Source organism: Delphinapterus leucas, chromosome 2 (assembly GCF_059928025.1).
Source record: "Delphinapterus leucas isolate spDelLeu-1000000601 "Yukka" chromosome 2, BTC_Dleu_Yukka2, whole genome shotgun sequence".
NCBI classification, from domain to species: Eukaryota; Metazoa; Chordata; class Mammalia; order Artiodactyla; family Monodontidae; genus Delphinapterus; species Delphinapterus leucas.
The window spans coordinates 161,961,784-162,033,872 of NC_143130.1; positions in this window are offsets into that span (position 1 = coordinate 161,961,784).

Here is a 72,089-nt window from a genome sequence, read left to right on the forward strand (position 1 = left end):
TAACTAGTGATTGCAGCAATTAGAAAAAGAAGAGCATTCTTGTACTAATTGCTATATCTGACCAAAATAAACAGACATTTTATTAAAGATATGTTGATTTTCTGGTATGACTAGAAGTTTAACTACAATATTATGATAATGCCCATTGATCAGTTCAGTACGGTATGGAGCACACCGTAAAAATGCAGGTTATTTAACCTGTTTGAGATTTCAGTGAGCTACATAGAAGGCTCATGTTTCATCTGGTGATAGAAATTTATTGTGAGAATAGGTAAGGTAATGTAGAAGCCCAGGAAAGTCAACTTTCCTGGTCAAACATTCTGGTCTTGAAGAGTTGGAACTATATTCAGGATATCAAAATGTCCAATGGAAGCTTATCATAAGCCAGCCACTATGCAAGGTATTTTATGTACATCACACATTAATCCCCTTGATGACTCAGAGCAGACATTATCACACCCATTTTATGTATGACAGCATTTATATATGACAGCACTCAGGTTTAAGAGATAGAATAATTCTCTCTCCATCACATAGCTAGTAGGTGTCAGGGCTAGAATCTGAACTTGAGCTTTCATAGAAATCAATTGTGGGGTAGGGGTTGATAAAGTCAAACCAAATAATACTCTTACGGTGATGCTCTTTCTGTGTACCTCATTCTCCATCCAACCCTATGCTCTTTTCTTGACTTTTACTTTCTCACAAGGAAAGATTTGTGATATTTATATATAAATTAAAGGTTCCAAGAACATCAGAAATATATTAAAAGGAGGAATTTCCTGCTGTATCAACAGAGCCAAAATAAGTATTGGCATGGGTATGTAGTTTTGATTCTGAATTCTGCCCCTGCCCAAATACTTAATATTAACCCAAAGGGAGTAAGCCCTCCCTTTACTCATTGTTTAATGTCCATATTCCCCTCACACTCAGTGTAGTGTGACCTCATATATCATGGGGCTATTCTATTGAATCTCACATATTTAAGTTTTAGCATTATTGACACTCTATAAATATCCACTAAATAAACATATAAAGAGGGGATTGAATGTAAGATTGTAGATTATGGTAAAAAATTAAAACTCTAAGATTCTAGCATTCATTGAGGTGATACTGACACTATGATTATTTATAGTATTTTGTTATGGATCTGTGTGATCCTCACCACAGAACAAAATGGCCAAATACTGATGCAAATTTTCTTACATTTGATATTTATGTATTAAAAAAATACTTAATAGCTACTAATTGTATTGTAGAAAGATATACTCTGGGTAATTCACAAAGTCAATTACCAATTGGCAGGATTTTACACTCTCTCAAGACTATTACCTCTCTATCTTTTAGAGACATGCATTTCATGGTTAACAACTTTCAAAATTATATCCTTTACCAGAGTAATTCAGAAGTGGTTAAACCCTGTTACCCTTGCTATGAAATGCGACTTACAATTTTTAAAATATAATTTAAGCTATGGAAGAAGTATTTTAACTCCTATTTACAATTTAAGCACTTTAGAAAAGTTTGTTTAGATAAAAATATGTCCAACTTAGGGAGTATTTATATCAAACACTGGAGAAGAATACTTTTGTTTGCTGTTATTTTACTTTAAATAAAATTTCTTTGTAGAAATAAAGCAATCATATCTCCGAATAAAAAAAAGAAAAAAATAAAACCTTTTCTTTTGGATGATCCATTATCAGGGGATGCATTTCTTACCAGCCAGGATTGAAAATTTCTTGTTAGTCTGTATGCTATGAGGATTTGAGGTCAAAGGTTATTGTCTTGATCATCAGAAGTTTATGTAGAATAATTTTATAAGGCTATTCATATCCTTTAATATAAATAATTCTTCATTTATCATTAAAGTTTACATCTTCTCTATTTTTATAATAAAATATTGGGGCCAAATGAATTATTTCAGTGTTACCATGGAAAATTTAGCCTCTTTCTTAAGAAAAGTATACCCATACAGATACACCTACATACCCATATATTTTCAAGTTCATAAGTGTTCTGAAACTTATCCATAAACCTCAGGTTAATTATTTTCAAAAAAATAATGAAAGGAAGTTGCTAATTAATGAGTATTTGTTATTGTACCATGTGTGAAATGGGTCCAGGATAAATATGAAACTTGATTCTTACCTTGGGGGGACTCATTACTAGAATTCCATATAAAGAGCTCATCAAAATAAAAATAGCCAGTTAGAGAGAAATATTAAAGATCAATAACACATGTGCAGTGCATATTGGTTGAGTGAATAATGAAAATATCAGTCAGCAAGAAAGAGCAAAGTAGAAAAATGATTTAAAAAACTTTTTATAGAATAAAAAAACACATGCCCAATATTAAAAAAAAATTCAACCTCAGTCATTGTTAAAGAAATAAAAATATTTCAAAAAGAATTTTTATTTCCTATCATTTAGCAAGGGTTAAAAATATTTAAATAACACATTCATAGGAAAATAGAAGAGCAATTTTGTGTTGTATTAAAATTGAAAGAGTTCATTCACCTTACCTCTTCCACTTCTCTTGTTCCTTCCCCCAACCCCAACACTTTATGAACTATTTAGTTCTGAAGTTTTGAGGTGAGACAACAAGTCAGATGTCCAAACAGGGGATGGGAGGTTGATTTGGCCGAGGGAGAAGTGACAACCCAAGTAGGGTGAGGAGGGCATCTCTACTGAAGAGTCAGCAATGGCATACCTTTACTAAGCAGAGATAAGGAAGACATCTTCATGGAGGAAGAAGGCAGTAAATATATTAGGAATGATGAAGCCAGCTAAATAAGTTACAAATAATAATATAGAGAAAAATAGAAGAAAATTTGTTGATTAGATTGGAATTGCTTGTACTGGCATGAATTCATAGTTTTCAATATATACAGATGTAGAAATAAATATAGGTGGATAAATATAGAAATAAACAGTGTAAAAGAGTTGGATAGAAATAGATAAAAATGTAAAAACAAACATTGATAACCTAGGTCTGCCCTTTGAGAGGGCTGGGAAACAGTAATACCTCAACAGTAATGATGTCACCAAACCCCAAATTTTGGCTTCTATGTACAAATCTCCACTAAAAGCAATTCTGATTCTTGGAGAAATGGCTAATTCCAGGGTAGCAAAGGGAAATAAGAGAAAAACTTAGAACCTGTTGGGTCAGAAAGCAGGGAAGGGCTGGAAAAATGATGGGGCCAGTCATAAAGGCAGAGAAGGAAGCTTGAAGGGCTCCCATTTGCCAAATATGGGACAATTTGAACAATAAAATTAATTGTTACAGACTATAATCTACTGAGTAAAATAAGAAACCTTGAATCCAAGCTAAAATAGTAAACAAACAAGTGTGATGAGAAATGAGATATTTAAATAATTTCAAAGAACCTCCTTACAGAATGCAAATTACAAAGGGGGAAAGGGGGCAGCTATAGGAGAAAACTTGGAAGAACATTTATGAAATAATTAAAGTTAACATCATCAATAACTGGATAAATTAAAAATATTCACCAATGGTTAGGATGTAGTGAGAAAAATCAGCATGACCTCTGTAACATTCCTACCAAAGGCACATAACCTAAATCTAATCATGAGAAAACCTTAGGCAAATCAAACTGAAGGTCCTTCGACATCACACCAATGGGCTATTTTCAAAAGTATTAAGGTCATAAACATCAAGGGAAGACAAGGGCACTATTTTAGGCTGGAGGAGACTAAACAGAAATAAGAAACAAATGTGAAACATAATTCTGATCTGGCTGCTTTGTTGTATAAAGGACATTAAATGGACATTAGGAAAAATTTATAGAGGGTCTGAGAATTAGATGTTAGTAATGTATCAATGCTACTATTTCTGTTTTTAGGGTTGTACTATGTTTGTGTTAGAGAATTTCCTTATTTCTAGAAAATATATACTAAAATATTTGGAAGCTATGGACATCAGGTAAGTAATCTACTCTCAGATGGTTTAGGAAAACAAAATTCTTTGTCATGTTCTTGTGGCTTTTCTATAATTTTGAGATTGTTTCAAGATTTTAAAAAAATGTTTATTCACTTCAACTTCGTAATTTCACAGCAAGTAGTTTATACCAAAGAAATACTTTCACTAGTGTTTAAAAATTATATACACATACACACCACAGGCATTCCCCTATACCCCCAGATGCCTATTGCCACTGAGGAAAGGGGAAAAGACAAAAACTGTCTATATCAAACAGTCTTGGGTGCAGACCATTACATTAGAGAATTTAAAGGTTGATGGACTGATTTTGATTGTGATGGTTATTACAAGACCCTATGCATTTGTCAACATTCATAGAACTATACACTAAAAACAGTGAATCACATTACCTTAGGTGAGGGGGACAGTGACAAGGACAGGTGGAGAAATACTGCTTTTGGGGTCTCATTAATACTCTATTTCTTGTCGTGGGTGGTGTTTATGTAGTTATAAGTCATAAGGCAAAAACTCATTGGGCCATACATTTAAATACTTTCCTCTATTATTTTATACCTAAATAAAAATTACATTAGTTGTTTAATATTGATAATTCAAATGTCAATAATGCCATGATAATAGTAATTTTACTAACTCTGTTTAATAGTCACCCAAATGATGTTAACCAATAACAAATATTTAAATTTCCAGGAAGATTTGAAATAATTCATTGAAGAGACAGTATTATGAAAATGCTTTATCAGTACCACAACTGGGAGAGGCTGCAAATTATATTCCTATCTCTGTCATCACTTGCATGCAATCAACATCATTGTAATGAAAGGAAAATAGTGGTTCAAGAGGATAAGAATCCATTAGGTTAAGGTTACTGGAAATGCCTAAATGTGATGGAGAGTATATTGAATTCTATATTCAATACTTTAACCCCAACTGTAGCTAGTCCTTGTTAACCATTAACTAGATTCTATTCTAGTAGAACCATATCCATTGGGGTGGGGGGTGGGGTGGTGGTGGAATGAGAACATGGTAACAGGAAAAAAAGAGGCAAGAGAAAAGGCTCTATCAGTAGAGTATCAATAGAATATGTTGAATAAAATACACATGCTACAAGTATTTTATTATTTTAAAAATATTAATAACGTTAAAAGAAATGAAAGGAGACTAGTGAAGCTAGTGAGTGCATCAGACATATATTATTAGTACAGAACAGTAATCGTGTCTACTCTTTGAAGAACTCAGTATAATTTCCGTAGTGCCTATGAAATTCTGACATCCAGCCTCATTCCCCACTAATAGCTTTTTCTCCATATCATATATGAATCGCCAAAATGAAATATGAAACCTCCTAATATTTATGCCATCAAAACAACTCCTTTTCAAATCCACAGTGTGACATTTCACCATTTCCCCTCCCATATAAGAATAAAAAATTCTTTCAATGCTCAATATTCAAAGCAAAAAAGAGGGTATTTCCTACATGTTGTTTGTTTTCAATTTACACTTCTCCCATCACCTCAGCATATCCATGGATCTGTTACTTTTCAGCCATCTGGGAGAGAGTGTGAGTTCCTCTTGTAAAGTTGTTGCTGTCAAAAAAAGCTCTTCCTGTAAAGAATATAACTTTAGAGATGGCAATAAAAGAGAATGTTAGATAACTAAATTTCCTCAAGTTGTAGCAGAAAAATTCCTTATATGAACCTGTTGACTTGGGTACATACTAAGGGCTATATTGAAATGGATTTGTCCAGTCACTTTTTTTTTTTTTTAATTAATTTTTTTTTTGGCTGTACTGGGTATCTGTTGCTGCACCCGGGCTTTTCTCTACTTGAGACAGGCGGGGGCTACTGTTTGCTGCGGTGCACTGGCTTCTCATTGCGGTGGCCCCCCTTGTTGCGGAGCACCTGCTCTAGAGCGCAGGATCAGTAGTTGTGGCACACGGACTTAGCTGCTCCACGGCATGTGGGATCTTCTCCGACCAGGGCTCGCAACCGCATCCCCCGCATTAGCAGGCGGACTCCCAACCACTGCGCCACCAGGAAAGCCCTGTCCATTCACTTTTAAATGGTTCTATACCTTCTTAAGATATCATATTGCTCTGTAGTATGGAGGTTAGCTAAATATTAAAAGATCTCTTTCACAGTAACACGTTTTAGGCTAACTTGTCCCTTTGTTCTGCACATTAAGTCACTATTCTACTTTCAATGTATTTAATCAGGAAATTAAGCTAATAAATTAACATTAGTAGATAATCAGGGAGATGAAATTTCCTTTGTTTTCATAAAACTTTCTATTTAAAACCAACACTGTATTACATTATATTTATTTCTACATTTGTCTACTTGCTCTGAGAACTATTAATAATATTCCTGGGAGAAGAATTCCTTATTGCAGCTTTTCTGTAAGTTTGAGATTGTTTCAAACAATGTTATCATCTGTTAATAGCATTACATATTAACTTATGTTGATTTTTATATTAGTCTTGTCACATGTACTTTTATTTTTATTGTACTTTATCATTCAAAAAATTGTTACTTCAGTCTCTGATACTTCCTTGTAAATGCTGACAACTTGGTGATAATCTCTTATCAGTAATAAATAAAGCCACACAATCCCTTACTCTTTCCACTCTCAGTATAAGATGATTTATATGTATTTGTAATGGCTAATGCTATGTAAAATTGTTCATATTTCCAGTTCTGTGCGGATAGTTTTTATCAGGGTGATATCTCGAGATAGTCCAGGGTCCATAATACTGAGTACATATGCTTCTGTCTCAACAACGAAAAAATACACAAGAAACTAACAAAGCCCAGATTTTTAAAGACATCCAAGAACGACCAACATAGCCTGAATTTGAGGAGCTAAGATCTTTGAAAGAATGGTGGGTGAGACAGTGAGGTGAGCCTGAGCTTTTCTATAGCTTTTTCCTGAAGACATTTTATGTTTCACAGAGACTGACATTCACACTCAGTGGAAAGTAGCAACTAGAACATTTGTTAGTTTCATTGGCCTGGAGAGCCCAAAATTGGAACTCAGATGCCAAGACCCAGGAGAAAAGAAAACAACAGGAATATGGACATAAAATTCCAGAAGATTTTGCTCTTTAAATGTTTGCTAAATCCTAAGATTCCCAGTGGTAAGAAGCTGAGAAATCAAACAGAAAGAAGTTACTAATTGCTAAAGTGCTAAGCAGAAATGTTTAGCAGTCTCTTGGTGCTAGGCATTAAAAAAATAAAATTTGGGGACCCTGGTTCCGAACCAGGCTTTCAGCAGAGACTCCTGAAAGATTATACTATTTTAGTAAGTGTCAACTGGTAATATGCTGAGGCTCAGAGTGATTTGTCCAACACTAACTTAGAAGAAATTCTGTAGAAAAGAGTATCATTCATTCAGAACCACAACAATTTTTCTTGCACTATGTCTATCAAATTCATGCATAGTGTGCTAAGAAATAAATCTAATCAACAAAGCCAAGAGAAGAAATAGCCAATAACAATAGACATACAGCTAATCCAGATACTTTATTTTTCAGACACAGACTTTAAAATAGGTATGATTAATGTGAATAATGTAGTTTATTTGTCTGATGGGAAATTGTATTTGGAATGAGCAGGGATGTGCAAATTCACATATATTGATTGCCTACAAGGTATGAAACTCTTCGGTGATTTTTCTTGTGCTATAAAATTGTACCTTCACATTAACCTTCTAAGTCATTATTATCATTTTTTTCTCATTTCTTTTTAAAGGGAAATCAGGGTCAGAATACATACACACACACACACACACACACACACACACACAAGGACAATAATCATTTTAAGGAGATTTTTGAAGTAAGAAATTGACAGGGTAACCAAGACATCTATAATATGAAAGAGTAGATGAAGCTAAGAAATGACAAGGAAATGAATCAAGCATAGCAGAATCAATGGAATAAAATATAGTTTTTGAGCATTTACATATGGGACTATAATGGACCAATCGAAATTGATTAGTCTAATTCTACCTGTGGGAGAATTGAAGTCTATGTAAAAGAGATTCCATTCAATTTTTTATCGTGTTTATCCCTGCCCTTTTTCCTGCCATCAGGCTAAAGGGAATGAGGAGTTACTGAGATCTGTCTTTATTAGCTCAGTACACACAGTTTAGGGAGTAACCCCCACAGCTGACTACCATGCATGAGGACATTGACTACATCCCCCCTCTGATCCCTGGGTCTGACCACATATTGGTTTTTCTGCCCAGTTTCTCTTATATTTGGAGGAATATTAATATTTCACACATTGTAAAGCTGCTTTAAAAGCCACCTAGTTAATACACTGGGAACCCACTTCCTTGGTTGATTTCTTCAGAAGTGGAGACCTGGCCTTAGATAGACCATCTATGATTTTATAAATAGAAGAAGAAGAGAAATCCATTTTTTTGTCAACAAAACATAGGTTATGTTAACTTTGGAGATGTTGGCAACCATTTTCTGCTATATGGCTTAAGGGGGAAAAAATGAAGGCTTCTAGGTTCTTTTCTTGACCAAACTCTAGCCAGGCTAGACAAAGATTCTTTGTAAATGACAAAGATTCTTTCCTTGACCAAACTCTAGCCTGGCTCCTCTGAGCTCTCTTCCTGACTAGACATTGGCCTATAAAGACATAAACTCTAATGTAGTTTCTAACAGCTCAAGGCCACATCCCTAGGATGATCCTAACTCCTCTAAAATGGCTGCTTGAGAAAACTCAAGACTGCCAGAAGAATGTAGTGTTTGTTCCAGCCAACACCTGAAGATAGGATGCCTGTCTCCCAGCCCCAGGGGAGCAAGCAGGTAGGAGCCTAACTTTGATAAGCATTAGGCAACAAACTCAGATGAATTTCACATGGAGCGACTTCCTTCCCTTTTTTCTTTTAGCAAATTTTCCCTTTACTGATTCTATGGAACTGCTCCTGTTCACTATCTTCCCCACTTCACTTTCCCTTTAAAGAGTTCAGTCACTTCTGTACAAATTGAAGTTAAATTCAGTTCACACTGGACTCTTTCCCTATTTCAATAGTATATTAACAATTAAAATCTTTATTTACCATTTTAGTCTCTGCTTTTGATTATTTTTGACAGTAATCAAAAAACAGACTTTTCTCTCAGCACTTCTGGCAATCATAGTATTCCAAATGGATAGAGAAAAAAAAATTGTCTTCTAGGTAATTAAAATTTCTCTCTTGAAATCAAAAGGAACATAACTGGAAACAGGATAAAAATAAAGAGACAGCACTCTTGGGGTCTCCCACATGTTTTTGATCCTGCCTCCAAAATTAATTCATGAACTTGTTTCCCCTGGTAGTCCAGGATTCCACCAAAAAATTTCCTTTTTTCTCTTTTTTTCTAAACAAACCAGAGCCTGATGAAATTACTTGAATCAATAAGCTTTAACTATTATATTAACAATCATTGTAAAATGTTAAAAGTCAGAATTTTAACCAAAAATTAGAACTATTTCTATATGTATTTAAAATTATAACATGTTAAAAATTAGAAATTCCTATAATAGTACTTTACAAATGCAATGAAATATTTAGTCTACAGTAATATATATATATATATGTGGTATTAAAATTACATGTAGAATAGAAATCATAAAAATATTTTTTCATATGGTATTTCTTAAAATTAATATTTTGAAATATTTAAACCACTATTTTTATTATTCCCTTCTTTTAACATTCTTTTATGAATACCACACTCCAAAAGGAACTCTTCACCTAGATTTGCTTTACTTCCATACAATATTTGAAAGACAGGCAATTTCATCTGAGCCCATTAGAGTGTTGTGAAAGTGAACTATGATTGTGGTGTTAAAAAAAAAAAATTGAGAACTATTGCTATATGCTACTTAAGAAGTGCAAGAACCAGTGGTCTCATTAGCAGTAATTAGATTCACTGACAGTATCAATACATGTGAATAATTCTTAAATAAATTTATTTACTGTTCATAAGGGGAAAGATGTAATTGGAATGTTTAGTCCAGCTAATATGATGAATTCCCAGCATAAGTTGATTTAAGCTAGTGTCTGTAAAAGCTGAAAACTAAAGTCATCTTTCTGTATTCTTTTACCATCTGATACGAAATTACATCAGTCTTTTTCAGGAAAAAAGCCAGCACGTATAAATCTAAGTTCGCTGGGAAAAGAGTTTGTGTTTATGATAGTGCCCAGTGAGCTTCTATTGCTTAATAAATGTCAAATCTGATGGATAATATTCATTTAGATGTTACATGGCTGCTTTTATATTTCCCATTGCAAAGCTTTGACTTACAGACAGAGCTGTTAAATGTCCTTATTCTAATCTAATTTCACAATACCTAATTATGGTAGCTCACCCTTTTCAGCTAAAGTGTCTTAGGACTAAGAAACAATTGCTCATTTTTTTCATATGTATTCATGTGTACTTGCATTCAACAAGCATTTATTGGGACCTCTTAGGAGTCAGATATGAAGATGCATGGGATACAACTCCTCTCCTCAATAATATTCAAATCTAGTAGAAGAAACAGACACAAAAGTAATTAACTATGAACCAGTGTATTAAATGTAACTTTGAGGTACACACTTTGTACATTTAACTAAGTTCCATCTGCCTTTAATAATGATTTTCTCCGTATTATCTTAGGAATTTTTTCATGCTGTATTTTTATCTTGTAATTTGCAGCTCTCTGTGAGTAGTATCAAAATCTTTTTTGGAACAAGTTTGGGTATGTTAAATAAAAATTGGATGAATAAATGAATGAATAAATAAATATAATCACTTATCATATGCAATAATAGCTAGTAATGTGCTGTGAGTGAAAAAAGGAGGAATTCATCCTGCACATTATAACTGAGGAAGGCTGCCTAAAAAAATGATTTTTAAATTATATTCAGGGATGAGTACAATTCTAAGTTAAGGAAAATGGATAACTGAAATAGATATTAACTAATTCCTTACTTATGAACCTTATTTTTTTTCAACAACCTTGATATCTTTTCTCATTTTAACATTTAGCATGATATCTTGGAAATAAATTAACTTGTTTAAAAAATGTTGGTTTTTCGGTCTGTTTTTTAATGTTCATATTTTTGGCACAAATACTATTAAAAGTAGAATGCCTTCAAAGAAGGAGAAAGAGGAGAATAATGTTTATAAACTTGACTATGGAAGTTTTACTAAGTGTTCAGTTTTCCTTCATCATGAATAATGTGGAGAAATAGTTGTACTTAATTCCCAAGAAAATAAGTTTTAAACTTTTCATAGAAAATTTTTTTGTCTTCTATATCAACAATGCCAAAGTGAGTTTTATGGTATTTGCTTTCTCTCCTTCAATTTGTTCTCCACCTGAAGCACAAGTGAAGAATTGTGCTTAGAAAACACTATATTATCAGCTTGCACTTACTTAGAAGCCTCCATAGACATTTTTTTGCAGGCAGGGAAAAAAAAGAGAGAGAAAATGAAAAGGGCATTAATATTGGCTGTGAGGTCCTATACGGTCTTGTTTCTGCAATGTGTCCATTGCAGTCTGGATTCTCCATGTTTTTGGTTCCTTGAAAAGTTCATGCTCTTTGGACTTCCCTGGTGGCACAGTGGTTAAGAATCCTCCTGCCAATGCAGGGGACACGGGTACGAGCCCTAGTCCGGGAAGATCCCACATGCCTCAGAGCAACTAAGCCTGTGAGCCACAACCACAGAGCCTGTGCTCTAGAGCCCGCAAGCTACAACTACTGAGCCCACACACCTAGAGCCCGTGCTCCGCAACAAGAGAAGCCCGCGCACTACAACGAAGAGTAACCCCTGCTCACCGCAACTAGAGAAAGCCTGCATGCAGCAATGGAGACCCTACACAGCCAAAAATAAATAAATTTTAAAAAAAAGAAAGAAAAATTCATGCTCTTTCTCATGTCAGAGACAAATGATTGCCTTTGAATGAAGTGCTTTACTCTCACAATTAACCCTTAATACCTAAATGTACCCCAGTTTACTTATTTGTAAAATAGGGACAATTACAGTACTATATCAGAAGGGTAGAAAGAGACGTTTGTTAAAAAAGGGAAAGAACTTAGCACTGCACCTAGCTCACAGTAAACAAATCTTGGCTACTAGTATCTTACATTCATGATTCTTGGTTTTAATATCAACGTTCCCTAAAAACATTTTCTGGATATCCCTAAATGAAAATATATCACTTTATCACAGTTTTCCAACTTGGTACTTTTATAATTGCTTGTTATATAGCTTAACCCTTAGACTGTTAGATACATGAGGACCGGAACTGTGGTTCTGTCATTTATTAATCTATCCCCAATGCATAGCACTATGCACTTAATAAGTAATTCTGGTCTATCTCAATGTATACCTAAGAGAATAAAATAAATAGTTTTTTTTAATGTCTATATTATTAAGGAAACTTATTTCATTGGTATTTTGATCCAATTAAAACATATGGATAATTTGGTTGAAGCTCAGTGAACAGGGTCTGCAATATTATTCCATAAATAACTTCAACATCCAAATTTTTGGGAAAAATACGTAAAACAATATTCTTACTGTTTCATTGTAATAATTTGTTCTGCTCTTATGCTTCTATCATATGTCATATTGCCATTACCTCTACTTTAGAGCATCATGGATTTCTTATGTATAGTTAAAATAAAACTGAAAATGCTCATGAAGGAATTCCTTCACAAGAAGGTCTACAATTAATGTTTATGGTATAAAATTACTAGAAACGTGTTAGGGGAAATAGAGTCAATATTTTTACATATTTTGTAGTTTCTACCAAGTATTTACTCTTTATCAAGTATTTCAAATGTTTAAGAGAAAACTGAAAATATAGATAAAAGGATATGTTAAAGAAGAGCTGAAATAAAACTGGATACGGCAAAGAGGGAACATTTTTTAATGGAATGAGAAGCTTTTCCGTTTAAATAGGACTAGAATATGCATATAACTATGGTGATAGGAATACACTGTGAACATTTTAAGAGAAGAGATTTGCTTGTGTAATAGCAAATGTAAAGTGGCAAAAAAAAAAAAAAAAAAAAAGCATTCAATTTAAGATGTCCTAAGGTGTGAAATTAGCAATACGGCATATATGAAGAGTTTGGAAATATCCTGGGGCCTTTAAAATTTCATATATTTTTAAAATGGTAGAATACGAGAGGGTAGATTTAAACTATAGTCTGGTTTAGCAAATAGCTTAATGGTAAGAATGTACCAAATGATGGAACGGGTGTCTTTTGTCTCAAGGATATACCATTAATAGCAACTGGCAAATGGTTTCTGTGCTCACTTGATACACATTAAATGTTCTAGCACCTCGTGAACCAATAAGAAAACTCAATACCCGTGAAGTTTCAGACTTCTGGCTATCTGATTGAATGTATAACATCAGCATATGCTTATTTCACGATCATTGAGCAGTTTTCTTTGGAATGGTGGTATCACTTTAATCTTTATTTTCCCCCAAGAAAATATTGGCTATATTGACTTTACCTCTTTTTCAAGCTATTTTGGAATGAATTCAAAACAGAGTCTAAGTAGTTTTTATTTATTTGTCATAATTGTGTGCTTTAAAACAAACAGATGCTAATAAGCAAACATGAAATGTTTGAGTGAAAATTGTAAAGTTAGAAGAAAAACAGGCAAACAAATGATCAAATATAGTTCCTAATCTTGATGATCAAGGAGAAACAAAAGTACAGATATAATATATGCAGGTTGTTTTTATTCTTATGATTATATATTTAGAAAACGTTGAAGCCAGATGGTATTTTTCAAAATGATTAGAGAGCTAGGGTAATTTTCGAATAAGATGAATACCTTTCTTAAATTAAAAAATAAAATAAAAAACCTGATCTCAAGCCTTTTCAAACTAACACAGGAAAATATGGCATGTGAATCCATAGTAGAAAAGCTATATTTGCATTTAGCCCATATTGTGCCTAGATATTAAAATGAGTAGGAAGGAGAGATAGAGTAAAATAAGAAATATAAAGTTACTAATATATATAGAAGATAACCTTAATGTTACATAATTGTGTATGTGTTATCTTATTCAGTGCAAAGAATGACTAGGTTAAATATATTTACAGTAGGTAAATTCCACAAATACTCCTTAATCCGAGCATCTGTTGATAAACTTATTTGATATATCCTTGTGCTCTTAAGCTGTCACCAATCTTTCCTATGTTGTGATATTTAAATTCTTTCCCTAGATTCATTTTCTTAGCATCCTGTGTCTCTATATAATAACATTAAGCTAATCAGATCAAATAATACCCAGAAAAGAATTTGAAGAGTATTATATTACCCTTCTAATAGAACAAAATATCTATTTTTAAATGGACTGCAACTTTACAAAAGCTTCCAAGGCATGGATAATGCAAAACTTATATAAATTAAAAAAAATATCTGTTGAAGTCTTGGAAAATCAAAGATGAAGAGATATGCTTTTAGAATTTATGGAGAATAAATTTTCTTCAGACCTTTAATGATGGATAAAATATCCACAGGAAGATCATTAAGACAAGAAATATGGTAAATGGAAATATGAGAGAAGAATATATGGGATGTCTAGGAGAAACATAATCAATTTGATACTAACAGAATATAGTTCACCTGGGAGGGGTTGTGTTAAATGATGAGGAAAAAGATTCTTTACAGGATGGTTAAAGCTAGAACTGATGTCAATTTAATGATTATTTACTGAACTCTGGGGAATTAAAAGATGAAGAGAATCTGTTATAGTGTTCATGGAGGAACTGCAAGATGGCAGTGACTGCTGGATAATCATCAAACCTACTTTCTTTTTGGACACAGATATAGACTGCATTAGGCAAATGCAGTGCAAGCCATTGGTTGGGTTCCAATCAATGGCACGTAGCTAGAAGATAATTTCAGTGTTACCAAGACATAGCCATAAAGCAACTCTCCGTACAGGATCCTTACTGGTCTTTCCCTTTCTTTCCCTTTCTGTGGTGACTTGGAAGCCATGGGATAAAGCTGGGAGAGCGAAGAGATGAAAATAACCTGGGTCCTGGATCACTTCTTGAAATAAATTTTATTTATGAGTGAAAAAAGTTAATATTGTTTTAATCCACCGAGATTTTGAGGGTTTGTCTGTTGCATCTGTTAGCATTGCCTTAAAGAACATAATGCAGCAATGCAAGAAATCCATTGCCATTTGAAAGACTAGGTGTATCATTCAAGATGAGAATGCAAACAGACAGTATAGCCTTAGACTAATGTTAGTTTTAAGACAGGTAGAGAGTACAAAAGAAGAGTCAAAGGGGAAGAAAAAAATCTGATCAAATAAATTTTCCTAGAATCCTAGTATCAAGGAAAACTGAAATATAAACTTCTAGCTGTGTCTTACTATATTTTATATTAAATAGATCTGTAATTAACAACCATTTGCCATTTGGCCTTTACAGAGTGATCAAGGATGGGTTGGGACATATATTGAACACATCAATTGCTCTTGAGCTGAAAATGTTATGTAATTTACAGATTTAATTTAGAAATAAAGCCTATATTTCATTATCTTATAAGATACTGTGGTCAATAAACATTGGCAGAGGCAGAGTATTTAAAGTGAAGAGTTTTAGGAATGATAATACTCATGCTCTTCATCTGTAAAGACTTCAGAGCTCTAAAAGCCTTTTCATATAATATTTCATTTGAATATTCCTAAAATACAGTGAGAATTTCAATTATCTATTAGGTAACTACCCTCCCCCAAAGTTAGTGGCTTAAGGCAAAAACAATCATTTATTGAATTCACAAATCTAGAATTGGGGTCAGACTTAATGGGAATGGTTCAACTCAGCTTTCTAGCTGGAGTGGCTAGAAAGGATCAATGGCTGCAATCATGGGAAGGATCACTCTTTCAATATATGACAGTTGATGCTGGATGACAAATGACATCTTACCTGAATGAGGCTGTTATCTGAAACATCTACATAAGTTTTTTCCATGTGGATGTTTGGCCTCCCCGCAGAATTGGGTCAAGGATCCAAGAGCAAGACCCCCAACAGAGGCATCCAGGTGGAAACTCTATTGCCTTTGATGACCTGGCCTCAGAAGTCATATGTCATATCTCCCACTTTTACTGTCCAGATAGTTTCAAAAGCCTGCCCAGGCTCAAGAAGAGAGGATAGAGAGTCCACCTCTTAAGAGCATGACAAGGCTCTGGAAGAGCATGTGGGATGAAAAGTGTTATTACAGTCATTTTTGGAAAATAACATGTGCCAATTCAAGATAGGCATTATCATTCTCACTTTTAAATAAGAAAACTGAGGCTGAGATTATGTGACTGACCCAATGCCAAACAGAAATAGGAAAGCTGAAGCTTAAATAAAGTCTCTACTGCAAGGAAACGCTGTTTTCTTTCTATTATTGATTCCTTACTGCAATGGTGATCACATCTTTATAAACATCTAGAATCAAATACATTCCTTGTGTATCAATAGTATACAGCATTAGCTCAAAAGTGGTACTAAATGAAAACACAAAAAAAGTAAATAAAACTTAGTAAGAAATTAAGCAAATAATTAGTAGTAATAATCAGCATAGTTATTCCACAGTCATATTTCAGGCATTGTCTTATGGAAATCATATGGTATAATCAACTATACAACTGAGTTTGCATTAAAGTAAAATATTATATTATCATTGCAATTCCTGTGAATATTTAAATTTTAGATGGCCAAATTTGAATTTTTTCCAGATCAGTGGAGCGTGGATACTCACATTTAAGACAATTCCCAATTAAACATTTTCACTTGACTCCCAACATTGTTACTCCTCTGGAATTTTCTTCATAAGTGAATTATTCTACCATCCATTTAGTGGTCCAGTGCAGACTGCTCAAATTCATTTATCTTCTGACCAGTCCTATCCCTCCACATACATTTATTTAATTAAGCTGAAATGTGACTAACTTAAGGTCCTAAATATTGCTTACATTTTCTAACACTTGTCTATTCTTCCTGCAATTATCAAAAATAAATGTACCTTCACTGTGTACCTGGAATATCCCAACTGTTTCCTTGTTTTCTCCTATCATAGTTTCTCTTTATCCCATTCTCCAAACTCCTGCCAATGTAATAATGATCTTTTTGAAACACAAATACTTACACTTCCATTTGTGCAAATATCACAAAGAAAATGAAGGTCAAAGTACATGGAATTATAAAGTAATAACAGTCATACAACCAGCACAACGATGACAAACCCATGAGTCTTCACCTTGTCCCAAGCATTGACAGGACGAACTACCTATCACATAATCCTCATTCCAATTTAGGCTATTATTATTCCAGCTTTACACAAACTGATATTTATTGGGGATCACTAATTTGCCAAATGTAATACAGCCTCAAGGCAAACCTGAATGCCCAAATTCACATTTTGTCATTTCCACCAAAGCACTATATATTTAAGCCACAATAAATCTTTTTATATCCTTAAGAATCATGCCTTTTACATGTTATTTCTCTATCTGGAATGTCAAATAGAGCATTCAGTGGAAAATTCTTCTTATTTTTCAATACATAGGTAGAATATCACCCTTTTATGGGAGGTGTGTCCAAGATAAAAAAATAATTCTTAAAACTATTTCTAATAAGAGTTATACTTTTTGATGATTTATTGTATGTCAAGAGCTCATAAATTTTAAATGTATTTATTTATTTACCCTGACGTAAAGGTGATTAGTATCTTTATGTGTATACATGTGAACACTGAGAGGCAGAGGTTGACCTTCCCTAAGTCACAGAGCTAGATCACTTAGTATTGCCCATTATTCCAACATGTTTTTGTAACTTGAATGATTTTTGTGAGAGTTTATGAGCAATTCTGTGTGAAAGAATATATCAGTGACAAATTACAGACATTCCATATTCATTTTTTCTATTATGCTATATTGTATGGATAGATGACAGGTGATATAGATAAATGATGATAAGTGACAGATAGATAGATATATTCCCACTAATTTATCAGTCTTATACCATCTACAGATATTTTCTATTTTTATCTCTATATAAATATCTATATATAACATTAAGTACAGAATGGGAACATAGAATTTTTTCTTCCAAAAATGTTTGTTGAAATCATGTTTCTTTTCCCCATAAAGCAGTTTCAGCTTTCTCCAAAAATTTGAAAAGGAATACGATATTTTCTTAATTTTTATATATTTTATTCAAAGCTACGAGTATATGTTGGAGGTTTTGTCAAGGTATTTTCATGAATCAGGCCCTGACTATTAAACATATTTTAATAAGCGACATCAAAATAAGTAAATATAGTAACTTTATAATAGCTATCAAGATGCTATGTATAGTATTTCTACAAAAAACTAATTTCATTGAGTAAAGAATATTATCAGTGAAACAAAAAAACCTGTCATAATAGATCCTGAGTGCCAAATAAGTCAGTGGTTGTGTGATTGCAATTCTCAGGGTCAGCAAGCAAATATTTTTCAGATTTAGGACAAGGGCATTGGAAGGGATTGTGTATTCATACAGCATATAATGGATAGGAGCAACTATCAAGACATCCTCATGAGAGAGTTTTATATTACAAAATCCTCGGATAATGTTGAGAGCTGCTCTGAGACTGCTCTTCTTTTCTTCCCACTCTCATTACCAAGGGAGAAAAAAAAGGACTGTTCTACCTCTGGCTTCCAAAATAACTAACTTTAGAAGTATTTTTCTATTTTAAATTATTCAAGACATCTTTTACCTTTTTTTTCCATTTTGCACACTGAGGAGCACAGTAACCATTTTTCGCAATGTTTCCTTTTACACAATTTCAAAGCTTTGGGTCTTGCAGAAAGGAGAGCTGAATCTGCCAGCATAAATTCAAGCTCCCACCTCCACCTCCACCTATTCCAGTGCAATTCTTATTGCTGGCAATATATACAACCTTTAAGATGTGGAGACTTAATTTGTGCACCAGGTATTCCTGCATCCAAATTATACCCAGACAACGGTATTCCTTGACTGTTGTGATGCTTACCAAAGAAAGATCAGGGCAGAGAGTCTTCCCATAGGATCCCATAGAGCCCTCTTTTTGACTTATAATTATGCATATCACATTTTGGAAACACATTTTAAAAATGTGTTTTTACTTTTGTTTTTCTTCTCCGACTATAACATCCATGAGGAAAGGGACATTTTGAGTCAATTTTTGGTAGACTGCTCAGCATTCTGCTTTGAAAATACTTGGTAATTAAAATTTTCTTGAAAGAATATTTTCATGAATGGATGGATGAATTGTTGATGTAGTGTTTTTTTCTAGTTATGTCCACATGGATATCATTTGCTTCCAAGTAAGTAATATTTGCAGAAAGTGTTTATTTCTAAAAGTAGCATATTGTAGTGTTTGAGATCATGGATTCTGGATCCACATTACTGGGATTCATAGCCCATGCCTACCTTGGACAACTTATTTATTTGTGCCTCGGTCTTCTCATCTATATTATAGGAGTTTTGTAAGTATAAAATGAGTAAAAAATACCTGTTAATACATAGAACAGTGTCTTGTAAGTAGAATTCAATGGACAAATGTTTTCTGTTGTTATAGGAGTGTTTCATGGCATCTTTAAAGGAGATAAGTTAGCTAGTCTCCTTGATTCTCTCAGGAAGAAAGAAAAATATCAACTTTACCTCAGAGGCAATGATAGTGTGGAAAATGGCAAAATTCACTAGATTGTGTAGCAAATGGATACTTGTTGTATACAGAAGAAATCGGTACATTTCATATCATAATTTGAATTTTACATCTAAAAACAAAAGAAAGACAAAAGTGTAATTTTTTCTTTTAAAAAGTTAATATGGCTGGGTTAAGTCACCTCTCCTAAGGCTAAGAAAAATGATTTAGAAGAAACAAATTTGAAACACTGACACAAATGTTAATAACAGGAAGGATGAAAATTTTACATTCTTGAGTTTGTGAAATAACTGTACATTGAGTCATAGTTTGTTAAAAGTTAACAAGTACTGACATATGATAAACTCTCAATGGTTTTCAATCAAAAGAACAAATTACACTTGTCCTTGAAGTTCAAGAGTGCAAAACACTTTTTAAAAATTTTATTTTATATTGGAGTATGGATTAACAATGTTGTGTTAGTTTCAGGTGTACAGCAAAGTGATTCAGCTATACATATACATGTATCTATTCTTTTCCAAATTCTTTTCCCATTTAGGTTATTACAGAATATCGAGCAGAGTTACCTGTGCTATACAGTAGGTCCTTCTCGGTTATCTATTTTAGCACTGGGACTTCATTCGGGGAAGAAATTTAGGAAGTACGGTGGGAGGCCTGAAATTAAGATGCAACGTTAAGTGCTCCTGTGACAACTTTGAACATCCTAGGGCTCAAAAGGCCAAACCACAAGTTTCTCAGCTCTCACCAGGTATGCCCCTAATCACAGGGAAAGACTCTCCACTCGGCTAGTTCCTCTATCAACTGGACCAGCTACTGCAGCCTGCTCTGAATCCAGCTTCCTGCCAGCCTGCAGAATTATTCAAACAAGCTAATCACATCCTCTCTGGGGAACCCAGAGTCACCCTTCTTGTTACTGCTGTGGCCTCTCACGTTGCGGAGCACAGGCTCCGGACGCGCAGGCTCAGCGGCCATGGCTCACGGGCCCAGCTGCTCCGCGGCAAGTGGGATATTCCCGGACCGGGGCACGAACCCGTGTCCCCTGCATCGGCAGGTGGACTCTCAACCACTGCGCCACCAGGGAAGCCCCCCCACTTATTCCATAATTTTCTCCATTCATTAATCAGTGAGGTTTTTTTTTAAATTTTATTTTTGCTATTACCAAATAATGAAGAAACAAACATGCTTATACACTGTGTTAGTTTTCTATTGCTGCCTATCAGAATATCACACACTCAGTGGCTTCAAACAGCTTGTGTTAATGAGTACCCAGTCCTGCAGGTCAGAATCCTTTGCATGATTGGATTCTCTGCTCAGGGTCTCACCAGGTTAAAATCAACATGTTGGCTAGGCTGTGTTCTCACTGAAGTCTGGGTCCTCTTTCAAGGTTGCTTGTTGTTGAGAGTTCATTCTCTTGAGGTTACAGTACCAAGGTCCTCATTCATGTGCTAGCTGTTGCTGGGGAGCCCTTTATCCCAGAGACCTCCCACAGTTCCTTGCCATGGGATCCTCATAGGCAATTCATAACTTGAGTATTTGCTATCTTCCAGGCCAGCCAGAGCAGCATCTCTCAGACTTCACTTGTTGCCATCATACAGAAAAAATATTTCTGCTTTTAAAAGGATCATGTGATTAAGTCAGGCCCACCCAGAATAATCTCCCTACCTTAAGGTCAACTGTATTAGTTGGAGTTCTCCATATATATGATTTATTGTACTGTATTAGCTCACATAATGATGCAACTTCTTGGCAGTCTTCATTCTCTTCATGAGCAAAATGAGGAAATTGATACTGTTCTATTTTCAGAGTTGTTCTGAAGTTCAAGTGTGCTAAAGTTTTACAGAATACTTTGTACTGTGCTAAGCACTCTGTAAAGATGACACTACTTATGGTAAATATTGCTTATTTAATTGTAACTCTAAGTTATATTCTGTTGTAAGCACTTCAAAGGAATTATTGCATTTTACTTCACCCTACCCCTATTATAGCCATTTTATATATGAGAAAAATGGAGCACAAATAGATCTAAAATTTAAAGCCTGCCATGCTGACTCCAGAGGCCACATGACTAACAACTTTTTATTTTGCTATAAGTAAAGTATTTTTTTTGCAGTACGCGGGCCTCTCACAGTTGTGTCCTCTCCCGTTGCGGAGCACAGGCTCTGGATGCGCAGGCTCAGCGGCCATGGCTCACAGGTCTAGCCATTCCGGGGCATGTGGGATCTTCCCGGACCGGGGCACGAACCCGTGTCCCCTGCATCGGCAGGCGAACTCTCAACCACTGCACCACCAGGGAAGCCCCTATGGGTAAAGTTTTTATTTGATTTCATTTTTGTCTCATTTTTCTAATAATGTCTTCCTCACTTCTCATTCACAATCCAGTCTCTAATAAATGCCACACTGAAATTCTGATTTTTGACTCTCATCCCTTAAAAATTTACCATTTATTTCTTCCTATTTGGAATCTTGCTTTAATTTGCATCAAACTCTGTTTTCGCCTTGATGATATTTTGTTTTTACATGACGTTTTTTCTTTCTGCTCTCCTATGTTTATCTGCAGAAAAAAGTATATAATGAAAACTATACTTTTCTGTTTATGCATGTATTTGTTTGTTTGTTTTTTGGTAACATTCCTTTGTGTGGAAATTGCGACAAATGCCATGCTATTATAAGGAAAAACACATTTAATGTTTTAAACTACTGGCTCCCGATTTCTAATAGAGCAAAGCATTTGATAGACTTTGTGAGACACATTCTTAGATGTTGAGCAAAAACAATACTCTGAAAAATGCTCTTTGTCCTCAGTGAATAAAAACTGTATTTAACATTGGATTTTAGTTGTGTTTGGACTCCATTTAATTTGCTTTCTATAGATTTATTGGAAGAAAGGGGAATATTTGAGTGTTTTAGTGACCCAATTATAGCATTCTCTTGGAATTTGTTTACTTTATCATTAATGGGGATCTTAATATAATCAACAGCCCTCTGGCCTGGACCAAGTATTGTTATAATTGGTGCTGAAAGTCTTGTTTAAAATTGTCCACTGGTTTCCATTCTCGGGTACACACCTTATTTAAAAAGGATCTGCAGCATTTGCTTGAACCAGTTGTGTAAATCATAGTATTAAAGTCAAAATGGCTGAAGACAGCATCTAGTTATCTAAGTAGTTTCAGTAAAGCAGTGCAAGATTACACAAGGAAGTGGAATTCCAATTAGGTCTTGACTATTTTGGTCATATTATGGGGAAATTTAGGATATAGAAGGACATTAAATAGATGTGCTTTTTAAAAAATTCTCTTCAAATGGTAGTAAAATTGACCAAATAGAATGCAGTATTTATATATGATCAAATGTGAAATTGTTCCATACAATCTAACATTCACAGCAAGAGACACTCAAGATATATATATATATATATATATATATATATATATATATATAAAACTGATTATGGGTGTGAGAAATGAAATTATAATTTGTTTTACAGTGATTATGAGACTGGGACAGAAGCATATACTCAGAATTATTTATTATGCTTTGATACTTCTATTAAGTAATTTTGATCATTGGGAAGATGTTGGTCAAAAGGTACAAACTTTCAGCTATGGGTTCTGGAGATCTAATGTACAACATGGTGACTATAGTATTTACTATGTTTTATACTCAAAATGTTTAATTTTAAATGAAAACTGTATACCTATGTGATCCAGGAATAACTATATTTAAAAGATATTTTCAAACAATGATATTTTATGAGGCAATTTATTTGTTCATTAATTCATTGATTCATAATCTCAACAAACAGTAGCACCAGCTGTGAACCAGTTGTCATGTGATATGAGATAAAAGAATCTCATTTCTCCTCAAGAAGTTCATAGTTTATTGGGTTTGATGGGTAAGTTGTTACTTATATTACTGTTTTCATATATGTGACTTATATAGCCTGAACCTTCCTTTACCATTTACAAATTGATATCATTTCCATGATTTAAAAAAAAGTGAATTTTAAATAAAATGCTTAAGTTACTTCTAGGTAGGTAATAGAAAAATTTACCTACTTTCTCTCTCTTAGCAACATGGTGCAAGCTACATTTTTCAATTTTAATGTAATTGGTTAATTTTTTTTGTATATAATATTTTACATATTCAAACTCATTATTTTGTGGAGGGATCCATACTCTTCTCCATATTTTGAAAAAGGTCCATGGTACAAGCAATGCTAAGAATTCCTGAGTGTGGACCAGGAGAAAAACAAAAAACCTTCAGAAGGTCATAATACAGTAGTCCCCACTTATTTGGGGTTTTGCTTTACCCAATTTCAATTACATATGGCAACAACTGTTCAAAAATATTAAATGGAAAATTCCAGAAGTAAACAGTTCATAAGTTTTAAACTGTCCATTGTTCTTTCTAAAACTATTAAGATCATAATATATTTTTCTTTCTCCTTTATTCTTTTAATCCAGTGAGTTAACTTAAAATTTTTATGTTAAACTTTCCTTTTATTTCTGAGGGAAATTCTTTCTAATTAAGATTTGTTTTTAATATGTGCCAAAGAGATAGTGTTACAACACTGGTAGAAAGTGACAGTACTGCACTTTGAGAATTTTATAAGAACAAAGCATTCAGAAACTGTTTTTAAAAAGCTGAAATTAAAGGTACCACAGATGTTGAATAAAAGCAATTAAACGTGTACATCTAATCTTTTCTGTCCCTGCTACTTTCTTCATTGCAGTTAAACTTGAGGACATGGAGGAGACCCTGAGTTAGCTAGTAAGCTAGATTTCCTTCATTGTCTTTCTACCATGCGAGTTCTATGATGAGAGTTTACAAGAATGGAACTTTGGCCAGTGTTTCTCGCCTTATGTTAATTTCCTACTTTTCACTGATAGAGTGATGTACCAGCTTCAGCTTCTTATGAAGTTAATTTCAAGCATTTTGGGGAAGTTGGTATGGTGAAATTAAAAATGAATATGCTTAAAATGCTAATGTGTGTGTGCACTTCTTATATATGACAGTTCTCAGTATGTTATAATAATTTTTTTTTTGCAGTAGAGGTGAATGTGACTTTTCTAAAAGAGGAACTAGGGATTTCCTTCCTCCTCGGCACTATGGTTTTTAATTATCCTTGAACATATTTTATTTTATTCATTCACATGACATTTCTCTGATTACCATGCCCAAGCTTAGCATAATACAGTGTTTTTTAATTTTTCCTAGGTGACTTTCTAAAAAGTTCCTTTCTATCAAATTTTTCAAGGAAGAACATGCTATTTAGTTCCCTTACCAGATGAGCATCTACTGATTCTCTTGAATTTATGTGGAGATCTCAATTCCATATGGTTTATATCCCAAGGGACCCACGGTCATGTTTTTTTGTTGTTGTTTGTTCCTTTGTTTTTATCATAATGCTGGTATTTAAATCTAGTCCCCATCCTTAGGGTTTTTAACCAGGAAGCAAATTTCTACAAATACCATTAGCTTGTATTTACTATCCTGACTTTAATATTTCTTTGTTTCTAGCACTGGGATAATTATTTTCAAATTTTAATATTCTTTTTATTTGTTGCTGTTTTATCCAGTATTTCTGTGTGTTTGTAACAGCTTAATCCACCATCTTACCGGAATTTTTGCAAATTTCTTTATTACTCATTCTCCACATCCAACCCATCAATAAACCATTGTTGATTCAAATTCCATATGCATCTTAAATCCATTCCCATTTCTCCACATGAATACAAACCATTAAAATTTAAGTGATCTGTATTTCTTGCTTGGCCAAACATAATAGTAATCTATCTAAAATATAAGAACTGGATTTTGTTTCTTCATACCCAGATTTAGCCAATCTGCAAAGTTTAGAGCCAACTATCAAGTTTAGAGAGCACATAGTTCAGAACACTACTTTCACTTCCAATATCAACTGCCAGTTTTAGGAGTCCCCCCAAATTATCCTCAGATTCTATAATCTGCTGGAAGAATTCACAAAAGTCAGTGAAAGTTATTATACTCATAGTTATTAAATCATGGTTATGGTTTATTACAAGGAATAGATAAAAATTAAAGTCATCCAAATGACGAAATTTATAAGGCAAACACTCAGAGAGTTTCAAATGTAAAGCTTCTGTTTTCCTTAGAACATATGACCCACCTGAAGTCACTGTGTGTGAAATATATAGATCATATGGCGTGTGTATACTTGACATTTAAAAAAAATGCTACACTGTTTTCCAAAGTGCTTGTAAAATTTTACATTGCAAACAGCTGGCACTTGGTATGGTCAATTTGTTGTTGGTGGTCATTGCATCCATTCTTTTAGGTATGTAGTAGTATCTTATTGGGATTTTAATTCCAATTTCCTTAATGATTAATAATGATAAGCATTTTTTCATGTGCTTATTTTCTATGTGTATATCTTCTCTGTTGAGTGTTCAAATCATTTCTCCATTTATATATTTGGGATATTTTTTGTTAGTTCTGAGAGTTTTTAAATATATTTTGGATAGAATTCATCTGTAAGATACATGATCTGGAAAGATTTTCTCATCTGTATCTTGTCTTTTAATTCCTTTACAAATGCCTTTTGAGGAGAAATTTATAGTTTTGATGCATTTAATTAGGTGGTGGTCATGACTTTAATCTTTTTGAATTTAATGAGATTTGTTTTATGGCTAGAATATGGTTTCATGTGTACTTAAAAAAATACATATTCTATTGCCCTTGATTATAATATTTTATAATGTGAATTAAGTCAAGTTGATGGTGTTTTTTAGGTCTTTGACATTCTTACTGAATTTTTTCACATATCAATTATTGAGAGGGGACATTTAAATTTTTGACTATAACTGGATTTTTCTAAGTTTCTTTTTGGTTTTATTAGCTTTTTTTTACAGCTATCTTATTAGGTGTATAAATGTTTAGGCTTGTTAGTGCTCTTGATTACTTGACCCTTTATTATTATCATATTCTCCTCTGAAATCTATTTTGTTTTGTGTTAATATCAGCATTCTGGCTTTCTTTTCACTAGTGGTATATCATTTTCATATTTTTGCTTTTAACCTGTTTATGTCTTTATATTTAAATGCATTTATTGTAGGCTCCTGTTAAGACTTGAATAGTGTTCTCAAAAATATATGGTACCTATGAGTTTGACCTTATTTGGAAATAGGGTCTTTGCAGATTTAATCAAATCAAGATGAAATAATACTAGGTTAGGATAGAATGGACCTTAATACAATGACCAGAGTCTTCATAAGAAGAGGAAATTTGAGCACAGAGATAAATATATAGACAGGAGAACACTATGTGACGACAGAGACAGAGGCTGGAGTGATGCATTTACAGGCTAAGGAAGAAGAAGGATTGCCTGCAGCCACCAGAAACTAGGAAGAGACATGGAAGTGTCCATGGCCCTGCTGAAACCTTGGTTTAGGACTTCTAGCCTCCATCTGTGAAAGAATACATTTTTGTTGTTTTCTAGTTTGTGGTACTTTTTACAGCAACCTTAGGAAACTAATACAGCAGTATGTGGTTATATCTTGTTTTTTATCCATTCAAATATTGATTCATTTGTGATAAAAGATTTTCTTTAATGTTTCTCATCCTGAATATCTGCTAGTGATGAAGTCTTTCAGATCTATTTATACCTATTTATCATCTATCTATCTATCTATCTGTCTGTCTAACTATCATCTATCTATTATACATCATTCTTGGTGTATTTTATATTATTTTGTTGATTTTCTTTTTTATGTTTCCTATTAATTTTGCCTTTATTTTTAGAAAGATATGTTCTCCATGTATAGAATTTTAGGTTGATAGGGTTTTTTCTTTCAGTGCTTGAAAAATGTTGCTCCACTTCTCTCTTGAAATATTTCTGTTGAAAAATCTCTTGCCATTTTTAACTTTGTTCTTCTGTATATAATGTGTCCTTTGTCTCTGGCTGCTTTTTAGATTTTCTTTTTATCATTTGTTTTGAACAATGGCTTATAATGTGCCTTGTTTTTTTTTTTTTTTTTCATATTTCTCTATTTTGGTTTTGTTGGACTTGTTAAGTAAATTAGTAGATTTGGTGAGAAGGCAAGGAGTTTTCCTGCCATTGCATATCTACTAATATTTTCTTATGAAGTATGAGGCCTTGTCATCTGTTGAGACATCAAGAGGAAGGTAAAGTAAAGGTAGATTTATGTTCAGTGTGACTATGAAAAAGAAGAGGTAAATGGTATTCTCTAAAAGTCAGAAAACAAGTATACTCATAATTTTGATAGGATTGTTTACCTCAAAAACTCTGCCATTTACTATACTTCAATAATGCCAGTCTTCCTCTTCCTCCAACTTATTTCAGATATTTCTTAATTTCAGCTTATAAGTTAGTTTCTCAGAAAATGTTTGGCTCTACTTCCAATCTAAATCTGAACTGTTATTATGCCTCATATTCTATTTAATATTATTTTATAATATTTTATTAATATCCAATAGCTTCCTTTTCAACCAAAGAATAAATTCCATAACATAAGAACTCTGTCAATTTTGTTCACAATGCCTATTGTACCTAGTTTATAAAGAAATCATACAAAGGTTTATAGAGTTTTGAACAATGAACATAAGTCTTCCAACCCCCTCTTCTTCCAAAAGAGAATGGTTGCATTAAGGTTCTCAGAAAAAAGAGAGAAAAACATGTACAAAGTTATTAAATAATAAAATAACACAGATATTTAAAAAGTTACAAGATATTTTTATAGACTATTGTTCGAGTGAATATGAGAATAACATTTTTTGAAAATGGGAATTAGTATTCTAGTTTTGTATATTAAAGAAACTGATCTTGATTAGTGTTTCCCAAAATCCTGTGCTCTGCAAAATGTCAATAGATTTTCTGGTGCAACAAATCATTTTGTTATCAGACACTTTTGGAAAACTCTACTTAAACTCATTTCTTTATTGAAGGATGTACCCAAACAATTAATGAATTTAATACCACACTATCAAATAGGATAGTGTGGTATAAAACAGGCTCCATTTTTGTTTAATTAAACTAATTCTCACTGAACACATATTAACTCATCAGTAAAAATTATTAGTTCTAATATTCTGCAATGGTTAAAAAATAGCATGATAACTATTGAGGTTATCATTCATTTAAAACAAAGGCCTAATGTTTAGTTGTTAAAGTGCTAAATTCCTTTTTTCTCTTTTCCACTAACTTTTGATTCTCTTTAAAAAATTATAAATCATGGAGACTTCCCTTGTGGCACAGTAGTTAAGAATCTGCCTGACAATGCAGGGACACAGGTTTGATCCCTTGTCCAGGAAGATCCCACATACCACGGGGCAGCTAAGCCTGTGCACCACAACTACTGAGCTTGAGCTCTAGAGCCTGTGAGCCACAGTTACTGAGCCCACATACCACAACTACTGAAGCCCACGTGCCTAGAGCCCATGCTCCGCAACAAGAGAAGCCACCACAATGAGAAGCCCATGCACCACAATGAAGAGTAGCCCCCACTCGCAGCAACTAGAGAAAGCCTGTTCACAGCCAAAAATAAAATTTAAAAAAAAAAACAATAAAAAAGTAAAAAACAAAAAAAAGCAAAAAAAAATTATAAATTGCTATAATTACAAACCAATCATCATCCCTAAAAACATGTCAAGGCTAAATTAGACTTTTAAGTAAGTACTTATGTTAGAAATGGAATTTCTACTCTCAAGCCTATTTAAGAAGTTGTATTTTTAAGTTAACTAAGTACTTAAACTAAAATGTGGATCAAATTAATGCAAGTCAATAATTTAATTGAAATCATCCAAAAAATCAAGAATATTTTAAAATCAGTTATCTGTATCCAGTTTTATCTGACATTCCAAATTTCAGACCTTGAATTCTTAGTTTTACAAATAAAAGTAATAAAAATACAACTCAAAAATAGCATAGATAGTTGTTCCATTTCAACTAAACAACTCAAAAACAAGTTTAATGCAGAAAAAACTTTCTAATGCTTCTGTTAAAAACATGTAGAGGATGTCTAGGCTCTTGCCAGTGATGTGTACAAAAAATGTAATTGTGCTTCTTTTTCTTGTTTTGTTTTACTTTAAACTCACATCCTCTTTGGTTATTGAAGCTAAAATTAACATGTTTCTTATTCAGTTGGCAGTGTTACCTATCATCTTGAATTATATCACATGGCTCATTCTTCTAACAAAACTTTAAATAGCCTCAGGGCTATTTTTTAGATAGATAAATTCTTTGAACCAGGTATAAGCAAGACTTGTTCTAGGACCTTAAACAGGAATTAATAGGTGGTGTGCTCAGATCCAGTTATGTACACTACAGCCTTGCATATTCGATCACTTAGGTAGTTAGTATTTCTAATCCCTTTATCTCTCATTTTTAACCACACTAGGATCCTTTGTTGTTGTATGTGTGGGTATCTTAGATTGAATGTTGGATTTATTTTGTTGAAATCTGGCATATTAGTCATATTAAAATATTCAAGGCCACTAAATAGGCCTTCATTCAAATGTTAATCTTTAGTAAGCAGAAATGGAGTTCTCTCTGGACATTCTTCCATGTGACGGTTTCATATAATATATCTGTTACTGAGTCCAACCTTGTACTGCTCACCACACATCAGGCCAATAAATCGAGAGACAAGTCATTGAGGCAAGATAGGGTGACTTTATTCAGAAAGCCAGCAAGCCAAGACCATGGTACACCTAGTGTCCCAAAGAACCACCTTGCCTGAGTTAGAATTCAGGCTCCATTTTTTTTTTTTTTTTTTTTTTTTGTGGTACGCGGGCTTCTCACTGTTGTGGCATCTCCCATTGCGGAGCACAGGCTCCGGATGCGCAGGCTCAGCGGCCATGGCTCATGGGCCCAGCAGTTCTGCGGCATGTGGGATCCTCCCGGACCGGGGCATGAACCCATGTCCCCTGTATCGGCAGGCGGACTCTCAACCACTGCACCACCAGGGAAGCCTCAGGCTCCTTTCATACACAAAGGGGAGGGTTAAACATTTCCTGGTTCTTGTCAGCCTCTGAAGGGGATGTGTTAATTTCTTCCTCCCTGTAGTCTTTCACAGGGGCCCCTGATCAGGATGTTTCCTGTGAGCTAAACAAAGGCATCTTAGCTTAATGCTTATTACCTGGAGGCAGGGTTCCCAGACATGGGCCATTATGTATAATTTAAGCTCATAGGCAATATTCCTTTAGTGTTTAACTTGTAATAGAATACTAAATGTTCTTCCCTGTTATGTATCTACCACATATTGACATACTGGGAGCTAGCTTATTTGCTTATGCAAATTAGACCTGTTTCTTGTTTGTAGGGAATAGACTCCAGCCTCCATGACCTTCCCTGAGTTCTAAAGGGCAGATTCGAGCAGTTGCTAATCAGGGAAGGGAGGAGATGCAGAGACAAGGGAGGAGTAGTCAAAAAACAATAGTGCAGCCTTGGGTCAGGGTCTAGGTTCTGCCTCAAGGGATACACATAACAATATCTTTAAGCTCTTCTGAAGAACTAAAACCCCCACCAATTGAAGATGTTCCAGAGAGATTGTTTGATAATCTCGAAGCTCATCAAGAGACCACCTGAGGCCAGATTAAAGGAGTGCAGGCCCTACACACACTCTGATCCTTAACAGCCACCCCATCCCTGAACCACTGCTATAAAACTCCTTACCAAATCCCCCCTGGTTGGGACACAGTTTTTGAGGCACAAGCCTGTTGTGTCCCCTTTTGCCTGGCAAAGCAATAAAGCTACTCATTTCTACTTCACCCAAAACTCAGTCTCCAAGATTCGGTTTAGCACCAGTGCACAGAGGTCCAGTTTTGTCATCAAGATAAATTTTGTCAGTTTTTATGTGTTTCAAATACTACTTCATCTAATATTGCCTCTGCTTCACTTTCTCCTTCCACTCCTTCTGGGACTCCAATTGTACTTATATTTGACCTTCCCATTGTATCTTCTATGTCTCTTATATGCTTTTCATTATCTTCCATAATTTTGCATTTTTGTGTCACACTCTATAATTATTTTGACCATATTTCTACTTCTCTACTTATTTATGTATCAAATACACAGTTAAATCCATCTATTGATTTAGTATTATTATATTTGCTTGTTATAAATTTTAGTTTATTATATTTGCTATGTTACTTTTGTAGCTTCTAATTACCAACAATTTCTTTGTTCAGCTTTAACTTCTTTGAATTAATAGTCATAATTGTTTTACATTCTGTGTCTAATAATCCCAAAATATCCAAGCATGTGGGTTGTTTTTACTTACATTTTATCTATTGACTCTCATTTTTTGTGTCTTATATTCTACTTTATTTTCTATTTTGCAATAGAAAATAATTATAAATATAATAATACAAGGCCTAGGATAATTACATGATCCTCTGAGAAGATTTTTGTTTACTTCTTCTGAGCAATTCAAGTACGGTCAGTGGAAGACCCTCAGTCTAAATGCAACCAAGATTATAAGAAGCCAAGCCTCTAGTTTACTCAAGAGCTGTTTTATCTCCCTTTGACTCTTATCATTTGGATTTTGACCTTGGAATCCCAGCTCTCTTGGAAGTTGTTTAATGTGTACTTAACTTTGCTTTTTCTCCTTGTTTTGTGATGCCTTCAAAGTCAGTTTGGCTTTGAATCTTTCTTTTTCTCTTATCATAAAATGACTTCAGGGCAAAGGAGTTCTGAGTATTAGTGTTATTTTTCTGAGTTCTGAGATACTAGATTTGTCCCAGCTGTGCCTCAGTATCTTGTTGATATTTTTGTGGTTTTAAGATGATTGTAAATATGTTTTGTTTAGATGTTTCAGTTATCTTCAGCAGGACAATTGTTCTAAATTATCTGTTTTACAATTACGATTTGCCAATGTCTTTCTGACTTTTTATTCATGGTTTTATCAAGCTTATCTCAGATGTCCTATATAGTTTGAAGAAGATAGTAATGAAGGGGGCATTTATGATATCATACTGAATTGTTTATCATATGGAGATATTTATGACGTAGGGACAATGGAAATTGTTGACAAGATTTCCAGAGGATATCAACAGAAAAGAGTCAAACTTTAGAATTCTGCTGATTTTTCTTTTATTGAGATGAGCCTTCCATTGGGTGCCATGGAGAACCATGGTTTGGGGCAATTTTAAGTCATTAGAAACTCCATAAAATTAGTTTTCTACTGTAATTCAGAAATCACTATTAATTTCCTGCTCTCTTCCCTGTCCCAACCTATAATCTTAAGACTTTTAGGGAAAGACCTGAAAAGTTATTTCTCTTCATGTAAACATTTGAGAAATATATAGTAAACCAAATAAGTGTCAAAGTTAAAAAACTGAATCACAATATTATGTATTTTTGAAACATTTTTACCAGTGGAAATGTGTTGACTCTGAGTTTTGAGTACAATGTAGACAAAGAATATAGAGAAAGAAATTAATGTAAATATAAAGTAATTAGAAACAGGAGAACTTATATTCCCATAAATGTAAGTTCATTGTACAAAGGCATGCTTACATACATTTAGATTGGTGTGTCTACAATTCTCACAATAATTTTGATGCCATTAAGAAGAAGTTCTGGTGGCAATATAAAATTTATTTAGTTTAATATTATCAATGCGATATAATTTCATAATTAAGATTAGAAAAGTTGAAAGGGGCAGAGGAGGATCACTAAAGACAGAATTTGGTATTTTAGAAATGGATAACACATTTTCAATCCATGATTATGAAATTTTCAAAAGCTAAGCTTGATTTGGAGCTTTTGTATAGATATAATCTGTCAATCCTTCAATCCTTCAATCCTCCCTCATACCCCCAAGCTTTTCTGCAGAATTGACAAGACCTTTTCTGATTAACACTCAGAGCAGAGAACTAAAATTCAAGCAGTCTGCATTTTGAGACTATGTTTGTTCTTGAAGACACTGTTAGCAAATGATTCTTGTGATGATTTCTCCATCTTGACAAAATTGGGGGAGTGGGGGCAAGCCTGGTATACTGCTTTTGAAAATCCAAGTTGTTGAATTTTATGTACCAAAGTGGAAATTCAGTACTTATCAAGTCTTAAAAATATGTAGGCTTGAAGACCCACAGAGATGATTGAAAGGTAGGAAAAGAAAAGTCTGTAGGATATATGAACCTCCAAACTATTTTTCTATAATTGTCAAATCCCCAATTGCAAGTTGGAGAAGGGGAAAAATTCTGAATCATTTCTGCTTAACTTTCCTAAGTTTTACTCTGTGCAATATTAAGATTTTACAAATACAATACATTTTAACATGCTCTCTTTTTTAGTAATGTAATTCAGTTTTGGAGGAAATTTAAACATCTAAGGAGAAGATAAAATGAGCAAAGTTATAAAATATATATTGCTTTATCTTTCATTTACTCTCACCTCATGTAACCTCTGATATTCATATTCAACATACACACAAAGAAAACATAAAGGGTTTCCCCTTAAACTTTTTCCAAAAATAGAATAACATACAGACTCAATGGTTTACACTATTTGCAGAGAAGAGAAGATCAGGGAGGGTATCCTCCTGAAGTTATTGGGAGTTCTCATAACTCACCAAAGTGGCTTCACTGTTCTAAACTTTTTCTTTGTCTCTCCCTGTCTCCTACTCCCTTTTCTATTTTCTTTATGTTTGTAGCCCAAAGAAAAAAGCATGTAACTCTCTTCTTTCTGTGTCCTGACACTCCTCATCTTTTACAATCTCTGTGTTTTGAATGGTCTACCTTCCCTTCCTGACTATAACTTCCATGAGGGTGAAGAATGTGCAGCCTTATTTAGTTTGTAGTATATGGTAAAGAGTAGGTACATTCAATGAACAATTGGAGTAAATAGCTTTCAACAAGTTGTTGTTACAAATGATGCCTGGGTAACAGTTCTGTTTTTTCATGTTACACATCTGAAATCCAATAAAGGATTTCATTCATTTGGATTGGAATGCTCTCTAGTCTTTAAGATATTATCATTAAGATAAATATACCATAGAGTTGATAAGGCTTTTATGTGTAAAATATGACATTGACTGTATTGCATAGACACTGGAGAACAAACAGTGTGGAAACTGGAGAACAAATGATGTGGAATCTAACACAGGTTCTCAATATGGAAAGAGGAAAGTAAAGAATGGTAGGGGTAGGCACCAAGAGAGAGGAAAGATGATTTGACAGAAAAAGTAAAGCAAAAAGGAGGAAACAAAACTTACCTGCATCTTACCTCTTTCCCGAATGGTGATAGGTCTTTAAAATCTATTGATAAATGATTTGACTTTCCTGTGATTCACTCAAAAGTAGAGTCAATCAATCTATCTATCACTGTTCTAGGGTCACTTATGGATCCTAGAAGGTTGGGTGATGCTTCTACCTCTAAGTATTCTTTATTCCCCCTTCAAAATAGAATGCCTTCCAGCAGTATAATTTTTGAGAAAATTGTTTAACACCCCTAAACTTTAGCTATAAAATGAGTTTAAATATATATATCACAAAGAGTTATTATGAAGATTAAATTAGATAATTTAAAGTACCTGAACATGGTTGTACTAGAAGCTCAATAAATGTTAGCTGTTATTATCACTATTATTGTTACTTTCATCAATGTTGTGTTTGCCAAATGGTTAAATATATTAAGACCATATATTTAAAAGTTGGAGTAAAAAAATAATTTAAAAAATATATATGGTCTCAATGCTAAGTTGATACAGTAGAAATGATTTTTCAAGTGGGATGAATGAGTAATTGGGAAGAAGAACATAGTTAAGGGCCATGAGGGATGCTCAGGAGAGAGTATAAATGAAGGCATTAAGGATATCTTTTTCCTATTTTATAACTGAGCCCTGCCTGGTCTTACCACCCTCAGAAAGACTCTGGAATGTTCCACTAGCTGTCACTCTAGGAAAGTGTTAAAATTCAATATTCTTATCCAAACTTTTCAAAAGCCATAGTTATAAAGTCTGCATTGGCTGTCACATTCCAGCTTCTTTCGTAAGTGTGTTTGAAAAACCAATAGAGACACTGTGAAAATCACAATATTTTCAAAAGGAAATGGAGTAAGTGAATAGAAAATAAAACATATTTGGGAGGCAGAGTATTGGTAATACAGAACAATAACGATGAAATACATTATTAATTTCAAAATAGTTTTTTAAGGGGAAAAATGCTCTCTTAGAGATATGGGAAGCTACTCTGAAAAGCATGGCTCTAAATAGAAAGAAAAATAAGTGACTATCAGGGCAAAAAATCTTTAACACCATGTCACATAATGAGAGAAATTGACTATGCAATATACAACCAATTAAGGAGACACAAGAAATGAAAAATTCGGTGACATATACTAGACAATGATCAAAAAGTTATCTCTTCTCAAATTTAGAGTAGTTATATGCAAGAATAATTGATAATCTCTAAGGCTGCTGTTGGGATTTATCATCTGTCAGTCAGAGTATTGACACGACATTCTTAAGAAAACAATAAAAACTTGAGGGGAAAAAGGAGTATTGAATTTTCTGACAAACAAGTGATGATTTTCACTGTTTCAAGACTCCCTAGTTCAATATGAAATGATTGTGCTCAGGGAATAAAAGAAGGAAGATTTGAAAAATTCAAGTATTATCTGTTCTAAAATAAATAGAATATTCTGTCCCTATGTTGTCTTTTTTTAAATGAGAGACTATTCCTCTTTCTATCTACTCCTTGTAAAAGCAAATTCTCTCTACCTTTGAACAGTCATATATATCGTGGCTTAGCTCTTTCCACTATGTAACCTTTAATAGTGTATTAACTATCACTTCTAAAATCAGTATTAATGCCTGACCTAAAGGATTGTAATGGGAATTAAATCCATAATGTGTGTTTTGTTTTTGTTTTTGTTTTTTGTTTTTCTTGTGGTACGAGGGCCTCTCACTGTTGTGGCCTCTCCCGTTGCGGAGCACAGGCTCCGGACGCGCAGGCTCAGCAGCCATGGCTCACGGGCCTAGCCGCTCCGCGGCATGTGGGATCTTCCTGGACCGGGGCACGAACCCGTGTCCCCTGCATTGGCAGGCGGACTCTCAACCACTGCACCACCAGGGAAGCCTCATAATGTGTTTAAAAGACTTCTTAAATAGCACATTCCTCCAGAACTTATTTTCTAATCTTTCCTCTAAAAACTCTTACAGGTTTATGCATGATATAATTTTAGTCTCATATTATTCTATTTGTGAAAATTGCTTGATAAATCTTGTCTACGGCTCGATTTTTGTCTTTTATCAGCTATGACACCCAGGAAGTCTTGTTAGTTGTTGTTATATTGACTTTGTGAAGGAATTCTAGTATTTTTTTTTTACTGATACTGTCCATTCATCAAATTATTAAAAATTTTATACAATGCCATTGGGAGGAAAAAGTATAAAGAACTTGGAAATAAGACTAAACGTTAGACCGTGCATCTTTTGGTCTTAAGGGGCCAAATTGCTCTAATTACTCTTTACCATTGTTTAAAGGTATGAGACTTGGTAAAATTACATTTTAACTTGTAGATTTTTATCTATAATGAAGCTAGTACTTTTTGTCCAGTAGAAAAGGTAACTACAAAGTTTGAATTTTATTGCCTTGTTAGGACAGCCAGTTTTGCAGGACAACCAGTAATCTGGTTTTGTATCTCACTCAATTTTATTCTAATATTAATTCATGGATTGCCTACAAATGTACAAATCTTCAAGTGCTCTTTGAATCAGACTTAACATTTTATTTCTTTACTCATTAAGTAATGAGTTGAATAAATTGACATATATTTTCTTCATTTGTAAGAAAGTCATCAGTGTTTAACTTTTAGAAGATTATATTTTAACTATGGGCTCTAGGCCCAGAGTTGGACTAGGTGCATATTTTCAGGTTTATTATGCTTTTTTTGCCCAGAGCTACAGATAGCAATAGAAAATATTCCAAATTCCAAAGGAGAAAAGTATATTTCTTTGCTCAAAGAGGATAGAGATAATAAAACTTGAATAAGGAAAACACAATTTTGTTTAAATGAATTGTAAGGATTGTTAAAAGCTATTTGTAAGGCTGTTGAAATTTCAGTAGGAACACTGAGACAGGACCTAATAGATTATGGAATAGAAAGTTGGTAAAATATTTATATGTGCACCAGTGTATCTCATTTAGTTTAGTTTAATATCAGAGAGTGACAAATTATTTTTGCCCAAATGAATTCCACATGCTGCTTTAAGAATGAAAAAAAATGCATAAACACTTAAAGGTCTTGTTTTAATTTTACTTTTCCTAAATAAAAAACAAATTCAAAAGAGGTTGGAAGATGTCCTCAGAACCAACACACACTTCCTTACTCACTTTTATTGGCAGTTCTTGATAATGACAGTCTGGGTTCCACAAATTGGAAGACTGTCTTTTCCTAGTCACGCTGCTTTCCCAGGATGGGACTGTGAGGAACTTGTAGAAGAGCAACTGTAGCAATCATTTTGATTTTGATTTGTTTGAGATTAAAAAGAGAGATAAAATGTGCATAATTACAAACTATCAATCTATGCCTCACTCCCACCCTTCCTCCCTGCCCTGTAACCATAAGTTCTTTCTCTAAGTCTGTGAGTCTGTTTTTGTCTTGTAAATAAGTTTGTTTGTATCATTTCTTTAGATTCCACATATAAGTGATATCATATGTTTGTCTTTCTCTGTCTGACTTACTTCACTTCGTATGATAATCTCCAGGTCCATCCATGTTGCTGAAAATGGCATTATTTCATTCTTTTTTATGGCTGAGTAATATTCCATCTCTCTCTCTCTCTCTCTCTCTCTCTCTCTCTCTCTATATATATATATATATATATATATATATATATACAAGATATTCTTTATCCATTCATTGATTGATGGACATTTAGGTTGCTTCCATGTCTTGGCTATTGTAAATAGTTCTGCTAGGAATATTGGGGTGCATGTATCTTTTCGAATTAGAGTTCTCATCTTTTCTGGATATATTTCCAGGAGTGGGATTGCTGGATCATATGGTAGCTTTATTTCTAGTTTCTTACGGAAACTCCATACTGTTCTTCATAGTGGCTGTACCCATTTACATTCCCACCAGTAGTGTAGGAGACTTCTTTTTCTCCACACCCTCTCCAGCTTTTATTGATGTTAAAAAAAAAAATGGAACTTCTGCAATATACGATAACATTGATGAACCTAGAGGACATTATGCTAAGTGAAATAATCTAGTCACAGAATGACAAATACTGTATGATTCCCCTTATATGAGGTTTCTAAAACAGTCAAGTTCATAGAATCAAAGTGTGGAATGATGATTGCCAGGGGCTTGGGGGAGGGAGATGTGAGAAGTTACTAATCAGTGGGCATAAATTTTCAGTTAAACAAGATGAATAAGTTCTAGAGATCTATGGTATAACATTACGCCTGTAGTTAACAGTAGTGTGTTGCACACAAGAATTTTTTAGGAAGGTAAATCTCATATTAAGTGTACTTACCACAATAAAATAAAATTTCTAAAAAACTAAAAGTAATGTGTATAATCATACAGGAAGAACCAGTTCCAACATTCCCTGTTAATTTAGTCCTCTTTTTAATAGATTGCATTCATTAATTATAAATGGTCCTATAACCTAAAGCAACCTGAGCATATGGAGAAAAGTCTTGGCAATAGAAGTACATTCTGCTCCCACTCAGGAAACAGTAAGCACAGCTATCTGAAAAAAGAACTCTTTACTTCAAGACAGTGAATTATTCTTTGGTAGTCAATATTACTCTAGGCAAAAAATTATAGACTGTAATCACACTAGAAGTAAAACCATCAAGATTTTTCAGCATTTCTGCAAACATTCTTTTTAAAATATTATTTACAAAATTAGCAAGGAAAGGTCAACTAATTAAACTGTACTCCATTTTTTCTGTTCCAGGTTCTCTATCTGGTTTCTCATGTTCTTTGAAAAGTGTCTACACACAGATTAAATATCAAGTTATTCCTGTGACTTTTAAGAGGACAAAATAATCTTTTAATAACACATCTGCCTTGAGAAAACATAACAGTTTATTTTCTTTATAAAATAGAATGTCACCTTGAATTATTTTTTACAAGAATTACTTTTTACATTTATTTCCATCTTTAAAAAATAAAACATTTATGATTTACCCATATTTTTTTTTAAAACAGAGAAGTCTAGTACTCAGATGGAAACCATTATCTCTGGTTCTCCATATTTTGCATTCTATAATTAAATGTATGGCTTACAATCACATTAAAAGTTTATTGAGCATTATCTTTATTTGTGAAAGTTATATAAAAACAAAAGTTAACCACTTTTCTGATGTGATTTAGCTAGTAAACTCCCTGAAGGCAAAATGACTACACAGGTTATTTCTCAATGTCTCTTTTAAAGAGTTGGTAATGCCATCTCTTAAGTCAGGAAATGCAATACAGCACAGATGCTCATTTTTATCTTTATCAGGTTAAAACTAGTTGGATATCATAAGGAGGTCTCAATGTCCTCCCAAGAGAGTATCCAACAACACACTACAATAATCTGCTACCCTCTGTTCACACTTCACTCAGCTGTTTTCTTCTCTCATCTAGTTTTAAATATCTCTCAGTTCCAACTGCAAATATATAATTAGCTCTCCTAAATTGTGTTTATCATAAAAAGACAACCAATCACACCTGTAAAATTATAACCATAGAAAATAAATCCTTGGAAATCTCCAGTGCTTAGAAAATTTATTCAAAACAGTTTTATTGGGTCTCTATTTTAGATCTAGGTTAAATATTATGATCTAAAGCTAAACCTGTCATTTAATTAGGAGGAATGAGGAAAAAGTCTATTGACAAAGGTCTCAAATAATAGTTTACTGATAAACAATAAAAAAAATTGTTTTTTGGTTCCAGAGGGGGAAAATAAAGTTATGTAATTACTTAATAATTATAAATCTACTGGGATCAATACAACAAATACCTTAGACAAGTGATTTGATGGTACAATAGGTAATAACTGAACATTCATTTATTCTTTCTCCCATTCACTACAAGAATTAAGTACATACAATATATTAGACATTATTCATTTGTAAATTCATTAAATAAATATATTCTGGATAAGTACAATGTAGTAGACAGTGCTTGCTGCTGGAAAATCTTACAGAGTTGTTTACAAAACTGACAGATAAGCAGAAAGCACAGATGACTACACAGGTAACTACAATGAAATGTAAATATTATCATGATAAAAGTGTGTCACTGGAGCCTGGGACTGGAATGGGGGCTCTTAAGGCAGTGATAAGGTCAGGAAAGTCCTCCACTGTGAGAAAACTCTTACTCTCAAAGTTAAAGAACATGTAGGATGAATCCAGGAAAAGAGAGGAAGGACATGTATCCTAGAGATAGAAAATAGTAAGTGAAATTGTGCAGAAATTAAGAATTTTTAAATTTTCCTCACTGGTACAGTGAACATTTGAATAAACTAGCAAGAAGGAGGTAGAGATAAATTCAAGACTAGCTTGTTAGCAAATCTTCAGGGTCTGTCTTATTTATGTATTAGTGTTTTATCTTATATTAGTAGGGTGTTAACCAGGCAGTAAGATGTCTGTATTCATGGCAGAAAGGTCTTTCTGCTAAAATTGTGAAGAATAAATTCAATTGGAACCAGAATAAAGGCGAAAAGACAAATTAGAAGGTTATTGCAGCAGTGCATGAAAGAAGTAAGAGAAAGAAAGCAAAATGGATAGAGTGGGAGGGGGAGGTTTGAGATACAATTAAATGCAGACATGACAAGACTTGGTTATTCACTGTGGATAATAAAGAAGAAAGGGTTGAAGATTAGAGTCAGATTTCTGAGTTTGGTAACTCAGAGGATGGTTGTATTACATATTGAAAATGCAAGCAGGTTCACTGGGATTAATTGAAAATAAGTTCAGTATTATAGGTGTCGAGTTTGAGATATATATAGAATATCTGTTTGAAATAAACAAAAAGCAAATGGGTATATTGCTGTCCATTTTACAGAAAATTTTGAGCAAGACAGTGATTTTGAAGACACCAGTCTGTAGTATTGGTTATTTAAGCTATGGTTGTGAATTAAATTGACTAAATGATGTGTACAGTGTAAGAAAAGAGGATTTAGGACAGAAGCCTGAAGAATATTACAATCTAATTACAAGTAAGAAAGGAACGAGAGAATATAAAGTGAGAAAGAGTACATATGTAGTGTAGTGGCATGAAAGTGAAAGAGTGTTTAAAGGGAGGTTTTCAAAAGTGTCAGATGTTGCCACAGTAAAACAATGTAAGGATGAGAACTGTCCATGGTGAATGTGAATAGTGGCAGTGCTAAGAGGAGTTTAGTGGATGGATGATGTCAGATCAAAATTGTAGTCAATTTAGTAATGAATAGGAAGCTGAGAAAGCAAAAACCGTATACCTTAAAATGATTTGGCTATAAAAAGTAGGAAATAACACTATGGTATCTAGAAGCACTTCACAGCATCAAAGCAATGCTATGTATGTACATATGGGTGTATTTACATATATATGTACATATGTATTTCTTTTTACTGAAAATGAGAAAAAATATGCATGAATGTGATTGTGAAAATGAAGGAGAAAGTTTTAAACACACAAGTCTGCTGGGATAGTTGATATTAGAACTTGTTTTGCAAGAAAAATAGAAAACAACATAATCCAGATAGGAGGTAATTAGAAGTAATACTATCCTAAACCTGGTGTGGGTATATACTGGAGGGATTCCAGAAAGATAAAGACATAAGTAAATGTGTGTTTTAGATATACTATTCTGGCTTCACTGTGAATGTGAATTTCAGAGGGGCCAGCCTTGATGAAAAGAAGCCAGGTAAGGGTGTAATGCAAAATTTCAATCAAGAAGTGATCAAGACATAAACGGAACTGGTCATTATAGAAGCAGGGGTAAGGGAAATAACACAAGTTTTGAGTAAGTAAACAGAATCTATGGGACTTTGTTTCTGACTAGATATTATGAGTGATCTGATGATAGAGGTGAAGTACCGGATCAAGTATAGAAAATTGCGCATTTTTCCAAATTTGATGATTAAACAATTAGAAAACAATTATGTATTGAGTGCCAACGTGTACTATATATTTTATAGAGCTGGGGGTCAGAGCTAAACAGAAAGATAATGCACAAATACTTAGAGTAGTGTTTAGTAAGTGTCTTAGAGGTATGAACAATGAGTAGGGGAAACTCTAGAAACAACGTGCTATAACCTGGAGCTAGTAAGCACAAGAAGGACAAGTTTAAGAGAAATAGGAGAAAGCAAAAACTATGTGTATAGGGCCACCTGCCAAAAGCAATGACCTCTGGTCGAGGAATAAGCCTGTCTATGACAAACACACAAGAAGGAAACAAGTGTTTCATGAGGTGGAGAGAAGGACTCTCTCAACTTTACTTTCCCACTTCCTTTGAGTTTTATTTTGCTAATGGTCTCCTCATAGGCTGTACTCCACCACCAGAAGCCAGAGAGCTTGTTGAAACTTGCTGACAGTCTATACATATCAACTTTCTTGGACATGATCAAGGTCATGAACAGTGGAGAATGGATCTGGCATGTGGCTAATAGAAGATATCTAGCAGGAAATATTCAGATTTGAAGATACTAAGCTTGAGATAATTCACCCAAAAAGAACTGTCTAGTATGTATTTGTATATTGGAATCTGGGAGTCAGCCAAGGCATTAGAGCTAGAAACCACACCTTATATATTGATGGTTTTCAGGAGATGAGTTTACAGATAACAATTGCCATAATTTATTGAATACTTACTGCATTACAGTATTTTCTATAATTTCAAATATTTATATATTTATATAACTTATCTTTATTATACAAACTCTGCATTTTTCACATGAAAAAACTGAATTTTTAAAAAATTCTTATAATGCATGCAAATAAGTTGCATAACTAGGTCTATTTAACACTAAAGTCTTTCTATAATCTCACTCAATCCCTTCAATACTCATGTCATAGTTTATATTTTAATTTTACCAATTTAAAAATACAATTATGCAAAGAGATCCCAACAGGATGATATTTTTTCTTTTTCTTAACTGAAATATCTTGAGAGTTAAGTATTTCTTGAGGGAGTTAAATGAATTGGCCAAGATCTTACGCTAAATTATCAGTGGGGTCAGATTGCAACCTCACATCCCTACCTTTTATGTCACTCCTATCAATCCCATGAAACGAATTCTTTAAAAATAATGATTTTTAACAGATGTTAATTACAGTAGAAAAATATAATGTGAAAAGAATTATATCATCTGAACAATCAGAGAAAATGATCCATCACATATATTGAGGGTAGAAGAAATTAAGCACATATTGTGGAATGAGCAATGCCTTTATTCATCTGGCAATTAGTCATTGTGCTAGAGAGAGGGTTCCTGGCTGAATTCTCTGGAGAGAGGTGGAGTTGACTTTATAATGAATTTTGTCCAGCAAGAATAAAAACACAAAGTTATACTGGCATTTTGTCTCTAAAAGTATTAATGACAAGTTTGTCTTATCTCTGACAGCTCATAATTGTAATAATGTAAAAAAACATGAGTCAACTGTCATAGCTAAATTTTCCCTTGTCGACTTTCAAGTGTCAATAATTATGCTCTAAATTTTGTCAGGGTCTAGTAAATAGTATCTTCTCTCTAAATGTGTGTTTTTTTTCTTTAATTGTGAAATGCAGTCAGTAGTCTAACATTATTATATAATAACATATACTCATCTGTAAGACTTTGCCTGAAACATAGTCTGATGTCCTTTAGATGACATATATGTACACGGTCTAGAAGGTGTTCTCAAATGTTTCCTTGAACAAATTGCCTAAAGCAGTACTTCTTGGCCAGGTCTATCTCCACATCTTCTGTCTCTGCCTTACTTTATTCTTTAGAGAACTTTTCCTTATTTGAAATTATACATTATGTATTTATTTATTTGCTTACTCTTGGTCTTCCAATAGAATGCCCAAAAATTACATTCTTAAATATATACTAAACAATGATGAACAATTACACATATATAAAATACACATATATGTGAATATTCATAACACCACTGTTAGCAATAGCCCCCAAATGGAAACAAACCAAATGTTCATTATTGGTAGAATAGAAAAATATCTTGTGATTTATTCCTACAAAGGGATAGTTACATATCAATGAGAATAAATTAATTGCAACTATACACAGCATAGGTGACCCTTATGAGAGTTGATATTGAGCAAAAGAAACCAGACACAAATGCACATGTTATGAGTCCATTCATATGAAGTTCAACACAGAAAAACTTAGTCTATGCTTTTAGAAGTTAACATAGTGGTTACCTATGGGAGGTTCCATGACTGGATGGGGTCGTGGGTAGAGTGGGGAGCTTCTGAAATATTCATTTGCTGGATTGTACTATGTTAGCTTGATTAAACTGTATAATTATATTTCTATCCCTTTTCAATATAATTCCAAGTTAATATTAAACAAAAGAGGAACTTCAACATCAGCAGTCACCATTATTCTCAGTCACCACAGTAGATATGGGGAAGAACAAATACAATGGTGCCCCACAGGTCCTAGACTGTCTTTTCCATTACCTACTCCACATTCAGCTCATCTTTCTACCTGCTAACCTTAATGACCAACAGAGACTCTAGGCCCAATACACAGATACTTGACTATAAGCCATATGGGGGTAGCTGCATTAAAGCAACAGCACATAAACCTCTTTACAAGATCCCCATTCACGAGCTCACTTTGGCAGCAGAAGGTTGTTGGAATATTTTATTTCTGGGTAAACTCCAAGCTGTCTTTCTCAACAGTGCCTTAGCCAAGTTGACTAGTGACTCTTTCTATGATTCCCTGACTCTTCATTCCAGACCTTCATTTTTCCAGTTTCTCCCACATGTCTGAAAGTATAAACTCACAATAAGTTCTTTATTCATATATTTCTCATATTGATTCAATTTCCTTCAGTGAAACTTGACTGACTTATTGGTAACTTTCCATTTCTTGATCTGGGTGTTTGTTACATGGGTGTGATCCCCTTTGGAAAAATTAATTAATCCTTATATTTAAGATTTTTGTACTTTTCCTATTATATTTTATGATTTAGTTAAATGTTTACTTATAAACTCTTTGCAGGAATGAGAAAAAATTTTCACAAGATATTGGATCAAATTCAATTTTACTCTCACAACAGATATGCACAAGCTATATATTCTTCCATGGGAATAACACTGTTACCTTTTTATCTAAGACATCCATGTATCATTTATGAAAAATTCTAAAGTAAGAAATTATTATATAGTATTGCCTAATATGGTTACTTCAAAACTAATTAAATGCTTTCTGCAATGCCACCTGTAGGTTTCCTTCAATTTGAAAAGGTATATTACCTTAAAGAACTAGGTGGTTTAAAAAAATCAAGTAATGTCATGGGTTATCACCTGGTGATAAAATTGAGCTGATTAGACATCTGATGCAATTAAAAATCCCAGACTCTTTACCCAGCTGCCCTTACTAACCAGCAAGGAAATATAAAGATGAAATAAGGTGTGTTTTTTGAATAATAGTTATTGACCAAGGGGAGGATCAGAGTGAATATCTATTCTATAGATGCATGATAAGCTGAATAATGGCCTGAAGAAGAATCCAGTTTCTAACTCTTCTAACACATGAAAGATGAATCCAGTTTTTAATCCTTTTAACACCTGAATGTTTACTATATATATATATATATATATATATATTTTTTTTTTTTTTTTTTGCAGTACGCGGGCCTCTCACTGTTGTGGCCTCTCCCATTGCGGAGCACAGGCTCCGGACGCGCAGGCTCAGCGGCCATGGCTCACGGGCTTAGCCGCTCTGCCGCATGTGGGATCTTCCCGGACCGGGTCACGAACCCGTGTCCCCTGCATCAGCAGGCGGACTCTCAACCACTGCGCCACCAGGGAAGCCCGAATGTTTACTTTATATAGCAGAATGAACTATGCAGATGAGATTCTTGAAGGATCTTGAAATGGGGAGGTTATCCTACATTATCAGGGTAGACCCTAAATGCAATTACAAGTATTCTTGTAAGAGAGAAGCAGGGGGAGATTTGACAGAGAGAAGAGGAAGAAGGCAATGTGGAAATGGAAGCAGGTGTAGAAAAGGCAATGTCATGTGGGTCCATGAGCCAATGAAATAGGTCAGTCTACAGAAGCTGGAAAAAGTAAGGAAATGGATACTTACCTAGAGTTTTCCAAGAGACCACAACCCTTCTGACACCTTGATTTGGGCCCAGTGAAACCCATTTCTGACCTCCAGTATAATAAAATAATACATTTATATCGTTTTAAGCCACACAGTTTGCAAGAGTTTGTTAAAGCAGCCATAGGAAACTAATGCAAGAAGGAAGAAAAAAAAAAAAAAGGAAGGGAGGAAAGGGCTTCAAGAAGTTAAATCAGTACATGCATGAGAAATAAGCATGCCTTATAAACAGAGAGAAGAAGGCAAAAAGAAGCCCAAACAAAAATAATGGTAGAATAGTTTGCAATCTTAAAGAGACATGGGCTCCAAAACACGGTGAAAATTTAACCACATAGAACTAGAGTTCTCAGTCTTGATCATATTCCCCACATAAGGCTCCGGTAGCCTTGGTCATAGGATACCTCTGTCACCCATGACAATGATATGACAGTAAAAAGCCCAAATGCAATTTAATTAAGCTATAATTAGAGGCAAGGCCACACTTGGCATGGTAACTTCTCTATGAGGAAAGTCCGAGGTGAAGTTTGCTAATTATTTGAATCACTCTACAAGAATGAGGTCCATGTGAGAAATATTCTGAGATGGTATCTACAGTTCCTCTTCAACTTACATCCCTATAAATTCATCATAAATTGAAAATACCATAAGTTAAAAATGCATTTAACACATCTAACCTACTGAACATCGTAGCTTAGTATAACCAACCTTAAACAAGTTCAGAACACTTACACTAGTCTACGATTGGGCAAACTCATCTAATACAAAGCCAATTTGATAATAAAGTGTTGAATGTCTCATGCAGTTTATTGAATACTGTACTAAAAGTGAAAAAACAGAATGGTTGTATGGGCGCAGAATGGCTGTGAGTGTGTCAATTGTTTACCTTTATGCTGGTGGGGCTGAGTGGGAGCTGTGGCTTGCTGCAGCTGTTCAGCATCATGAGAGAGGATTGTACCACATATCACTAGCCTGAGAAAAGATCAAAATACAAACTTTGAAGTATGTTTTCTACTGAATATGTATTGCTTTTGAACCATTGTAAAGATGAAAAGTCGTAAGTCTAGCCATTATAAGTCGGGGACCCTCTGTACTTATACATTATAAATATGAGACATGTAAATATCTATCTATGCACACACAGAGAAATAGGTTTGAGCCTGTGTACTCTAGCTTAGAGATATTGCTGTAAGCCCCAGAGGTTTGTTCTTAAAATTATCTGCACTGTTAGGTGATTCCTATAAGCCATTTCAAGCATTCTTGATGTCACACAACTGGAATCAGTTAACAAGGGTCTCTAGAACATTCTCATTTTTCTAGCCCATCATTAAGGTTGTCTTCCTTGGATTTTTGCTCTGCTTCTAGCTTTTCCATTTTCTGACTTTTGCTTATTTTTATTTATAGACGATTCAATCTTCAGAATGATTCACGTCCCTCATTTTCCCTGATTCACACTGGATTACAGCTAGGACTACCACTTGGACTCATTCCCTGGAATATAGGCTTAGGCAATTCTAGTGCAGGAAAGAGTTAACTCAGCAGGACTGTGTTGCCCTACCCCTGCACGTTCCCTGAAAGGGCTTGTTTTAATGTGACTGTCCTTTTAGAATATTCTGTCTCATAATGTTGTTTGTGTAAGCCTGAGGCCTTGTGACATGCTGTGCCGGTTTATCCAGTTTATGCTAAAAATGTTATTTATGGTAAACACTTCCTTTCAATCTGGGGGGCTAGAGCTGCAGTAACTGAAGTCAGTCACACAGGCACTGTTAAGACTACATGATTGTGGTTGACCCCCAATAAATCCAGGACAGCCAGGCCCAGTTAAACTTCCCTAGTTGGTAACACTTCACACTTGTTACCACACAATGCTACTGGAGGAATTGAGCTCATTCTGTGCTACTGCAGTGTGAGGGATGCTTAGAAGCTTACGCCCGGTTTCCTCTGGGCTTTGCCTCATGAGCCTTTTCCCTTTGCTGATTTTCTCTGCATTTCACTGTAATAAACTGTAACAGTGAATATAAAAACCTTTAAGTCCTGTGAGTCTTTTGTGACTCATCCAGCTTGAGGTAATCTCAGGGACCCCTACCACAGCCTATTTCTCAGAGTTAAGTCAGCAAAGGTTTTTCTCACTCACTCCCATGGATGTTGCTACAACTTCACTCTTGCTCATTTCTCCAACAAAGTGCTGAACAGAATATAGTTATAGCAAATTAAAAAATTTAGTAGTAAAAGAAAACAATTTAGTAATAGGATAAAGAAAACCTGTGAGTTATTCTTACACCTCTGTTAATATTTTTCATTGTTTTTTTTACTTCATTATGTGACTGAAAAAAACTTGTACCAGGAGGGGACTGGTCATCTCTGATATTGTCTTGTGTCTTCTTAAGCTTGCATTACATTCTTATTTTTAGCCCATGTTTTTTTTGCAATAATTGTTTTAACCTACTTCCCTTTTTGTGGTGATAAGTTAAAATAAGCTAATATAGCCTATAAATGCACTTTACAAATCACAGATGAAGAAGTCTTAATGGATAGAAAGCACATAATTGAATGAGGGCTCCACCCTCAAACCCCCAAATTTTGAGTGAATTGTAGTTAAATTGTGTCCCTCCCCAAATTCATATGTTGAAGTCATAACTCCTAGTAGCTCAGAATAGGACTGTATTTGGAGATAAGATCTTTAAAGCAGCAATTAAGGTTAAATGAGTTCATTAAAGCAGGGCTAATCCAATCTGACTTGTGTCCTTATAAGAAGAGATTAGGACACATAGAGAAAAGACCATGTAAGCACACAGTGAGAAGGCAGCTGTCTTCAAGCCTAAAAGAGATGATTCAGAAGAATCCAACTCTGCTGATGTTTGATCTTGAGCTTCTAGCCTCTAGAATTGTGAGAAAGTAAATTCCTGTTAGTCTTCCAGTCTATAATACTTAGTTATGGCAGAGCAGCTCTAGAAAACTAACACACTCTCCAAACTGTAAAACTACTAATGGACCTTTAGTATAAATAGCAAAACTGTATGTGATTATCTGATATATGCACTCAGGAAACGATTATGAATCTGATATTAAATATTGGAAAACAATTTTTTCCCAGTATTTTAGAAAAAAATGTATGTCTGCTCTAGAGTTTCTTATAACCTAAATTTCTATGTGAGTGATTCTCGGCCTATAGGCCATGCACCAAGTGACTGAAAGTTGAATACAGTAAATTTATGAATTTATTTGTACAACAAATAATAACTCTAAACTGAATAAATAATCCCTGTACACAGCTATATTTCAGACTTTCAAATGTATGTAAATGATATTTTGATTTCAAGATACAAATCATTTATAAGTATTTCTACTTAAATGATTGTACTATTGTGCCATTAATTAATGAATTCTAAGAAAAAGTTATGTAATAGTCCACATGTTTTTCATGTTATAAAGAAATAATCATACTGAATGTATGGAATCTGCATATGGATATCACCTTCAATTTTAAATAAAGCTGGGAAGTGAGTGTCTTTTTCTTTGGAAAAATAACACAATATATGACCTAGAATCATAGAGAGAAAAGATATCTTCTGTATTATTGATTTTAAAATCTTTATTTTCATATGAAGAAAAAAAAAAACCCGAGACATTTATTATTACTTAACTGAGCTAATACCTGGGTCATTTAATCTAGTAAAGACAATATAGAATAGTTGTTTGTGACCTCTGAAGTTGGCTTAAATGTGTTCAATTTCCAGCTTCACAATTCACTAGCTGTGTGATATTGAGAAAACTAAACTAATGTCTCCATCTCAATTTTCAAACCTACAAAATGGGGATGATGGGTTTCTTTCATAGGAATTTTGTGAGAATTAAAGGAGAAAAAGCAGTCAAGGCACTTGGCACAGGGTCTACTAAAAGAACCGTGAGCAAAAGTTTGTCTACCCCATTTCTTCTAGCATTAAGCTAATTTTCCTCTGCAAACCCTTTACTGAATTCACTCGCCCAGTCAACTTCTACCCTGTATACTGAAGAAACAAAGTAATTCTAAGAATGACTTAGAAAGAAAAGTATCATAGCTTCCTAGCAGGAAACAAATCAACTTAAACTGTGCTAATTTCCCTGAAACTAAGTACTTGGAATTAAAGCTACAAGACAGCTTCCTTCTCTGATGCACTTCAGTGACTCCTGTGAAATTCTTAATTTTTTACCGAACCTAAAGCCTTTCAAAGAGTCAAAACATGACAATTGGAAAGCAGTTTGTCATTGACTTCAAAATACCTGTTTGCGTCTTAATTCCAACAATGCCTTGTGATCGTTTTCTTTTTGAAAACACAACTGGTAAATATCAAAGAGAAAGAATTAATGTGTATAAACCTCTTATAAAAAAAAAACTGATCTTTTCCATCTTCAAATAAGACATAACACTGTTGGGAGTGAGTATAATGTCACCAGGTTAACAATTTAATTTACGAGAGTACCTACACAATTGCACATTGCAAAGGAGACTGGGCTTGCTCTAATCATCAGCGAAATCAATGCAGGATGATAATGGAAATCAGCCCTTTAAAAACTACCAGGCAAATTATTACCCAATCCATCAGACAAAGAATATTTCTTTATTAATTCTCACTCAACGTTCAACAGGATACTTTACATAACCTAAAAATCAGTTACTTATTAACATATTTGTAATTATTTTCTTTCATTTTACACCAGCATATTGATTGTTTCTGCTTTTCCCCACCTCCACCAAAATATTTTGGAATGAAAAAATTTACTTTTTTATGGTCTTCTGACATTTCCAATTACCAAGTATTCTCATTTGTGAGAACAATGGCTGGTAAATTCATAAAATAAGACAAAAAACCATAACTTGAATAAGATATTTATAGAACATTATTTCGGCTGTGTATTGCAGAAAATTTGAGTGTATAACTAAAAATCAACTGAGACAAGTGATACATCTTTAGAAGAAAACAATGCAAACTGACAATGTAGTAAGCACTCTTTTCTTGTTTTTGCTTTCTTCTTCTTTGGTTTCCTTTATTATAAGGAAGAAATTATAACTAATGAAGGTGTTAAGAAAAATTATTCAAAACTTGAAAATAAGGCCAAAGGGAGCTTTCATGTTTTTCTGCCTCATCCTGGAGCATTGTCCAATAGACCCATGAAAAGACAGTGTAATTTTCTAGGACGGATATTTTTTTGTTTGACGTACTAGTTCCATTTTATTAGGGACCGCAAATTCTGTGAAGTGACATGTTAAATGCAGATGCAAATTATTTTTTGTCGGTAGGAAATACACCCAATAGATTATGGTTTTCTTGCCCTATAAGATGTTAATCCATTTTATATCTAATTTAGTAATCTTATTTCACCATTTTTCACTCTTTAGTTCTGTCTCTTTATCATTTTGCTGTTTCCTTCATTGAAGAGTTAAATCTTTGACATATGTTCACTTTATATTGGGAAGTATGTTATTAATGTTTGGAAAATTATACTTTTACTACTTTTATTATGAATACTTTGAATTTAAATTTCAAATTATAATTATACTTTTAAAATTATATTTTATTAAGGAAAGCAATAGTCATTTGTAATGCAAGGTAGTTACTATCAACAATGAAAAAAACAATTAAAGGAGGGCAAGAGTCACTTATATCAAAGGAATCCATTGGATTTAAGATGTACTATGCTTCTTTGCAACTGTATATTTGCAAAGCACCAAACATCCTGACATCGTCTTAACATACCTCCATTAACTCTGCGAACTTTATCTATATCCCTTCCTGAGAATTTTCAGATTTTTCTAATTTTTCTATTTTCTCCCTCTTAAAAGAAAGACAATTTTTGTAACTCCTAGGTATGAAATCATTTTCCTGATTCTTCCTCAAGTGATAAGTAAATGGTGTAGCTTAGGAAGGGGCATAAAGAGGGGAAAAGAGGGGAGGAGGGTGGGGGAGGGATGGATTGGGAGGTTGGGGTTAGCAGATGCAAACTATTATGTTAGAATAGATAAAAAACAAAGTCCTATTGTGCAGCACAGGGAACTATATTCAATATCCTGTGATAAACCATAAGGGAAAAGAAAAAAATTGGTGGGATTTGTCAGTTCTTCAGGAACTCTGACCCTTCTGAGGAATGTCTCGCAAGAGTGGGGTTAGAGGGTATATCATTGAAGAACAACTGAGAAGGTGGTTGGGAAGGTGATCAAGATCATTGCCAATGGTTCACAGTTCTACTTAGGCACCTCTCTGTCTTCAATTTCATTTATCATATAGAGGTTGGCTGGGTTAGGTGGGAGCTTAACCACAAAAGAATATTTTTATCTGAGAGTTTTTTCTCCTTTAGTTGGTGTTGTTCCTTCAGCCTTTGTTAGAGCATAGGGTCCAGTTTCAGTCACTACTCTTGGGGAAAAGAGACAACGGACACACTTAAGGGAGAGAAAATAGGTCTAGGAAAAAACGTTTTAGGAGATCTTTTGGTTTTGATTTTGTTTTAGTTTGTTTTCTGTTTGTTCTTGGTTTGTTTTTAGTTTTTAGCTTATTAGAGAGAAGTCTGAGAAATAATTTAATTACTCTCAGCAAGTAAATAGTACAGTTATTTTGAACAATCAGGTAGTTTTCCCTGGATCAACAAAGAAGCATTCAAAAGCTTACACTGAAAGAGAAATTCTTATAGATTCATGTCATTCAGATCTGGAACGGCATTTAACATTTGAAAACAATTAGTCTCACCACACATTTTTTCAAAGGAAGAAACATAGATTCAAAATATACTGACTTATAGAAGGCCATTTAGTTGGTAAAGAGATGGAGAAGGGGCAGCACATAACAGATAAAGGAGCGCTTTACTGAAATGGAAGAAACCTGAACTCCAGAGCACATTTTGCCCTCAAAATTCCTTTTCTCAAATGTTGGGAATGACATCAAGACAACTACTTTAACTCTATTTATTTTGTAAAGCTAGGTCTGGCCAAAGGCTATTTCTCAATCTTAGTACCAAATATTTTCAAATTCAACAATTCTGACTTTTACTGAAAGAACGAAGCACTTCCAAGGATCATAACTATGATTGGTTTTATTTGATGCCTTTGGAATAGACTGTGAATATATTTATCATATTTATATGTCCCACAGCTCTTGGTCTGAGGTTCAGTTGAGGTTTGCATTAGTAACTAAAATTAATTTTTCTGTTCTACTCTGACAGCAATTTTGAATTACTGTAAATTTCAAGACATGTTCATCAACTAAAGTAATTACTAATAAGTGACAAATACTATATTTTGTGTCTTTAATTAGTTGCAAAGTAATATATTTCCTAGAGTGTTGGATGATAGAAACAAATAGTATAAATCATTTTAAGATTGATTTTTTAATTTTTGTTTCCAATGAAAATTATGAATAAGAATTGAAAAATTATAGTGTGCAATACAACTAAATAATTGTTTCCAGGAACGATGCCTTTTTAATTGAAAATAAGAAAACAACCTGCATTCAATTTCACCAAGCCACATGATACTACCACATCTCTCAATAGATGTCAGCATTTTTATGCTTTAATATTGCATTTCACTTTTTTAAATACAAATAATCAGAATCTTGCTTTGAAAGCAAACCATTTATTACTTGGTATGTGGCTATTTATTACCTCTCAGTTATGTTTTGCAATCATGCAATAGAAATGGCAGTTAACAGATCATTTCTCTAGCAATCTGGGAATGAATTACAATGCCATAGAAAGTAGAATGGCAGAATGAACAATTAATGGTTTCCAAAAGTATGTTAGTAAATCTGTGCTAGAAATACAGACATATCTAAAACTATATTTGATATATTTCTATTTTTTTAATGTTTTCCCAAAAGACTTATGTCAAGCAAACATAAAGACACTGGAGATATGGGAAGAAGTTTAAATGGAACAATTTTCTCATCTTTCACATGTATGTGTCAATAGTTGAATTTAATTTGAAAAATCAAGCATGAAATTTTAGTTATGGAAGTAAATGTTATGTTATGAGCAGTAACAGAACTCAGAAAATAGCAACTTTGAGATACAGTGTTTGGGATTACCAGGCTCTTACCACATTTCCATTGCTTTTGAGGATTTTTGTCAAAGTTTGCTACATATGTTTTGTGATCTATGCATATTTTGATTCCCACAGGGCATTTCTTATTTTGCAGAAAAGATGTTTATTTATATTTATATATTTAAAGCGTGTGACAAGTTTAAAACATTTATATTGAAAATTTTAACAATGTTAACATTACTTTAATTTTTCAATCCTTTCCAAAATATTGGATAAAACCTGGTGCCTCTATATGAAAGATTAATGGCCATTTGTTTAGTATTAATTTAAAAATGCCATCATTCTTAGAACCTGAGAAATAAAATGGTGCCAAATCCTTGGTGGTAAATACATTTTTCAAGTGAGGTGGTTTACAATCCTTGCTTTCATCAATTTGAGAGAAGATCTGAGTTATAGCTAATGAATCAATGAAGATAATTTTTAATAATATGTCACAATTTATTTTTAGCACATACTTCAGAAAGATTTCAAAGAGTGAACTTGATAGAAGAAAACTAATGTCACTTTCATATATTTATTTATATGAATACTATGACTCAGCTGATAGCAGTTAGTGATTAATAGGAGTAGAATTTATGCAGAAACATGACACTGTTTAGAAAAGTTATTTCAATCTATGGATACAAAGAATAATAGAAAAAAGTATCATTTTTCTCATTAAATATATAGTCCAATTAATTTTTATGCTTAATAAGTGCTAACACTTTTTCATTTTTTTATGTTTTTGATGAAGTATATACTAATAATAATCATAATGAACTCTAGAAGAAATTTTATTTTTTACACTTGAGACTCATGTTCACAAGAAAACAAATAAAACAATTTTTTTCATATTTCATGTAATAAAATTATCAAGTGATGGATAAAGTATTTTACAGCTAAAAATATAAGAAAATAAAATAAATATTCTGTGAAAAATTTGGAGTGAAACTACATGTCCATACAAGAATAGGAAAATATTAAATTTATGAATATTAATGAAGTTAATGTCCATATGTTTTAAATAAAATGATGCTGCATTTTTAGATCCATTAGGTATATTTAGAAGTATTATGTAACACTTTAAAATATACAAATAATTTTATATATTTAAATATGCTAAACAGTATTTTTAAGCGATTTAATTTTATTATGACAATTTTTAAATATCAACTTACATATGTTCACGAAGTGTAGGGCTTTTCTGTAATTCCTTTTGGTCTGCATAAGAACATGTTAGAAAGCCAATGATATGTTTGACTCTTCAATAGTAGACTATTTGCATAATTTTATCTCATTTTTTTGTTATTTTTGATTGAGATGATATTTACACAGCATAAAAATCCAGAGGTAATGTTTCTAATGAAATGGAGTTCATTAACAAGAGCATTGGCATTTAAAAAAATTAATAGACTTTATTTTTTAGAGCTGTTTTAGATTTAGAAAACTTTAGTGAAAATACAGAGTTCCCATTTGCCAACCCTTCCTGGTAATTCCCCCTATTATGACATATTGCATTAATGTGGTACATTTGTTACAGTTGATGAGCCAATATTGATAAGTCATTATTAACAAAATCCATAGTTTACGTTAGGGTTCACTCTTAGTATTGTACATTCTATAGGTTTTAAAAATGTATGACATGTACCCATCATTATAGTATCATACAGAATAGTTTGGCCACACTAAAAATCCTCTGTGTTCTACCTACTCATCCCTTTTCCCACTCTCCAACCCCTGACAATCACAGATAATTTTACTATCTCCATAGTTTTGCCTTTTCCAGAATGTCATATAGCTGGAATAACACAGTATGTAACTTTTTCAGATTGGTTTCCTTAACTTAGCAATATGCATTCAAGGTTCTTCCTTGTCTTTTCATAGCTTGATAATTCCTTTTTATCACTGGATAATATTCCATTGTACGGATGTACCAGTTTGTTTATCCATGACCTATTGAAGGATGTTTTGGTTGCTAATAAGTTTTGGCAGTTATGAATGAAGCTGTTATAACATTTGTGTGCAGGTTTTTGTGTAGGCTAAGTTTTCAATTCATTTGGGTAAGTCTAAGCACAGTAACTGGCAAATTTTTAAAGTGAGGAATTAAATGACATTGAGTATATTCTCAATGTTGTACAGCCACCCCATCTATACAGCTCCAAAATATTTTCATCACCACAAAATAAAACCCTGTACCTTTTGAAATTAAGCAGTCATTTGCTATTCTCTCCTTCCACCAACTCCCAGAAACCACCAATCCACTTTCTGTCCCTATGAATTTACCTATTATGTATATTTCATATAAATGGAATTCTATAATATGTAGCTTTTTGTATCTGGCTCCTTTCATTATGCATAATGTTTTTAAGGTTCATCCACATTATAGAATATACTAGTATGATATTCATTTTTGTAGCTGAATAATATTCCACTTCGTGTATGTATGTATGTGTATACTACAATTTGTTTATCCTTTTGTCCAGTTTTGGACATTGGATTTTTTTCCACCTTTTGGCTACTATGAATAGTGCTATTATAAACACACATATGCGGGTATTTATTTGAGTATCTTATCTCAATTCTTTTGAGTGTACACATAGGAGTGTAATTATTAGGTCATATGATGATTTTATGTTCAACTTTTTGAGGAATCACTGAACTGTTTTCCACAGAGATGCACCATTTTACATTCCTACTAGCAGTATATGAAGGTTCCAATTTCTCCATATCCTTTTCAACACTTGTTAATTTCCATTTTTTAAAAAATATTATTATAGCCATCCTAGTATATGTGAAGTGGTAGCTCAAGATTTTGACTTGCATTTTCCTAATAACTAATGACATCCTGCATCTTTTCATGTGCTTTTTGGACATTTGTATATTTTCTTTGGAGGAATATCTATTAAAGTCCATTGTCCATTTTTAAATTGTTTTTTTAAATTTTTTTTTAGTTTTAGAAGTTTTTAAAAATATATTCTGCATGCTAAACCTTTGAAGGTTAGTTTTATGTGTCAACTTGACGGGCTATGGGATCCTTATATAGCTGGTAAAACATTGTTTCTGGGTGTGTCTGTGATTTCTGTAAGAAGCTACGTTTGATTCAGTAGACTGAGTAAAGTGATCTCTTACCAAAGTGGGTGGGCCACATCTAAACCTTTGGAAGTCTGCATGGAACAAAAAGTCAAAGGAAGGGCAAATTCTCTTTTCTTGAGATGGGATGTCCATCTTTTACTGCCCTCAGACATCAAATCTCCTGGTTTGTGGGCCCTTGGACTCCAGGACTTATACCATCAGCTCCCATGGTTCTCAGAACTTCTGATTCAGATCAAATTATACAATGATCTTCCTTGGTTCTCCAGCTTGCAGACAGCAGACTGTGGAACTTTTCCACATCCATAAGAGAGTGAGCCAATTCTTATAATCTCTCTTCTCTGTCTCTGTCTTTCTTCTATCTATATCTATATAGCTACAGCTATCCCCCATTGGTTCTGTTTCTCTGGAGAACCATGGATAATATTGTATCTTTATCAGATATATGATGTGCAATATTCCCTCCCATTCTGTAGGTTATTTCTCTTTCTTGATAATGCCCTTTTTGCAGGAGTAAAATAAATATCCAAATTCATTCTTTGGTATGTGGGTATTCAGTTGTCCTACCACCACTTGTTGAAGGGACTATTTTCTTTTTCTTTTTCTTTTCAAAATATGTATCTAATACTTCTCAAATGATAAGGATATAATTCTTCATATGTATCTTACATATTTTAGTCTTCAATATTTTTTATAAATGTTTACATTTTTAATTCTTAGACACGAATTTTGTCGGAAAATTTTTAAACTAGTATCTTACATTTTCTCACTGTAAAGAGCAGCTAAACTGAGATGAATTTTAGCAGAGTTTTAGTGTCAGATAGTATGTCTGTTTATGTGTGTGTGTGTGTGTGTGTTGGGAGTGGGTGTGTGTGCTCAAACTCTTCAGAATTATTCTATGTAGATATCAAGCTTAACTTATGTCGAGACTAAGTATGGTAGAGGTTTGTTCTGTTTTGATTACATCACTAGGTGCATATGAATTAGTGAGGAAAATGTAAGGTTGAGTGATGAGATTATATCTGGTGCAGTTCCACACACAGGGACTGCCTCCACGTTTGCCTAGCTCAGCATTCTTCCATACCCAAGTATCAGCAAATTATCATTTGTTTGTGTGATTTCAACAAATGGTAACAAAATCTACTCAGAGTGAAATCCTAATAATTGTCCCCAGAAACCTAAAGACGAGTGGTGCCAGTCCCAACTTTCTTTTACTCCATGACCTCTCAGTACTGCCGACTGTACTGCTGACATTTCTTCATTTTCAGGTTAGACAATTATCATGATGAACCAGAATATATAAGGAGGAAATTACATTTTTATAGGGTACTGAGTGTTTTGTCTCTTAAATTCAAGAATGATATTTTTCTTTTATTGTTATATTGACCATTTAAAGAACTATCCTCACTATTCATGTGGCAAGAGGCATCTCCTACTCAACAAACACATCTATAAATTTGATCTATGATTACCACTTCTAGAAACATATCCTTAAAAAATAACTGGACAAATGCACAGAGATACATATGATTTTCTTCAATACATTGTTTATTTTAGTGAAAAATTGAAAATGATATAAATGTATAACAATAATAGGTTAAGTAAGTTAAAGAATAAAATAACATGTAAAGTTTAAAAATGAGAGCAAACATTTTTGTTATGCATGCATTACTGACCATAATATATTTTTATGTAAATAGAGAAGTTTACAGACAATATGTAGATGTGAACAATTTTTGTAATACATTACACAGGTATATAACACACATATTATGATAAAGTTATAGAGACATACATTTATTTTTTCTTGTTTCCAGGTTATGGCAGTTTGAATTATTATATTTTGGGGGCTATATTAATTTTCAGTTTATATGTAATAAACATACAGTGTACATTAAAAAGGATGTAGCTCACAATACTTTTTTTTCCTCTAGAATGCTATGAATAGGCCAGTGTTCTTTCATTATGCAATATAATGGAGTTGTCACAACTGGACACATTGAAGAGGTTAAAAGGGCAAGTTAATAGCATGTCAAAGCTAATGATAAAAAGTAAAATATGAAAATGTAAAGAATTTTAGGCAGAAATGACTTAGTGACACAATTTTAGCTTAGAGTCCCAGGGGCACGACTTCCACTCTGAGTAATGTCTTATGATATAAATAATTTTCAGCATCCATTTGGCAAGTGCAAAAGATTTGGGGGTCAAAATGATGAATGTTTAAAGTGTATACTCCAAGAATGTACTCATTCTAGTTATCTACTGCTGCTGCATTACAAACTATCCAAAATTAGAACCTTAAGCAACACCATTTATTAAATATTATAATTGAGTGGTTCAGGAATTTCTCAGGAATCAGCTGTCTATTTCTTCTACTCCACATGATACTGACAGTGGTTACTTGGTTTTATCTAGTTTGTGAATGCACTCGACCATGCTTTACTTGCATATCTTTCACCTTGATGAAGATTGTGGAATAGTGGCCACAGAACAGAAAGATTTTCCATAATAAACACAGTATGACAATGTTTTGTTTTTTATAGTTCAATAAAAACCCAAATCCATCAGAGAATGAAACAAGACTTGAAAACTGGTTTATAGGTTCCATTTTGCAATATTATTTCTATAAATAATTTATAGCTCCAATAGTTACATATCTACATTTATTTATGTTGTATCTTGAAGGTATAAGAAATATCGTCTCTACATTTTCTCGGCACACCATTCTAGGCTCTTCCTGGACTAGCATTTTGCCTTTTCTTCAAAATAGTGCCCCTAGCCTAACCACATGGAACCACACAATTTCATCTTCATTAATTTTGGGGGGTATTCTGGAATCTTTGCTCAGTGTGAACCATCAGTCCAGTAGGGTGTTATATCTGTTTGCCTTGCTTCTTCTTAAAAGATGGTCTCAAAAATCTCTCTCCCTGAAGCTGTCCCTCAAGCATCCTCCTTTACTAGAATTACTTCTTTCTTCATATACTAACATTATCATTTAGCAGATCCTTCAGCAGGCTTTGAACTTATTGAGTGTGAGGCAGAGTCACCTTCATCTTGTAATCAGCAGGGTACTTAGCACTATGTATTTCTCATCATAAAGTCTCAATAAGTACATACTGAAGCAGATAAAAAGGAAGACAGAATGGAAAAGGAGAAAGAAAAAGAAAGTTTAAATGCAAAATGAAAAACAGGCTCTAAAATCAGGATATAAGGAGAGGTTAAAACTATCAGTAGTATCAGAGATAGTTTATGTTATGTGCAGGACTGGACAGCTATGAAGTCATCAGACTATAAGTACCAGGAGGACAGGCATCATGTTGTTTTGCTCAGTATCTTCTCTCATGTTCATGGAAGATGGTGGATAAAGAAGTCAAGTCCCCAAATCTGCAGCTGACAAGCTGGTGGTTTAGTTCCAGTATAAGCCAGCAGGTTTTAGACCCAAGGAGAGCCAATGTTTTAGTCTCAGTCTGAAGACAGGAAAAAAAATATGTCTCAGTTCAAGCTGTCAGGGAGGAGGAGTTCTTTCTTCCTCTCAGGAAGGTCAGACTTTATGTTCCATTCAGGCCTTCAACTTATTCGATGAGAGCCACCATATTACAGAAGACAATCTTCTTTACTCAGTCTACAAGTTCAGATATTAATCTCCTCCAAAAACACTCACAGAACACCCAGGATAATGTTTTACCAAACATCTGGGCACTCCATGGCCCAGGTAACACATAAAATTAACAATCACAAGAATACCTCTTGTCAACTTGCCAGCCTTATGCATCTCCTTAAACCATACTTAATCTCCAAATGAAGATAATAACAAGGTCCTAATTCTACCTAACATGATACAGCTATCCTGCATGCAACTGAAAATGCACTAAACCCTTCCTCAGAAGAAGAGGTAAAGTCCTTGAGTGATATTTACTCTTCCCTTTGATATCCTGTAACTTAAATACTATGATGTAAAGTCAATATATCTTATGTGATGAGGGAATAAGAGAGAAAAAAAGGGTATTGGTATTACATATACATACACACCCATACACAAACACACCCACACAAAATTCAGAAGAAATACTTATGACAATTACAGTCCTCCTGTCTGTAATTGGTCATGTGATTAAAGTTGGTATTTATAACAATCTGCTCCAATACCCATGACGTATTCCTTTTCCTTCAGCAAGCACTTCGGCTGACCATAGTTTTTACCTGATTATGTGACTCAAATATTAATTCCTGAGGGTCTTGGCTATTAGTACTCCTGCCTTGATTGGATTGTTGTAGTTTTACGTTGACTTTAATTAAAGATCATGATAATAATAAGACACTCTAATCTTTCTGTATTCCAGATATACTAGTCCACTTGCAGAGTAGTAGTCAGGATCAATCATCTGATCCAACACAGTAACTATTTTCTTCTCCTGTTAATTCAGAGGCATTAGGAGTCCAAAGTGGCTAGGTGGCAATCTTAGCTTCCTGTTCAATGGAATCACTGTTATAACTCCTGGTGGAAGCATTGTTTGTAGAGAAAGCAAATCCTTATCCAGAGTAAATGCAAAATGCTGACCCTTCCATGATGGAAGATGTCCATTGTAACCAACCTGCCACCTGGGTTGATAACTCCAGGGAATAGTACCAAACTGAGGACTCCTTATTGGCCTCTGCAACTGGGAGATTGGACACTCAGCAATGGACGTAGCCAAGTCAGCCTTGATGAATGGAAGTCTGTGTGCTGAGCTCATGCATAACTCCATGTCTTACTACCATGGTCACTTTGTTCATGAGCCTATTGGGTGATGGTAGGAGGGACTGGGTAAAGAGGCTGACAGGTATCCATAGAATGGGTCATCTAATCCAATCCACTTAAATATTAAAATCCTTCTTTAGTGATCATTCAAATAAGACACTCTTTAGTGATCATTCAAATAGGACACAAATATCTTACATTTTTTTGTCCCTTCAGAGGCCTACCCACATAACTCTTTCCCAAATTTCCTTGTCATTAATTTTCTAAAAATGTTGCTTCCAAGTTCCTGACCATCCAGTCAAACTATCCCACAGCCCATGAATCATTTAATAATCACATGTTTGGCTAATTCTTCTTCTAAGCAAAGTGAACAGTCAGGTGCACTGCTTGAAATTCTGCCCACTAGGAGGAATTTTCTTCTCCATTGTCCTCCAGAGATATCCCAGAAAGGGGCTATAGTGCTGCAGCTGTCCATTTTTGGGTAGTTCCTCCATACAGTGCAGAACTAATGGCAAAAGAGTCCTGAGTCTTCTCTTCCTCTGTAAGGTGATCATAGGAAACTCCCCCAAGAGACCATAGGTACATACTGGAAGAGAGAAAACAGTTGCAGGCATGGGAACCATGGACATTCAAACTACCTTTTCATGTAGCTTACCTGTGCCTTCAGGGCCTGCTCAGTCCTGATCATGTGCCTCTTCAATTTGATATTGAAGTGCTGATGGGCATGCCCAACTTTATTGCTTGATGGGTTAGATAACGCCCAGTTCATGATGGACAACTCAGATCACGTGGTAACTTGGTGACCCAGGGTTAAGCATTCAGTCTCTATGAAGGCACAGTAGCAGGCCAAGAGGTACTTCTCAAAAGGGGAGTAGTTATGTGCAGAAAAAGGCAGGACTAATCCAAAATCCTAAGTACCTGCACTTCAGTTCACCTCCACAGGCCTGCCAAAGGCCCTAAACAGCATCTCTGTCTGACTCTACCATTACAAGCACCATTGGATCTGCTGGATCATATGAACCAAGAGGGAGAGCAGCTTGCACAGCACCTTGGACCTGTTCTAGAGCCTTCTCTTATACTGTAAACTGCTTAGAATTGGCAGCTTGACAGGTCATTTAGTAAACGGACTAAGGTAACACCCCAGATGAGAAATATGTTGTCTTCTAAATCCAAAGAGGTCCACTAGATGCTGTGCTGCTGTGCATATTTTTTGGTTGTCAGAAGGGCCAGATGAAAAAACTTATTCTTCACCTTAGAAGGGATATCTTGATGTGCCACTGAGGTAGAAAGTCTTTGAATTTTATTCAGAATTTATTTCCCACCCTCTGACACACAAATGTCTTACCAATAAGTCTAGAGGAGTTGTTACTTTTTCTCGCTAAATCTAATCAGTATAATGCTATCAATGTAATGAACTAGTATGATATCTTGTATAAAAAGTGGCTAGGATTCCTGTGAACTAAATTATGACATAGACCTAGATATCAATATACCCATGAGGTAGGGCAGTGAAGGTACATTGTTGGCCTTTCTAGCTGCAGGCAAACTGCTCTTGGTAGTCTTTATTGACAGAGATGGAGAAAAAGGAATTTGCCAGACCAATATCTGCATATCAGGTAACAGGGGATGAATTAAATTGCTCAAGCAGTGATATCACATCTGGTACAGCAGTGCAATTAGACCCACCAACTGGTTAAGCTTATGATAATCCACCACCATTCTCCAAGACCTGTCTATCTTCTGCACAGACCAATAGGAGAGTTGAATTGGAATGTGGTTGGAATCACTACTCCTGCATCTTCCAAGTCCTTCATGGTGGCAATAATTTCTACAATCACTCCAGGAATGTGGTATCACTTTTGGTTTACAATTTTTCCAGGCATTTGGCCTTTATTACCATAATAGCCCTCATTCTATAAGTCATAGAACAAATGCTGTAGTTGCTGAATATGTCTATTCCAACTATACATTCCAGAACTGGATATATAACCTCATGGTGGGTTTGTGGACCCAGTTAGCGCACTGAGAAAACCTGAGCTACAATTCTGTTGATCACGTGATCTTAATAAACCCCTACTTTGGCTGGTGAACCACAATGTCATTTTGGGTCTCCTGGAATTAATGTCAGTTCAGAGTCAGTGTCCAGTAATCCCCCCAAATTCTGATTATGTCCTTTTCCCTAATGCATAGTTACACTAGCAAAAAAGCTGAATGTCCCTTTGGGAAATGATAGGACAACAGATAACAGTATAAATTTTGGGCAGTGTACAAGGTTTCATCCTCAAGGGAACCAAGCCTCTACATCATTCAAGTGATTCTGGGTCTGTACACTGGCTGAGTCTGGAAGTAGATGGAGGGGCCATGATTCTGTTTTCATGATTTAGACTTGACTTTTGTTTACTTGACCTAGAATTTCTGCTTACATAGATCAAGTAAGAATTTAGTAGGCTTCCTATTTATTTCACTTCTAGAAACACCAAGATAAACTAGCCAATGCTATGGGTTTTCAGGTGTCAGAATATTCTGATTGCTGCATTGACTCTGTTGCCCATTATGGTAAACCAAGCTCACCTTGCCTATGGTGGTTGAGTCCCTCCAGGTGGCTCCTGCTACCCTAAGATCCAATTACGCCTATTGCATTTAGGTTTCTCAATACAGTAACTACTGTTCCTGCTGTAAGGTCTGGTGTATAGAGAGGAGGGATCACAGAGCTCTTCAAGAATGCCAGGGCTCCTTCACAAATTTATTTCTCACAATGGTGAGAAGTATGTCTTCTGGAAACTCCCAGTTAGGTTGATTAGGTCTTAAATGACAAATCCTCTCCAGCATTTCAATCTCCCTATTCCTTTGAACCCCTTACACTACATTAAACCAAAACAGGCCTGGCATTTCCAACTATGGGCCACTTTTTGGTCCATGTTTCAGCTAAACAACCAAACTGTTAGAGCCTTTGCCAACTCCTGGAGCTACAACATTAAATGCAGAATCTCTGCTTAGTGAAGCCATATTAATAAACTTGGCTTGATCCAAATTTATGACTCTTCCTCCATTATGGTCTTGTTTTATTTATTTAGAAGTGAACTTTGTTCTATCAGTGTTCTTGCTCCTCATTTTACTGAAAATTTGTGTATCAAAGACACTAAGTAGATACTTACTGATAGAGAAACTATTGAATGAATGTTTTATGAATGTATTTAGAATTTTAAGCACAGGTACTAATAGTAATTAAGACTTGAGCTATTGCTTCTATTACTAGAATCAGAATGTGAAGGTGAAGTTAAAAACATAAGGATGTGGGCTTCCCTGGTGGTGCAGTGGTTGAGAGTCCGCCTGCTGATGCAGGGCACACGGGTTCATGCCCCGGTCCGGGAAGATCCCACATGCTGAGGAGTGGCTGGGCCTGTGAGCCATGGCCGCTGAGCCTGCACGTCCGGAGCCTGTGCTCTGCAATGGGAGAGGCCACAACAGTGAGAGGTCCACGTACCGCAAACAACAACAACAACAACAACATAAGGATGTGACTAAGAGTTATTAATTCAACCCAAGGTAGGTGTTTGAGAAGCAGTTAACTCAGCCAACTTAGACTGGTGACTGGTTCTTACATTGCCTTTTTTTTTTTTTTTCTTTTTTTTTTTACATCTTTATTGGAGTATAATTGTTTTACAATGGTGTGTTAGTTTCTGCTTTATAACAAAGTGAATCAGTTATACATATACATATGTTCCCATATTTCTTCCCTCTTGCGTCTCCCTCCCTCCCCCCTCCCTATCCCACCCTCTAGGTGGTCACAAAGCACCGAGCTGATCTCCCTGTGCTACGCGGCTGCTTCCCACTAGCTATTTATTTTACTTTTGGTAGTGTATATATGTCCACGCCACTCTCTCACTTTGTCACAGCTTACATTGCCTTTTATAGTTGGAAGTGCTGATGTAAGACTTGGATTAAATGACAGCAAACTAGAGAAATGTAAAAATTTAACAACTGGCTTCATCGTCTCAAGAGTAATGTCAGGGACCAGGGTGACCTTATGATTAGCCTCTAGCCTACAGAAATCAAAGACAGAAACAGCAAGGAAAAGAATGTAGAAACAGAGAAAAGAATCTAGTGCAGCTCATCTCTGTAGCCTTGGAACACAAAATATTCTAGCTTACAGTGTGTTGTTCAAGGGGAAGAATCAAAGAAACATAAAGTCACCTATTTCTGCTTTATTATGATTATATTTTTAAATTTTCTTAAGGTTTTATAATTAATAGTACATGGTATAGAACAGAAAGTTATTAATCTATACTCTTGATTCCAAAAGTCAATTTATTTTCTCTACCTTAGGTCACTTATAGACATACTACTAGGCAGAGGAAAATAGCTAATGTTTTCACTTTATTCACATTATGTTTCTAATTTATCACTGAACTGGCAGTCCAAAAAAAGGCTGGAAGGAAAAGCTCAAATGTGTCTTGCATTCTAGAATTTGGTTTTAGATTTTCCAGACCAAGAGCAAAAAAATCTAGATGTGTGTAGGTTTTATATGGGTGGGTGTATGTGCACACAGGTGTATTTATAGGTGGAGATCCAGGACTCTCTTGAGGTACCTTTGCATTTTATTTTATTTTTTTTTAACATCTTTATTGGAGCATAATGGCTTTATAGTGTTGTGTTAGTTTCTGCTGTATAACAAAGTGAACCAGTTATATGTATACATATATCTCCTATCCCCTCCCTCTTGTGCCTCCCTCCCACTTTCCCTATCCCACCCATCTAGGTGGTCACAAAGCAACCAGCTGATCTCCCTGTGCTATGCAGCTGATTCCAACCAGCCATCTATTTTACATTTGATAGTGTACATATGTCAATGCTAGTCTTTCACCTCATCCCAGGTTACCCTTCCCCCTCCCCGTGTCCTCAAGTCAATTCTCTACCTCTGTATCTTTATTCCTGTCCTACCCTTATGTTTATCAGAACCTTTTTTTTTTCTTTTTAGATTCCATATATATATATGTTAGCATATGGTATTTGTTTTCCTCTTTCTGACTTACTTCACTCTGTATGACACACTCTAGGCCCATCCACCTCACTACAAATAACTCAATTCTGTTTATTTTTATGGCTGAATAATATTCCATTGTATATATGTGCCTCACCTTCTTTATCCATTTATCTGACGATGGAAACTTAGGTTGCTTCCATGTCCTGGCTATTGTAAATAGAGCTGCAATGAACATTGTGGTACATGTCTCTTTTTGAATTATGGTTTTCTCAGGGTATATGCCCAGTAGTGGGATTGCTGGGTCATATGGTAGTTCTATTTTTAGATTTCAAGGAACCTCCATACTGTTCTCCATAGTGGCTGTATCAATTTACATTGCCACCAACAGTGCAAGAGGGTTCCCTTTTCTCCACAGCCTCTCCAGAATTTATTGTTTGTAGATTTTTTTGATGATGGCCATTCTGATTGGTGTGAGGTGATACCTCATTATGGTTTTGATTCACATTTCTGTAATGATTAGTGATGCTAAGCATCTTTCATGTGTTTGTTGGCAATCTATATCTTCTTTGGAGAAATGTCTGTTTAGGTCTTCTGCCCATTTTTGGACTGGGTTGTTTGTTTTTCTGATGTTGAGCTGCCTGAGCTCCTTGTATATTTTAGAGATTAATCCTTTGTCAGTTGCTTCATTTGCAAATATTTTCTCCCAATCTGATGGTTGTCTTTTCATCTTGTTTATGGTCTCCTTTGCTGTGCAAAAGCTTTTAAGTTTCACTTGGTCCCATTTGTTTATTTTTGTTTTTATTTCCATTACTCTAGGAGGTGGGTCAAAAAGGATCTTGCTGTGATTTATGTTATAGAGTGTTCTGCCTATGTGTTCCTCTAAGAGTTTGATAGTGTCTGGCCTTACATTTAGGTCTTTAATCCATTTGGAGTTTATTTTTGTGTATGGTGTTAGGGAGTGTTCAAATTTCATTCTTTTATATGTAGCTGCCCAGTTTTCCCAGCACCACTTACTGAAGAGGCTGTCTCTCTCCATTGTATATTCTTGCCTCCTTTATCAAAGATAAGGTGATCATATGTGCATGGATTTATTTCTGGGCTTTCTATCCTGTTCCATTGATCTATGTTTCTGTTTTTGTGCCAGTACCATACTGTCTTGATTACTGTGACTTTGTAGTATAGTCTGAAGTCAGGGGGCCTGATTCCTCCAGTTCCGTTTTTCTTTCTCAATATTGCTTTGGCTATTCAGGGTCTTTTGTGTTTCCATACAAATTGTGAATTTTTTTTTCTAGTTCTGTGAAAACTGCCATTGATAGCTAGACAGGGATTGCATTGAATCTGTAGATTGCTTTGAGTAGTATAGTCATTTTCACAATGTTGATTCTTCCAATCCAAGAACATGGTATATCTCTCCATCTATCTGTACCATCTTTCATTTCTTTCATCTGTGTCTTATAATTTTCTGCATACAGGTCTTTTGTCTCCTTAGGAAGGTTTATTCCTAGGTATTTTATTCTTTTTGTTGCAATGGTAAATGGGACTGTTTCCTGAATTTCTCCTTCAGATTTTCCATCATTAGTTTATTGGAATGCAAGTGATTTCTGTGCATTAATTTCGTATCCTGCTGCTTTACCAAATTTATTGATTAGCTCTGCTAGTTTTCTGGTAGCATCTTTCGGTTTCTCTATGTATAGTATGATGTCATCTGCAAACAGTGACAGCTTTACTTCTTTTCGAATTTGGATTCCTTTTATATCTTTATCTTCTCTGCTGTGGTTAAAACTTCCAAAACTATGTTGAACACTAGCAGTGTGAGTGGGTAACCTTGTTTTTTTCCTGATCTTAGAGGAAATGTTTTCAGTTTTTCACCATTGAGAATGATGTTGGCTGTGGGTTTGTCATATATGGTCTTTATTATGTTGAGGTAGGTTCCCTCTATGCCCGCTTTCTGCAGATTTTTTTTATTGTAAATGGGTGTTGAATTTTGTTGAAAGCTTTTTCTGCATCTATTGAGATGATCATATGGCTTTTATCCTTCAATTTGTTAATATGGTGTATCACATTGATTGATTTGTATATATTGAAGAATCCTTGCATTCCTGTGATAAACACCTTGATCATGGTGTATGATCCTTTTAATGTGCTGTTGGATTCTGCTTGCTAGTATTTTGTTGAGGATTTTTACATCTATGATCATCAGTGATATTGGCCTGTAGTTTTCTTTTTTTGTGACATCTTTGTCTGGTCTGGTATCAGAGGGATGGTGGCTTCATAGAATAAGTTTGGGAGGGGTCCTCCCTTTGCTATATTTTGGAAGTGTTTGAGAAGGATAGGTGTTAGCTCCCCTCTATATGTTTGGTAGAATTCACCCGTGCAGCCATCTGGTCCTCGATTTTTGTTTGTTGGAAGATTTTTAATCACAGTTTCAATTTCAGTTCTTGTGATTGGTCTGTTCATATTTTCTATTTCTTCTTGGTTTAGTCTTGGAAGTTTGTACTTTTCTAAGAAATTGTCCATTTCTTCCAGGATGTCCATTTTATTGGCGTAGAGTTGCTTTTAGTAGTCTCTCATGAGTCTTTGTATTTCTGCAGTGTCAGTTGTTACTTCTCCTTTTTCATTTCTATTTCTGTTGATTTGAGTCTTCTCCCTCTTTTTCTTGATGAGTCTGGCTAATAGTTTATCATTTTGTTTATCTTCTGAAAGAACTAGCTTTTAGTTTTCTTGATCTTTGCTACTGTTTCCTTCATTAGCTTTTTTTTTTTTTAAGTTTTTGGCTGTGTTGTGTCTTTGTTTCTGATCACGGGCTTTCTCTAGTTGTGGCGAGCATGATTACTCTTCCTTGTGGTGTGTGGGCTTCTCATTGTGCTGGCTTCTCTTGTTATGGAGCCGAGGCTCTAGGCACACAGGCTTCAGTAGCTGTGGCTGGCGGGCTCTAGAGTGCAGGCTCAGTAATTATTGCTCATGGGTTTAGCTGCTCTGCAGCATGTGGGATCTTCCCAGACCAGGGCTCAAACCCATATCCCCTGCATTGGCAGACAGATTCTTAACGACTGTGCCACCAGGGAAGCCCCCTTTCATTTCTTTTTCATTGATTTCTGATTTGACCTTTATGTTTTTTTTCATTCTGCTAACTTTTTTGTTTTTTTTTTTTCTTACTCTAATTGCTTTAGGTGTAAGGTTAGGTTGTTTATTTGAGATTTTTCTTGTTTCTTGCAGTAGGGTTGTGTTGCTATAAATTTCCCTGTTAGAACTGCTTTTGCTGCATTCCATAGGTTTTGGGTCATCGAGTTTTCATTGTCATTTTTTTCTAGGTAGTTTTTGACCTTCTCTTTGATTTCTTCAGTGACCTCTTGGTTATTTAGTAGCATATTGTCTAGCCTCCTTGTGTTTGTATTTTTTACAGTTTTTTTTCCTGTAATTGATATCTAGTCTCATAGCATTGTGGTTAGAAAATATTCTTGATATGATTTCAATTTTCTTAAATTTACCGAGACTTGATTTGTGACCCAAGATATGATCTATCCTTGAGAATGTTCCATGAGCACTTGAGAAGAAAGTGTATTCTGTTGTCTTTGGATGGACTGTCCTATAAATATCAATTAAGTCTATCTGGTCTAAGGTTTCTTTTAAGCTTGTGTTTTCTTATTTATTTTCATTTTGGATGATCTGTCCATTGGAGAAAGTGGGGTGTTAAAATCCCCTGCTATTATTGTTACTGCCAGTTTCCTCTTTCATGGCTGTTAGCATCTGCCTTATGTATTGAGGTGCTCCTATGTTGGGTACATATATATATATTCTATTGTTATATCTTCTTCTTAGGTTGATCGCTTGTCATTATGTAGTGTACTTCTTTGTCTCCTGTAATAGTCTTTATTTTAAAGTCTATTTTGTCTGATATGAGAATTGCTATTCCAGCTTTCTTTTGATTTCCATTTGCAGGGACTATAGTTTTCCATGCCCTCACTTTCAGTCTGGATGTGTCCTTAGGTCTGAAGTGGGTCTCTTGTAGACAGCATATATACTGGTCTTGGTTTTGTATTTATTCAGCCAGTCTGTGTCTTTTGGTTGGAGCATTTAATCCACTTAAATTTAAGGTAATTATCAATATGTATATTCCTATTACCATTTTCTTAATTGCTTTGGGTTTGTTATTGTAGGTCTCTTCCTTCTCTTTTTTTTTCTGCCTAGAGAAGTTCCTTTAGCATTTGTTATAACTCTGGTTTGGTGGTCCTGAATTCTCTTAACTTTTACGTGTCTTTAAAGGTTTTAATTTCTCCACCGAATCTGAATGAGATTCTTGCTGAGTAGAGT